General features: G+C 40.2%; 1 protein-coding gene across 2 annotated transcripts; it reads right to left on the reverse strand.

Annotated features, from left to right (window-relative positions):
• Positions 1-2497: 2497 nt before the first annotated feature.
• On the reverse strand, positions 2498-60155 carry rai14 (retinoic acid induced 14). Of its 2 annotated transcripts, XM_036530094.1 has the most exons (18): positions 59947-60155; positions 58837-58912; positions 29667-29797; positions 25225-25313; positions 24813-24877; positions 22661-22718; positions 21723-21793; positions 15551-15657; positions 14055-14242; positions 12130-12155; positions 11532-11618; positions 10932-11030; positions 9918-10037; positions 8457-8558; positions 5107-6708; positions 4042-4191; positions 3419-3484; positions 2498-2908 (listed from the first exon to the last, which is right to left on the reverse strand). In XM_036530094.1, exons 2-18 carry the CDS (start codon positions 58870-58872, stop codon positions 2831-2833), a joined length of 3075 nt encoding a protein of 1024 aa, XP_036385987.1. In that variant the 5' UTR covers positions 58873-58912; positions 59947-60155; the 3' UTR covers positions 2498-2830. The 2 variants fall into 2 exon arrangements, with proteins under 2 accessions (XP_036385987.1, XP_036385988.1); XM_036530095.1 differs by lacking the exon at positions 11532-11618.
• Positions 60156-72089: the final 11934 nt, after the last annotated feature.

Below are 72089 nucleotides of genomic sequence, written 5' to 3' on the forward strand. Positions count from 1 at the left end.
GAAATGAATTTGGAAGGCCTCAAGTTCAAGGCAAAATTTTACACATGCCAATCTGTCCACACAAGATTATCTCAGATCTCTCAATGTTTCTAAATGGGGGATCTTATTTCATATTTTCAAATTATTTTTTTTTTATGCATTAAATGCTATTACTGCATGTTCAGTTTTTTTTTCCAGTTTGGTTCACAAAAGAAACAAACACAACAAACAGATGAACAAAAAACACAAGTTTGTATCAATTTATTAAGACAGAAATACTTGTATAACTGGAAAAAATGGCAAACAAACAAATTCATAATCTATGTCATTTCAAAAGGAAAGCACTCAAAAAAATCCCTTCTTTCAAAATACCTGTACAGCCTAAGTTTGTAATTACAGAGACATGACGCCATCCCCTCGCCCATCACTGCACCTTGGAAAACACTGGGAGCAATGCCTCATGGGAGCAGACCCAAACATTTTACCTCTATCTTCTTTTACAGGATTACTGCAGTGTCTATTGGATAAGCACCTGGATTAGGGTATAACTCATTCATTCACTCATCACCATGTGGTGAGGGTCAGAACTGAAAACATGCAATTAAGGCAAATGCAAGGGGTTGGTGATATAAGGAATGTCTTCCTCCGCATAGTTCACAAGAGGGTAACAGGCAGTTAATATCCAAGTCCATGTTTCTCAGATTCTTCTAAACCACACACTATGCATGAATAATGAAGACCAAGCTTTGGTGTTGGCTGAGTGAAAAAAGAACAATTGCATGCAGACCTCCTCTGGAACATACCAGAGCTATTTACTGTTAACTGAAGCAAGTGCTTTAGATGCTGGACATAGATTGTCAAGTTTTCATTTTAAGGAAGATTGTTTATATACTGTAACAAGTGGTCAAGTGGATTTGATGGTACAATTCATGGGATACACATTAAGATCTCAGAAAAACCTGCCATGTGATCAACTATGTAAATGTTTTCTGACCAGTTCATAATTCTTTTAACTGTCTCATCACATGTTGTAGTTCTTGTGCTGTGTGGTTTGTTTAGTTCGAATAAAATCACTCAACTATCAATTGTTTCAAAGCAACACATTTCACTTCAGTTGGCCATATAGTTGAACACACCTCTGGACCCAACCACCCCGCCCCCCCAACCCCCACCCCCGACAGGCTTATCTTCTAAAATGTAGAAAGTGTTCAGTCAATTAGGTCATGCCACACAAAACACTATACGTTGACAAACACATGTAATATGCATCATTCAGAAATACTGACCCAAGTAAACGGAACTCAATCTGAACTGTACAGCAGTGCTTATTTAACATTTCTTTTGTTCAACAGTCTTTGTTCAGCATTGTTTTGCAAAATCTGCCAACAGTTTCCTATGTATTGTCAAGGCTAACATCAATGCATTGTGGATCTTCAATCCACAAAATTACAATATTGCATACTTTAATTAATTAATGCAACTGGATTTTTACTGGAGCAACTAGAGTTAAGTACCTTGCTCGACTTCAAAACAGAAATGACTAGTGCTTGATGCACCAAACAGCACGCTATCCTGTGTGTACAGTAACATTGATATTATCCAGAACACATAAAACAGTTGCTATTCTTCCACTGTAACAATACTTGTTAACATAAAATCAATCTTTAAAAAAATACTGCTATATTATTCCCTTAAAGTAAATGGGACGTATGGGGCTCTGACGGCAATGTAGGCACACGGACATGAATGTATACTGTCCTGTACATGATTAGACATCTGTGCTGATGTTTCTCGTGGTACAACATTAGTGTTCTACCAGGAATCCACAAGGAAAGTGCTACAGTTACACGGTTGTGTTGTGAACATTTGCACATCATTTTCTGCCTTCAGAGGACCTGCTGAACTTTGAAATAAGGAAATCATTCAAGTACTCAATTGCTCAATAAATATCAGCATTAAAACAAAGATTGGGGCAGTTCATTAAGAAAATAATGTGTCAATGTCTTCACACAATTCGCTTCTGAAGGCATTACAAAGTAATACAACAAGGAAAAGTAATGGAAAACAAATGTTTCACCAAATTTCTTTCACAGCATGCAGAGTTTGAAAGATCAAATTTTACATCCAACACACAACTGCTTTATTCATACAAAAATGCACAAACTAAAGATTTGTTATAAAAATACAGCTACACTGTTTGTTTGTATTTCATAAAAGTTTGAGTAGCTATAAAACATGCATACTCCTTGAAAGTATTTTTATAAATGTACATGCTAATAGGAAAATGTTAATATAAAAAGCGTAAAAACCATGCATTTTCATGAGAAGTTTCTCAACTTTTCTAAAATCTAATGTGCTTTTCATTTTTGAAAGGCATTTATGCACTTTTTCAACTGTCAAAAAATAAATTAGATCTTTTTGTGAAAATAACTATTCAAATATTTTAAAATACGTAATTTAAACAAATTACCCAATTAACACTGCTTTCTTGACATACTATGCAGTTTATATCCATGGCTGTTTCAGTCTGCTAGTTGAAGGGTCTGCAGCTCCTCGTCTGATTAATTGTCTGATATGTGCTCTCAGCAGCTGGACATGGAATGTTATCATTTTAATGCAATCATTTCAATTATGTGAGTAAGGTTTTCTCTTAAGGACAAACCACATAACTGCACTGGCTCTGACATACAGATTTTTTTTTCCTATCTTCAACGTGTACTGAGTCATAAGTCACCTGCGGTTTTGGTGGACGGATACAGTGCACATATACTTTTAGGTAAAAAGAGACAGTACGATCAGGTTGCATGTTCCTTCAGTCTGACTGATGCAGGAAGTAAACAGTTGTTTTAAATTACTTGGCTTCTGTTGGCATCTTGCACATCATCAGTATCTGCTTCAAGGCCTTTTGCACATCTTCATCCATTTGACCCTGGACAGAATAATAAATTGTCAAATCAGTAACATTTTCTGCGAGGACTCCTACACAAGCACTACATAATGCCTTCACATGTTATTCATAAACACTCATAAACACTTCAAAACTGTTTAAACGTAATAGTTCACTGCAGCGTTTCAACACCAGTTGAGGAGCTACTTATGAAATGAAATAAAATAACTCACAAACGGACACTTTGATACAGCCTGTGGGGGCATAAAAATGGGAGGGAACCATCTTGATTTTATTTGACAAATATCAATGTTTTACTTGGTACGAACAGATTTAGACCATCAAAGGTGTGCTATGGCACCATCTGGCATAAATGCAACTGCCATGATATACTGACTTTACTCATTACTCATTACTCATGGCATTACTCTTCATACAGTGACACTGTTGAATTTCTACAGAATTAATGCAGTTACTAAAATGAAATGAAATAAAGCCCAAATATTTGGACTAAAGGTACAAAGAATAGAGTACAGAAGAGTGGCATCACACCTGGACTGCATAAAGGAGATGCATCCGGTAGACGGACACAATTTCATGGTGCTGCTTTTTAGATTCCTGTAGACAAAAAGGGACAGGTCATCATCAGTGGATCTCACATACAATTCCTACAGTTTATATGTTTCACATTTTCATAAAATATTAATACTGTTAAACATTGGTGGGAGCACTTTTGCATCAGGGGCTAAAGAACGGAAAGAAAGAGAAAGGAAAGAAAAGAAAAAAAATGTATAATGTCAGTGATAAAATGTTTTATTATGGGTATGTCTGCGTTTTTTTTTATTATTAATATTCCTCCTCTGACCCCACTCCTCTGACCTCAAAGAAATGGCTCCAAGCGCACATTTCATTTCAAACTATGGCCAGGCAATCCAACTGGCAGCAGCCACAGCACTTTGAACACCACTCACACATAGGAAGGGCACAGACACTTGGCTGGGGTTGCTGGATCAGAACTTGGAAACCTGTCCCTTAGGGAACCCAGTGACTACAAGGAAAATGATGCGAGATGTCCATTGCCCGTGACTGTGTCGACATTGTTATTCACCCCCGGCTCTCCCCGAAAGATCTTCAGAGACAAGAGATTCGGGAGGGGGTGGACATTGCAGACTTACAGCAAGCTGGTACTGGAGCTGCTTCACTTGCTGCTGCAGGGAGTCAACTTGCAAGTTCTGCCTCTTGGGGGTGCCTGTGGTATAGGACAGCTGGGACAAACTGTTCAGGGCCTCCTTCAGCTTGCTCACTTCCTTTGTCAGATCCTCAATCTATGGTGTAAAAAAATACCAGCCTGAATGTCATTTGAACATTGCTCTCTAAAGATGGGAATGGCTCAATCAAGATAAGTGCAATCTGATGCATACGTGCTAAGCTGACAGGGACGTGCTCAATTAGGAAGACAGATCATTCATAGTCTGAGGTCTCATTATAAATTTGGTGTGTCCAAGAGAGTAACAAAAGACTGCCAGGTGAAAAACATTGAATATGCTTCTCAAAGAACCCAACTTCATAAACACAACTGCAGTGCTCAAAGCAACAAACAGAACCTTCAGAATTATTGCCTACATATTTTGACAGTTGTCTTCCGCCAGAAAAGACTGGAAAGACTAGAAAACTGTTGTATACATTTTTGCGAACCGGCACTTCTCTAATTGAAACTAGCTATATCTGGATTCAAACAGATACAACTCAGACCAGGTGTTTGCCCAAACCATGTTAAGGAGTTGTCATGCTTTGTCTACTTGAAGTTATGTTGTCATAGATGAGCTGGCAACAAATTTATACCACAGTAAATTTGGGCACGTGTAGCTATAGCTTGCTGCTATAGCCTTGGAGCCTGTTCCAAAAAGGGAAGAATGGCTTGCTTGAAAGCTGCACAGGCAATGACAATGTTAAATCACAACAAATCTGTCACAGGTGTTGGCAATAACTGAGTAAATACATACCTCAGTAAAACATATACTCCAGTACATTAATTTACATGCTAGTTTTAGCATGACACAAGCAGCATTATTTAAAGGAGTATCATGGAGGGCAAGATAAATTCAGATTATATTCTGCCAATTGATTTATTCCATTCATCATGTATTTTGAAAATATTTCCTTGGTTGGGAATGAAATAGAATGCCAGCTCAAAAGCACAGGCAGAAGATGAACAGAGAGAGATAACACAGGCCGCCAACCTTTTTAGTCTTATCTTGCTCTGAGCTCACAAGACTTTCTGTTCGTTTCTTCAGGTCAACGATCACCTCCTGGGCCTCTTTGTACTTGGTGTTCAAATCGCTCTTCTCCTGATCCCTGGCCTTGGCCTGCTCCTGCATGGCCTCCCTCTCACTTCTGCTCTCCTTCACTTCCTGCCAGGCGGCAGCCGCCTCCAGGGCAATCTCGTCCTGCTTCCTCAGGGCGTCCTGCAGCAGCTGGGTCAGCTGATTGACCTCACCCTCCAGGGACTCCCTCAGCTGCTCGTGCTCCAGCCTGGACACGGAGTCGTCCGGCGTCACGTCCTTCTCAACCGTCAACCTGTTCTGCAAGGCGTCCACCTGCAGGGCCTTCTGGGACAGCTGCTCCTTCAGAGCCCCGACCTGGGCCTCCAGCTCCTTGATGGCGCTCCCCAGAGAGGCCACCACCTGGGTGTGGTCTGTGAGCGCCACTGAGTTCTGAGCTTGCATCTCCACCTCCTGCTTGAGCAGAGCGATTTCCTTGAGAGCCGCCAGATACTTAGCTTCAGTCTCGGATGCTGCATCCTGCATCTCCTCCATCTTGCGCAGCAGGTCCTGCACCTGCCGTTCATGCTGCTCCTTGGTGACACAGGCCGCATCCACCCCACCTCTAGGCTCTTCTGCAGGCCTTGCTTCCAGCTGGCTCCGGGCAGCACTAAGCTCGCTCTTGGCCTCACTGTAGGAGTGTGACAGCTCCAGCAGTCTCCTTTGGAGACCCTCTATGATCTGGCTCAGCTCTGCCTTCATCTCCTCAAAGTCCTTGGCAGCAGCCTCGACAGGGACAGTGCCTCTCAGTGCTTCCTGCAGCATCTTGATCTCTTCCTGCGCTTCCTTGTACTTGTCAATCAGCAGGGCCTTTTCCTGGTTGATGTTGTCCACCAGCATGCTGTAGGAGCTCTTGAGCTCCTCACGTTCCTCCACTGACAGCCGGCTAGCCATGTTCTCCAACTGGGTCTCCAGGTCCCGGATAAGGCTTGCGTCCCTCTCCTGCTCCTCCTGGGACCGGGCCAGTTTGGACTTCAGCTCCTGGATCTCTTGCTCCATAGAGGCCTTCAGCTCTTGGAAGTCCTGTGCCGCATTGCCATTCCCTTGCCCCACCGGGGACAGCTTAACCTCTGCCCTGAGCGCCAGCACCTCCTGCATTGCCTCCTGGTACTTCTCCTTTATCTCTGCTATCTTGGCCCGCATCTCCACATCACTATCTGACCCCCCCTCGTCCCTTTTCTCCTCGTCACCGGGACACGGTGTGAGCCTGGCCTGTAGGGTCTGATTCTCCAGCCGCGACTCCTGCAGCTTGGTCTGGAGGCTCTGCAGCGCCTCCCTCAGCAGCCGGATCTCCTCCTCACTCCCCCCCTTCGCCTCCTCATCCTCATCCTCCTTTTTGAGGGACATGCTGCTGACATCCTGTGCAGACAGGTCCGAGAACTCCTCCTCCTCCAGCGTCGGGGTCTGGACATCACTGCGGCGGTCGAACTCTGCGCGGGTCGAGTGAAAGGAGGCGTTGGAATCGATGCTGTTGGGACGGGAGTCATCTTGTCCCTCCTCTCCCTGAGGGGTGGGACGTTTCTGAGTAGGAGAGAAGGGAAAAGGGGATTATCGTAAGAGCAACCTCATACATTTAAAGAAATTTGTAACTGAAGGAAAATGAACTGATTTCATCATATAATGTAGTACAAACTATAAACACACTATCTATATACAGCATACACACACACAAACACACACACACACACACACACACACACACACACAGTATGTGCCACTTTTACACAGAAAGCCTGCTTCAACCCTGGATTTGAGTCCCTGCTTTCTTCCTCACTACGACCCATTTATACAAAACCGAACTTAAATAGTTTACACAGGACCAACTTGTTTACACAGGACCACCTCAATCCCAGGTTTGCTGGTGAGAAATGTTCTCTGTCAGTAAATATATCATGCTAAACTGAATGCAACTCCACGTAATCTTGCAAACCCCAGTCTGAGAAGCACTGGTTTACTTGACTGAATTGATTCGAGAGAAGGAATGCAGATTTTACTTGGTGACAATATCTACACAGGTAGACAGCTTTTCTTATGGCATAGGGGCAACCAGCAATAGATGCATGTGGGTTGTAAAGTGAGGTTACTGTAGGCAAATAATGACTTCCATCATCCCCTATTATAATTAAGCAGACTTGGCCATTTACCAGGTCATACCCAGTTCCAGAGTCAGATACCATTTTTCGGTTCAATAACGTGTGAAAAACCATTTTTTACCAAAGGCAAACACATGAAATCCCAGGAAAATAAATAAATAAATAAATAAAATAATAAATAAATAAAATAATAATAAAATAAAAACAGGTTCCCGGGTCAAGGTAAAAGACACACACACACACACACATATATGAGGTATAAATACAGACAGAGCATTGCCATGTTTTATTATTTAAGTTCGGTATTCCATGATATTATTGTTAGAATCATACCTCCACAAATAATTTCTGAGCATATAACTGAGGCCTACGTTTACCACACATACAATCTGTTATCACAAAAGGCAAACTCCTATTCAAAAATAATCAATATATTTCTCTGCAAACATTACTGTGGGAAAGACTGAGATTCTAATGGTCTTGTCATCCTTCCCATATGTTAGCTAACAAATAAGCTAGCCCACTGTTAAATAATACACAAAATCACTACTAACTAAATAATTACTGACAGACAACATATTTAGTAAATAGCTGTACAAACAGCATCATGCCATGAGGGAAAACTGTAGTGGCAAGATACTTTTATTGAAATGTGCAGAGTAGATATAAGAGCTTGTTGGCAATCTGCCTTCAGACTAAACAGAGATCAGTAATTTTCTGAGGAAATCAATAAAATAATGTAATCTGCGCTATGTGCATCCAAAGGCTTACCCCAGAAATTCCAGTTTTTCCAACTCCCACAAAACATGTCATCTGAAGATTTTCTCTTAGTCTGCTCATTAAACAATATTTGCTAGCATTTGTTACTGTTAAGAGAAGTAGGGGCAAGAACTCTGAGTATGTGATATAAAACACACAAAAAAACACTGGTACCTGCATTTGTTTGCCTGTTTACCACAGTTAATCAGTTTGTTGGATATTGTATAATTACACTGAAAACTTCAATCTGTTTGAGCACAATACGCTGTTCTGTGAGTTCATCAGGAATACCACCCAAATGTGCCATTTTATTCCTACACATAGGGCTTTAGTTATATTTAGTGGGTTTTAGCGCAATGATTCATCCAGTTCTCCGTGTCTGCAGCTAATGCTAATTCCCTTCATCAGGTGCATTACCTTCAGTATTTGAGCAAGCTGCTGATTTTCTAGAGAGAGCGCGGCAATCTTTGCTTGCAGCGTCGCTACCAACGACGACTCCTCATTCCCACAGTGCTCTGCCTGTGCCAAACAGAAAAACAAACAGGGCTTCCTTTGAAATGGTCTCTTTATTAGGTCTAAAGCAGAACATCTCCGTAAACTCTTACACAAGCACACAAACACCCCGCGGCTGTGAGGCTCCCTGATAAGCCCACACCAGCAACGGTTTCCAGAACAGACCAGGGGCTCAGCGAGGTAGAACAGGGGTATTACGCCAAAGTCCCACTAAGAAAACAGACATCAGAAGGAATGCCCATATTCAACAGGACATGCTGCAGTGCGTCGCTCTGCTTTTAAGCAGTGTTACTGCCCACAGCATTCATAAAACTCTAACACTTTTATGTATTTACATAATCCTTTTCATGACAATCTAGAGTGGTTGTCTCTACAACCAGGACATAAATGCAAGGCAATAATCAAATAATTAAACCTTATTTGTTACAGGATCCCTTGCCAATGAATTGTCGCAGCACTCTACATTAGAATTGTTGCAGTACTTTACACAAGATAGGGATCTATTTTTTGTGCAAATTATAAAAAATACAGAGTCATATCACACTATTCCATTTTGTTTACTTTGTAAGCAAAAGCAATTGAATGGATTTCAGAAAAATTTCATGAAGTGCTAATTTACTGGATGGCAAATACAGCTATAAATTTAACTCAGATCTCGGTTACAGCTAAGCAGTCATTACATTACATTATTGGCATTTAGCAGGCAGTCGAGATTGACTTACATTAGTTACAGTTTTTTACAATGTTATCCATTTATACAGCTGGATATTTACTGAGGCAATTGTGGGTCAAGTACCTTGCCCAAGGGTACAGCAGCAGTGCCCCAGTGGGGAATCAAACCAGCAACCTTTCGGTTACGAGTCATGCTCCTTAACTGCTATGCTACACTGCTGCCCCTGGGGTAGTCGATGGGGGTAGTTCTGAGTTGGCATTTTAGGCAATTCCACACAATTTACAATCACATAAATTAGATCTTAACAGCATATTTGACCCTTAATCTGTTACAATCAAGTTGTTACAATTCCCTTTTCCAGCGCAGGCTATCAGCATGCAAAGACCTTGGAGGTAAAGCCCCTTTATTTGAGATGAGAGAGGGAGATGAGAGGAAGAAACCTGATTGAATCAAGGTGCCACAATCCCATAACAGGCCCTCATCGATAACCACAACAACAACAACTGCAGCTGGGAGTGCAGGTCCTCAGATCACAATGCTGATGGTCGACTGCCGTACCCTTGAGCGAGATCCTTTACCTGGACCACTCCAGCACGAGTCCAGCTGTACAAATGGGTTCCAGAGCGCGCAAGTGGCGGAGGATCAAAGCGGGAGCCGGATGAAGGAATATTAAGGAGTTATGCTCTACTCGCCTTGGGCTGAGTCTGCTCCACAATCTGCTTCAGATCTTCGATGGTCTCCAGGAGCATGCTCTTCTCTTCCTGGAGCTTCTCAATGTCTTCCTTCAGTGCAGCACTCTTCAGCTCTTCCTCCTTCCATGCAGATGACAAACATTTTAGTAATACTTGTTAAGAATAGGGCTTACAGAAATTAGACTAGTTGGTTAGACTGACAAACTTTGCCTCTGATTTGTGATTACAACAGTGGTGAACATTGACACAGGATCATTCATTATATTATTTTCATATAGGTGTAATGAAAATTCACCCACAACACATTCAAAGGAAAAAATAAAGCTATACACATGACTAAATTCTAACTTGGTGGAGTACTGAAGAGTCAACAACCCTGATTCAGTCAAACTGTTTCTTAATTATGTTCCTTACTACATAATGTAATTAATTAATACACCAATCAAAAAATCCCACAGGAGCTGCGTTAACAAACTGTTGGTTCTAATGACAAAGTAATATAAAATAAACTGAAAATGGAATTTCAATTTCTGACGTTCCCTGCAACTCCAGCACAAAACATGATAAGTATAAATGGATTGTGGATGAACTGTGCTTTTTCACGTTTTGGTAATTCCGTTAACACGCGCAAACTTTCACACATCATGAACAGTTTCAGTGTACACATGTGAATTATGAGCTATTTACTGTAGGGTTGTTTGCTTTCCCCATGAATACTAGCAGCAAGAGTACAGATCAGGAAATGCAGTGCATCAGTATTTCCTTAGTTTATTTTACTGCATGCCACACTCTTTTGTACTAACTTGTGGGAGGGGAAAAAATGAAATACTTTCATTTTCTCAGGGATTAGCATTTTAAGTGTGAGAAACATTAGCTGTCTTGGTAATATGACATTATACAAGCAGCTTTTTAACATGAAATACACAAACTAATTGATGTCGAACTCACTATGAAGTATCAAACTTAAAGTGTATGTGCGGTTTTCTGGTACTGTGAGGATTCTGGTATTACTACCTTATAATTGAACTTCTTGGATGTATCGCTTTTACTAGACAGTGGAGTTGTGGTTGGGGTAAGGTAAGGCGGTGAGGCCACATCAGCCAATGAAAGGCTCTAGGGAACAACACAAAACAAAAAAACAAGTGTCACGCTTTATTCTCCCGTCTGTACTTTTGAGGAATTTAGAAATTTCAAACACAAAGCAGGCACAGTCACGCAGACACACGCACACACACACACACACACACACACACACACACACACACACACACACACAAACAGAGAAGCGCTCCACCTTGAGCTCGGCTGCTCACAGCATGCACAAAAGGAAAGGCAAAACCACAGTCAGACCCACAGAATTCTCACAAACAAACAGGCAGATTTAAGATGCGTAATGAACACGTTCCTGGGAAGGCACACCATGCTTACAGTCGGTTATATTTTTTTATGTTAGAGACCTCTTGGACCAAGTTTGAAAATTATTTATTTGGATCAGCACAAATATCTACACGGTAGGGTGCTGAGACACTAAAAGCAAACAGGTCTCAGTCATTCAGACGGTACGTGTTCTTGATCCTTCGAAACAGACAGAGACAGACAGACACACGCCTTTACCTGTACAGGGCTAATAGGGGGCGGTGGTGCTTTTCGTTTTTTGGGAGTGGTGCTTCTGTCCGCACTTAACCTAGCCACTTGATCATGCTGAAGGAGTGTGAGTGAGAGAAGATGGACAGACAGAACAAAAACAAAAGAGCGGATCTGCGCGTTTAGTCTGGTTAGTGAAAGAGATGAGTAATAAGAATCATTTCTGTTCGCTTCGACCTCTACGAGGGTTACATTCATCTGAAGGTGAGAGGTTTAAGGTCCATCCCTGATTCTGGGGAGTTAGACACATGCTTATGCATGCTGGGGCAGGGGTATTTTAGTTCAGTTCAGGAAGTAAAGAGAGTTTTGGACAGGAACAAACAAAACTACGCTTAGTCTCCATCTTATTCAAACACAGCTATGGAGGAGGGGTTGTTAAATGTGGAGACTACTGCCACAGCAGAGAGCTGAGGGGATGCGATTATCTGCAATACCTCAGCTTTCAACAAGGGTTTACATTAAGCAAGCTACATTGGAGCATGATCTGTTACTTATTTACTCCATGTTTATTTGCTGAAAAAGGGAGAACTGGATAATTTCTTAAAATTAAGCAAAGCTGTTTTCTTACCTGGACAGGTTTTGGTGACATCTTATCTGTTATAACAAGAGAGAGAAAAAAAGAAAAAAAAAAAAAAATCACACTAGTGAAATAAATTCACAAGTTACATTACATTATCAGCACTTTCAACTGATTAGAAAATATAAAAAAATCTGTCTTATAACTGTTAATAATCAAATCCAGTGCAAAATGAGTCATAGTAGTCTCACTTAAATTCCTCAAGAGGTTGAAATCCAACTTGAATGTCTGTTGTCAAACCCTAGTTTGATAGTGTAATGGAGAATTGAATCATAGTCCCTACATACAAATCAATTTCTGCAGTTTGTTGATGGTTTTCTAACAACCAGTAGGTGGCAATGTTTAATTAATAAACCCACAAGCAGGAATCTCACACAACAGGGCAGTGGGTGGCAGTATAGCATAGTGAAAAGGAGCAGGGCTCGTAACCCAAAGGTTGCTGGTTCGATTCCCCACTGGGCCACTGCTGCTGTACCCCGGGGCTAGGTACCTAACCCACAATTACCTCAGTAAATATATAGCCATATAAATGGAAAAAACTGTAATCTATGCAAGTCACTCTGGGTAAGAGCATATGCTAAATATCAATAATGTAAGGTAATATAACAGTACAGTAGACCTGACCAGAAGTGGGACAAAACTAACACAGGATGAATTACGGAACCAGTGATTAGGCAGTGAGAAGTCGAAAGAACACCCATTTTCAACCAGGTTAGAAGTCATATGTCAATACTGTTTTGATGTCATATAATGGCTCCCACCATGAGAGATCTCACAAAATTGAATAGACAGGATTATTTGGGAACAGCCATAATGCATGCATGCTGCCCCTTTCAGCTATTCAGACTGGTTGTACAGGGGATGTGAACACTGAAAAAATTAAGTGACACTGCTTTCAACTGCAGGTGCTCGACCCTCAGCTGGCAGTGGCTAACGCGCTGCAGTTGCAAGCAGGTTACCTTGCTGTTTTCACTGATTTTTGCACCGAGAAATAGTTAAGTATTGACCATACCACAAGCTAGTCAATTTTTCCCATTTTTGATTCAGGCCCAATTACCAGGCTTACATTATACCTGGAGTCCTAGCTAACTCATTTTAAGCTTGATTAAATCCCACAGGCACATTTAAAACAAAATAAAAAAACAGCCAGAATGACATAATTTCAGGTATATTACATCTCAGTGTTGTGGTAGAGCATGAATACGTATTGACAGGCATCACTATGGGTGTAAAATTTTAATAGTAATAATATTAATAGAAAAATTGACAATGGATTAGGGTAAACATAAAACACATGCAACAGTAGTCTGTTGCTTCTGTCTCTGCAGTGAAAATGCTCTTCCATGTTTAAGACAGTGCTGTGCATGCAGTTCATCACTGCAAGCTAGCCTTGTGAAGTATAGAATTCTTTCTTCCGAACAGCTCCTCTTGGAAAGCCCTGACACCCTTCTTTGCTACTTTTTTGTTTCCCTCTGATCTCTTCCCTACCTCTTTTCTCATCAATGACACATTGAAGTGGCTCTGAAGGTAATCGAATAAATACTGCAGGTTGTAGAGAAGTTTTTCACCATTGGCACTTGGGATTCGGCTTCAGAATGCTTTTACATAGAGCTTTCTTCCTCTGCAGAAATGTTTTTTGAGACATTTTTGATTTACTCATTTAATTTTTTCAATAATCTACTGAATCTCATGTTCACACATGTCTTCTAAAAAAATGGCAATATAGGCTAAATAGCCAGGAAGTTGATATCATGATAATTAGTTTGAGATCTCAAAGGTGGAAGTCTTATGACTTCAAATCTGTATTGACAGTATTTTGTTATATCTTATTTCATTATATTAAACTTTGTCGGTCCTGTTCTGCTCTTTCTGCAAGACATATGCAATAAGTTTACCTGAATTAAGGGGGACCTCACCTGAATCAGCACTGAGCCTCTGCAGTGCGCTGGTGAGAACGGCTCTGACTTCAGAGCTGCCTGACAGCTTGGCGTAGTGAAGGACATCGTGCCCCAGTGAGTCCACAATCTTCAGGTCTGCACCCCGCTGCACCAGGATCTCCACTGCAGCCACACAGCTGCTCTCACTGGCCAGCATCACTGCAGTTCTGAGAGACGGTTTCATATTCTTCATCACTGCCATCATCCACCATACACAGCTGCTGAACAGCTGGTCAGCTTCATAGCTGTTCTGTGATAATTGCCTTCATTATCTTAATAATAATCATACAGCGCTACGGCCTGGGTTCAAACCCGACCGTGTCACTAGACGACAGTGACCGGGAGCTCACAGGCGGAACACATTGCCTTCATTCCACTGGGGATAGGGGTGGGTATGTGGGCAGGGGCTTCAGTCCCATAAGCAACGGCAACCCCTGCTGGTCGACTGGGCGCCTGCGGTCCACGTGCCAAAGCTGTGTAAGAAATGACTTCCTCCGACTCATCTCTGTGCTAGCTTAGTTTGTGGACTGCAGTGCGAAAAGGAGGGCACGTGCTTGTCCACGCTCTCCCAGATTGGACGGTTGTGCAATGGGACCGAACTTCGATGATGACAAATCGGACATTCCAGAATTCGGGGAATTGGCCATTCCAAATTGGGGAGAAAATAATAATAATCATACACACACACACGCGCGCACGTGCACACACACACACAGCTGCTACTGGCCTTCTAGTCACCTCCATCATTATATTAATATTCTGTTAGCAAAATTCATATTGCAGTGGCTATGTGTCATAGAATGATCTATTACTGTAACTGGGACAGTTAAAATCTTAGCAACTTTAGGGGTGATAGTAGTATTAAGGCTAGTAATACAGAGTGACAATGGCAGTAAAGTATTCTGTGACCTTTGAAAAAGTTTAAGTTGCTTAATAACTATTCAGCATTACAGAGAATCAACAATCTGCTCACATCACTGTGCAATTATACTTTGGAAATGAGCCACATGAAATCCAGTCAAATTTGACTTATCCCTGACCAAAGTGTAAGCCCGCAGATGAATTTGCTTTGTAAATGATGGTTAAAAAAAATGTGAAACGCAATGCAAAATAGCAGCAGAATGATAAACGATATGAACGGAAGAGAGATTGCCTCAGACGGCAAGGCTAATGAGGTGGAATGTTTACACACACTGTGTGACTTACAACCTAATCACTAATAATTGACGGGTGCTCTCCTCTGTCTGACACTGCAGTCGGAAAAGCTGAGCTCAGGTGGCATCCTCAGTTCACCGGTCGATGGGGGCGGGTTGGGGGATGGGGATGTGTGTGTGTGTGTGTGTGTGTGTGTGTGTGTGTGTGTGTGTGTGTGTGTGTATGTGTGCGCGTGCAATTGTGCATCGCGTACAACCTGAACAGACAGGCTAAGCCAGCAGGAGACGGCGGCACACCTCAGGACACAGGCAAGACCCTACCTGCCATTCTTGTCGCAGGCGTTGACGTCAGCCCCCCAGTCCATGAGGCTCCGGCACACCTCTGCATGGGCATGTCTTGCAGACAGCAGCAAAGGAGTGAACCCCTCCTACAGGAAACAAAGGCAATGCCGACATGCAGGTCACCTCTTCCCTACTGCTTACCTCATTGCTACATCACTGTCATTCCCTGCTTTTACAGTTCTTCTCTATTTCTGATTTGTTTCTATTTACATTTTATTTATTTGTTTGTTTGTTTGTTTACAGTTTTTAACTGTCACTTTAGATGGCCAGACTGAACTCAAGAAAAAAATGACAGACGAGACCCACCCAGAAAATGGCCAATTATAACCCTTGAGATTTTGCTCGTCTCCAAGTTCACATAAAAATGTATTTACCATAATCAGATTTGATGAAGGTACAGTAAAGCATAGTATTTATGTCCTTATTTCATTACTTACACAGTTCTTAATCACCATCACTCGACAGAGCTTAAACAGCACTTTCGATTTTTATATAACTAACGAAAATTATGATGTTGTAAACTGTGCTCAACAATACAAATAAATGTATGTATCAAACACATTAATAATACCAAAACTGTATCCTTTGCTCTTGGACCCTCGTCTAAACACAAGCACAATGCAATGCCAAAGACAACAAGTGAACGCTCTGTGAACTTTGATGAGAGAAACAGGCAATGCCTCAAATTGGTTAGCATCCAGCTAAAACAGAAAAGCATTATGTTACAGTCTGAACTTGAGATGAAACTAATGAAAAAATGTGGGGGAGCCAAGCTATTTTCTTATGGCTTTTGGCATGCTCAAACAACTATTCTCACCCCAAAGTTCAAACAGTGCTCTCTGTATTGCAGACACTCCAGGTCTCGCGAGGACTGGTGTAAACTGGAGTGATCCCTCAGACTGAAACCGTATCGATGGCACATTTGGCCATAATTACTCATCAGTAGTCACCGTCAGCTCTGCGTCACACCTCAGGGTTTGATTTGTTACACAAATTAGTCAGAGTCCCTTGAGTCATTGTTTATGTTTCATATTTCAGGCATCTTAACTGGCATGCGCGTAAACGGCATCTTGGGAAGCACTAGGAGCTCAGCAGCTGACCAAGACTGGCCTCGGCCATAGCCGAAAGAAAACTCATTCTGGACTCTAAAAGCCTGCTATTTGTAAAATAATATGCAGATGCAGATAATATCTATGATTATCTGGCTGTATTCCTGATGACGGGCTTGTTTTGGAAATCTGAAAAACAAATATGATTTTCCCACAATTTTAAAACTGAACAAAACATGAGGCAACACATGTAAACCGTAATCTCCCTACAGAAACACTTAGTCAAAAGTCAAAGGCACACTACTCATTGCATAATTATAATGTGATGAAGAAGACCTAAACACTTTGCAGCGTTGGGATTGTTAAAAACCCTGCTTCAAGAGTTTTCTGAAGTATACCATTTGTGCTGCCACTAGAAGACTCATAAAGAAGACAAACAGCAGAAGCAATAATTCTGCTGACCTTGCCACAGAAATGCCACAGAGCTCTCAGACTCAGAAATGGGAAAAAAAAAACAGTCTTGACTTCCGCAGTATTAAAATAACAGTGGATGTCAATGCAACTCTAACGCAAAAAAAGATTCATCCATCTACTGTTCAGATAATGGTGACAGACAAAGCTTACTTACTTGCAGGGGGTATCAAACTAGGGCATTATCCTTGGTACAAAATCCTCCTTTTTTCTCAGATTAATCTCTCACATACATGAGGAAGAAATGGCTGGCAGAATACCTACATTACCATTTTTATGTGATATATGGAAACTGACTGCAGTCTTACATAACCTTACTGCACAGGCTTACATTTTGCAAAAGCATCAAATAAATATATATTATACACCAGGCGAACCTATGACAGACTTGCATTCATTTCCATCGTTTGGCTTACAAACACTTTCAGTGTCATCTAGTGTAAGTTTTCCTTCATAAGGTACTTTTCACCAAGCGCATCTTTTCAAAAAAAAATATATATATATTGTAAAGCATAAGATGTCTACTAAAATTAGAAATACTTTAATGCATAAGATGCTGAAGAATGAAAAGACCACACAAACAAGGACAAATAGGTATGGCTCCAGCAATTTATTCAAAGCATTTCTGTGCTACTCTAAGTTGACTGCTAACAAAGATGACACTCAGTTCTTCTGAGATGACACTGCAGGATGTTTTTGTATACTTCTGATCTTATGTCTCTGGAAAGCTCTTCTGCTGTATTCTGTACATAACGTACAAAAATGTAAGTAGTGCTTCGCTATTTAGCTGTTATGAAACTGTGCTTCGGGGATGTCTGAACTGTCTGTACAGTTTAATAAGAACTCAGCTGAAATGCTGTGTGTGGAGGTGGCGTTGGATGTTTTTTTTTGGCAAAGCACGCAAATACTCTACACCTACACTCTCTTCATTTTTCCAAGCATTAGAGACCTGGTTTCCACCCATGAGCACAGGTTCTGACAAAATGGTGTGGCTTCTGACTGTTAGGTGTGAGGGAGTGAATAGGACGAGATTGAAGCAGAGAGGACTAAGCAAGCTCAGATTCATGGCACACCTGTGCAGGAGTCTGGAATTAAATACAAACACAGTCACAGTAACTTTGCATATGCCCTGTGTGTATGTGTGTGTGTGTGCACATGCATGAGTGTGTGCGCGCAATTAAGTGTGAAGAGTGTCTGACAGCACCATGAGTCAAGTTTCTCCAAGAATTCTTTTCATTTATAGACACAAATCAATCCAAACTGGGACATGACAAATGACATTGTTGATATACAGTCAATGTATTAAAAACGCAAAGGCTACAATGAGTCCTTTTTTGGTTGGTATACAGTTTTTTCTTTAAGATTATTTTGCTTGTCAGCCCAAGCTACAGGGTTCTTCTACATAACATTACGTCAGGCAGTGCGAATGTTTTCGTAATGGTGTAATTCTGTGGAAAAACAATAAGAATAAATGAAAACTGAATAAAACATCGCCGAACAAAACAAGAATGGCCTGGCCTGGCCTCTTTACAGCCAGAATGGGCCTGGCCAAAGTGACTCATTTAACAATCAGACATTTAAACCATTTGTAACGTTAGCACTCTGCACTCTGTGTGCCAGAGAATGTTATTATTACTGTTTAAACCAACACTGCAAGGAGGAGGAGGGGTAATGCAGTGGTCTGAGTGACTATTTTCAAACCATTACACATGGCAGCGATGCATGTTTCTGTGGGAATGTAAGGCATATGTGACAGTAACACTCTAGACACCTTGCTCATTGCCCTGGAATCACTTTGAGATTTAATACTGTACACAACATACTGACTGATTTACTACATGGGTGATGAAAGAGGGGTGAGGGTCTGGGAAATGGAAAGAGCTGTTTGGAAAACACACAAATTAAACTTGACTTAGGACCACAGGACCACTTCTTTAGCGCCTCCTTGTTTGTTAGCTTACTCTTCAACATCCTTGGAACCACATCGAGATATGCTTCCACTACGCATTTATAATGCAATTGTAATTTTGTCCAATGGTACCTGTGCTTAAAGCACAGCCAATGTAAATGGAAAAACTGCCACAGCAAGTTCAGTACATGACCCTATCAATAAGATATATTTAAACCTTCAGTCCTGGCAGTCACTCTAACATATTTTACTTTTATCATTTTAACAAATAACTGGAATGAAAACAAAATCATTACACATGCAGGGAATAAATTTGCAATACTGGGTTATTGGCATTATCGAATCACACATTTATATTCTGGAGGTGCAGCCAATCAGAAACAAATTTCCATATATAGCACACATGTGAAGATATAAAAATAGCAATGCAACAAGTACTGGCAAACTAGAATCCTCAAGTAATTTGCAACTTAAAAAAACACCCAGGTTTCTGTGCCCTATAGAGAACACTAGGGATTGCCAGCTTCATTGTCTACATCCTATCCACTCCTGGCCAAATCACTTTCAGAGCTGGCAATCAACAGAATTTCTTGTCTTATTAAAATCATGTTTGTGGTATTTGTTAAAAGGAGCCACGTAGGCAAATGGCATGCAAAGCATTGGCAAGTTGGCACACTTTTCCCCGTTCTCCCAAAAGCAGATGGGAATTGGTTCCAGATGTACCGAATGCTCTACCCTCTAGATGCATAACTGATGCTGCCGCAGGAGTGTCTGGCTGACACGGAACAAAACCATTGCTGAAAACTGTCCTCCCATCTCCCGTTTGTGAAACCAAATCTGAAGTGATGTTAATAAAAGCCATCTCCTGGGATAATAACTGGGCCTGTCATTCAAGACTCTGGCTCAGTGGCTCCCAGCACTTCCGAGACTTTCAGGAGAGAGAGAGCTGGAGTCACAGGCTGCCATTATTGGTAGAGATGTGTTGATAACATCTTTACCACTGCCATCCCCGCGAGAAACAGCCCGGTCCCGGAAAGAGACACGGACCCATCTCAAAACTCGTAAACTCCCCCGAGTCAGACGCTCGTGAAGTGGTCCCGCAGTCAGCTGGGGTGGAATAGGCGCCCTGCAAAGCAGGTGTTTAATTTCAGCTGAAACCATGGTTATTCCTTGCTCACATTTGACAGCCCTTATCAAAATGCTTTGCAATAATTCTCACAGGTTGAGGCCACTCCTGTGGTCCCTGTATAAAAGGGTGTTATTTCTGGTGGCTTGAGTCTCCAATAGACTTTTGAAGGGATGACAGCTTACAGAAATGAAGATGTACAAGGCTGCCTGAGCATTAAAAATGAAATGGACTTAAACTCTGCCTTAGACATCCTGCCCACATCATTTTTTCTTAAAGTGCAGCAAGAGAGTTCAGTGTTTTCTCAGGACAGAAGAAAGACTACAGCCACAAAAATCTGGACTATTTTTCACTATACCCAAGGCCTTCATTTAATATCTGTTATGATGCAGCTGTGAATTGTCACCTCTTTGTTTTTGACATCAGGGAAAAAAGTACTTAATAGGCATAATTCTTTTTATTTACAATATCCTGAAGCAAGGGTTTTGAGTTAGCAAATAAATCCCACAGGGGTTGGTCTGTTTGTTGTTTTTCCTACTATTTACTAAGCCTGTCGAATCTTTCATTTCCTGGTTGTTAACCATCACTTTTTTTTTTCCCCTGGTCCGTGCTCCTTAAACTACTTTCAGTGCTCCCTAAACACACAGGGATGGGGCACACTGTGTGCCATCTCAGACAGCGGGGGAGCATGGTTTCTTCTAATCCCTTCTGGAGCCTAGTGCGCTGCAGTCTACCAAGCCCCTAAGCAATGCTTACAATCCCTTCCAAGCCTTCAGCAAATGGGACTGAGGAAAAGAATGGAAAAATGAGCGGGATTCCCAGGTTCAGGATCAAATCCAAAACCCCCAATCCTCCAGATACTGGCCAAGAGCCAACTCACTGTAACACTACAATAGAATGAAATTGGGAAAAGACAGCAGCACGAGAGTTGCTGACATATGGTATAATTGTCCATGCAATCTCTATCCCCATTTTAAACCTTTAGGAAAAATGATTATTAAACGGACACATACCCAAAGCAACAGAGCCTTATAGTGGGGCCTCAGTGCCAGTCCTCGGCTTTGGCACAGGGAGTGGCTCTAGGTCTCAAATATCAGCAGACTGGCAGCAGATGACTAGTTTGCAGCACTCAATTCCCACTTAATAAAGTCTACACTACAGCATATACAAGCCCAGTGCTGCCGCAGATGTAATTAGAAGTAACACACACATTTTTACATTCCGGAGAAAGCGCCAGGAATCAGCGTGGTTGGCTAGGAAACAGTCAAGAGCCGGTTTAATGAGTCTCCTGGTGCAGAGCTGCCGTAACGTAACCGCTCACAAAGACGAGCAAAAACAACATGAAAACAAGACGGCCAACCTTCTGGGGGAAACCTCAAGTCTGCGGCTGAAAGGGCAGAGCAGTCAAGATAGCTCCAGCACTGTGATCTTTAAACACCATCTGATCCGCATTTTAGTGCAAAGTTTTGGAGTGATATTGCAATCCATGTTTGAAAGTCAACAGATTAACTTTTATTCATTAAAACATGTGTTATAGGAGTCATGACATACTCCCTAACAGCAGCTACATTATCTGCAATAAAGTCTTGTACATACCGTGTCTTTGAGGTTCACAGGACACTTGTGCTCACATAAGAGTTGAACAATCACTACACTTCCACTGGCAGCTGAAAAAAAAGAAAATATTTCGCTCAGTGGAGAGATCACATTTTTACACACCAAGACACCCACCATGCAATCAAACTGAAATGATTGGCCACACATTCTTTACAGATGTTCCTTTTCAAGGACACAAAAGCACCCACCTACAGAAAACTATGGGAAACATCTATCGCAATTAGTTACTGTGCAGCTATATCCTGAAAACTTGTAAGCTACAATTCTCTTCAGCAAAAAATAAAATATGCCTATCATTCAGCAAAAAACACTTCTGTGCATTCAAAATTTGTGAAACAGATTTTATGTAAATTGACTGCATTTTGTCCTCTGACAAAATGACAGGCTGTTAAGAGTCTAGCTCTGGGGTCTACTCTGGCCGGTGAGAAGCTCAAGATTTGCTTTGGGTGTAATAACACAGCCAGCTCATCCTGTGTGTCAGTAAGCATGCAATTTGACACCTCAAACCTGCAGAATTTCTTCAATCTTCTATGTTCCACTCTGCTGGTCTCCAACACACAGGAATATGTACTCTTTGCCATGCAATTCAAGGGCAACAAATTTACGAAAATAAGGAGAAATGGATTGTGTGACGGCTTTCAGGTCTTTTGGCTTAGGCAGATCAAATCTTAAATAACCATTATCAGCAGCAGGCAGAGCGGCATCGTCAGAGAGTGGTAAAGCTATGATGTGGAGTAATGGGTACAAGTCGTATGGCCAGAGAGCTGCTTCAGGGTCCAAATAAAAAATTGAAGATTTACACTTTGCCCCTGAGACATGATTGCTCCAGTGACAAGCTAACTTTGTCAATCAAGCAAAGGAAGCGAACCAGCAACCACTAGCATCGTGCTGAGTCCATCTGGGGCTGTGCTTCTTACCTGCATGGTGAAGGGCTGTTTTCCCTGAGCTGTCCAGAGCATCTATCACACACTTACTCTGTGGAAGGAAACGCAAACACTCATTCAGGCTTTTTCTGCCAGTGACCACATCATTATGTGCACTCTTTTTCCTGTTTAACGCTCGGATAAACATATCCTCTCTACCCAAATAAACATCCAATCCCAGGATTCAGGATTTTTTTTTTTGTTTTGCATGAAATAAATACGGCCTTTTGTCCTACACTGCACATGAGTACAAAAAGTATGTACATGTGTACGCACACCGAATGACACACATCCACAAAGAGCACACGCACACATATATTATATATAAATATATATATATATAAAATTATATCTGTATACACACACACATACACATACACACATCGTAGTATAGTGTCTTTTTGCTAAAGGCTTAAATGGGATGCCTAGCTCTCCTTCATGGGTAGCTGGATCTCTGCCATTAATTTGACAGGCATCATCAGAGAAAGTGGAGCGTGCTCTATCAAATCTAACCCAAGCCACCACTCGATGGAAAATGCTCCCCGTTTACATGCTGTAGATGGAAACAAGTGACAGCCTGCAATTACAGCCACCGCTGCATTCTCTCCTTTGTACTGGCTCTCTGTCAGACATTTTAATCAGAGATTACTTTCGGTTCTGTGCCCAAGATGCCTTTTTCACAACTCATACGAATATTGTGTCCTATAAATGAAATACCTTCTCTTCCATTCAAAAAACAAACAAAAAAAAGAAGGTTGTGCTGTAATGCATTTTGCAAAGGAGCCTTATTGCTTGCACTAAATCTTTATCTTAGCTGATTTTGGAATTTGTTTATCTGCTCAGTGGAACTCCATTAGACATCCCTTTTACAAATTCAGATCAATGCAAAATGAACCCATAATATTCTTGTTTTAAACAGCACCCTATTCTGTCATATGGGAGAAGGAAAGAATGAGCAGTGCTCTTCTGGGCAGTTCCTTTGGTCAGGTTGTTGGAGGTCAGGGAAAAGGCAGGGCCCTTGTCTGATTTCCTCCAGACTGTACCCAGCCCAGCAGATCAGCTAAGGCCAAGATGGTGTGGGACAGACAGTCATGCGCTCCGTCTGTGTTCCCCTGGGAGGATCACCTGACCAACCACAGGGATGCAGCGCCAGATTTCCAAGTCACATAATCACAGAGCCCACCACGCATACCTCAGAACAGCTGACTGCTCACAGCAGGGGAAGATGAGATTGTCTCCTCTTATGGTCACATGACACACCCAGCCACCCTCCCTCCAGTAAGTAAATTAAGCCTTAATGCCTCATCCTTTCAATACAGTAAGCACCCTTTGAATTTTTTGATTGAAATTACATTTTCACAGCTCATTCACTAAAACCATGCTTGTAGGCTGGTGGTTCCTTTGATAAATGAGTAAAGAGAAAAAATGAGATCGCACAAAATATAATTAATGAACAGATCTCATTGTTTCTCAGTAATGCATTTATTTTTATTGTAACACTGCAATTCCCCAGATATTTTAATCAATTACAGAAATTACCTTGCAAACCTCAGGATATTTTTTGTTCCATTATCTCACACACTAGAAAAGTATTCCCCTACTTTCTTTTTGAAATAAAACCCCACAGTCACTTCAGGACATCTGCAGCTACTTCTCTCATGTTGTTTATTTCGGCATTTAATTTTTCATCTTTTGATCTTTTCATTCTGCTTTTTTTTTATTTATACACACAAAGTGGATCAACCAACTAAGCCATTTTTTACATCTACACAAAATCACAAAATCAAATGACCACGACTGATGAGAAAAATCACTACAAACTCATTCTATGCAGGTAATTAAACCCATCTGGTAATTAATCAGCATATACACAAATTCTTGTAACATGCCGATTTGGGTACATTCTATGACAGCACTTAACAGAATAAAGAAATGCTAATTGTGGTGATGTCACTGTTTACAACTTCAATACATACATCTTGGTCACCTTGGTCACAAGCCAAGTCAGACAGACATGTGGCATCCTGCCACGCTGGAATGGCACCAGTTTCCAAATTGTTTATTTGTGATGATTCAGAATAAATGTGTACCATTAATATAAACCACTCAAATGCTGGAGTGCTCAGGACTACTTCATAGCTCTCACCTGTATCAGCTTTTTGGCACACTCCTGGTGGTTGTTTTTGGCAGCGAGGTGTAAAGCACTAAAACCTAGGAGCAATAAAAATGACAACAGCGTAAGTGTCTCGTGTTTCCCTTTTTTATATACCAGACACAGAGCTCCATTGTGCAGTGTGCTGTGTGTGGTTTTCTGTACTGCGGGCCCGATGAGCATGTAATGGTGTACGACTGGCTTTTGCTGAAGCTTAAAGAAGTGACGCCCATAGAGACCCTGCTACCCCAGTGAGTTGGAGGATACTTGTGTCAATGTACAGGAAAAGACTGACATGTTGGCTTGAGTTGTTATGTTGGGGAAACGAGAGACTGCACATTTTCCCCCCAAACCCTCTCCATTGCAGGGGAAGAATCACAGAGACAGGAGTGTGAGAGGGACTTACCTGAAGCATCCATCACCGAGGCGTCGGCCCCATGGGCCAGAATCACTGCCAGACATTCTGCCTGCCCCCGTGTGGCTGCAACATGTAGACTGGCCAGAGAGAAAACCATCAATCAGTCATCAGTCATCAACCAGTTATATGATGCACTTTCATTCCTCTTTTTCATCAAGTTAATATTTGGTGAATACATCTTTTGTGCTTAAATACCTTAAAACAAAGGTGTTACTGGAAAATAATGTACTCATGACCTTCAAGATGTCAATCAAATCAAATTATACATCTCCTCAGCACTCACTAAATACCATTCTCATGTGTAATGGTTCCTCACTTGTAATTCAAGTAGGGCTGAATAAAAAAAAAAAAAAAAGTGCCTCCATGCATCCCTTCATCTGCTGTATGCAGCCCTGTTCTGTAGCTTTAGATGATTCCATGTAATTTGACACCCTAAAAATACACGGCCAATCACTGGCCCTGGTGATTTCATTTCAGATGCTTCCATTGATGGCTTACAGATTTGCACACCCACATATGCGTGGGTGTCACTGCCCAAGAATTAAGGAGCAGATGACAGCTTGAGCGAAGTAGGGGGATGGATTTTTTTCAAGCAGGCATGCTATACCCATTAAAACTACGTTACACACCCCAGGTGTTCACTCCCACGTTTACACCCCCAGGGTCTGAAGTGATGTCATACCACACTCTGTTCTCTTCCAACAGCTTTCAGACTGGAAGTAAGAGAATTATAAATACCCCATGGGTGTTCTGCTCTGGTCAGGTCTTCTATCTAGCTTTTAGTACATTAAAGTTAAACCTGGCCACTGACATTTTTACCCTTATATATTCTTTCAGTTCCCATTCAAACTCGCTAACATAAGAAACAGAGAGTTGGGTGGGAGGTGTACTTTAGGATTGCAGTGTGTTCATTATCTCATAATGCATTGCATGATCATGTGGGGGTTTTTATGAATTACATGGTACTAGTTATGCACATTTTGTACATGTACCGTTATATAAACCTGTCTGAAGCTGCAAGTAAATGTAAGTAAGGGAATCTGATGAATATCTTAAAATTCATCTTATCTCTGACAACCAATACCAAGCACAGCTGGTTATTTTGCTGGGTGAAACAAGAGGGATGAATACAGCATTTCTGCAGCTGGCATGCCTAAAAGAGGTCATCCTCTTGCAGTGGATCTATTGTCATTTGCCTTGGGCCTAATGCAGTGTATCCCATCCACTAGAGTGTTAAAAACAGGTCAACATACAACAGCAGATCAATCAGTCTGTGCTTCCAGCTATCTTGAATTATCTACAACATACAGCAAGCCTCCAGCATGGCTCAATGCACACGACGAAGCCACCAGCAGTAATGCTTGCCTTTAAATTTGTATCATAAAACTGACATGGTAAGCCACAGTGGATAAAACATTAGCTGCACAACAAACAGCTTTCTTTCTACTGTAAATCACTGAGTATGCTACTCAGCACTCTAAGATTTGTAATTCCATGTCATCATTTGCCAAAGTTGCCAAAGCAACACTGAGAAAGCACATGGAATGAATTCCATATTGACCATTTTGAGATTCTTACTCAGAATATCAATAATCAAATACTGAATATTCTAAATGTAATTCCTCAAACAAGTTGACATCTGAAATTCATTTCACATTATAAACAAGCACCACTGTTTGTTAAACCTGAATTCCAGGGCAAAAAATACAGATTCTTTTGCAGAAAAATTCTGCATTCCACCAAACAACATCCTAGCTTTCTGAAAGTCTTTGTGTTTTCATTTCTTGCTCATTCCAATGTCCCAACGCAATTTGCCACACAAACCATCTTGCTATTTTACCGCTTTGGCCACACGAGTCCTCATGGGAACTTACAACATAACACAGGCATCACTGCATCTTTGTTACACAGGAGCCCTTTTTCCCATGGGCCAATCCATCTTGTGAGCTAACTCCCTGTGCAATACACAGAGGTCTTCATCCAAACAGATAAGGAGCAAAACCCTGGCACAGAAAACGCGGACCAGTCTGATACTCCGTAAACAACCGTCTGCACTCCAGGGCCCCCGGAATGATGGGTATCACAGTAACACAATCAGTTATTTTTTCAGGAAGGCAATTATCGCTCATTAAGGCTGGGAGAACCACGAGAAGGACAGGAGGGTCAGATCTGTGGAGTCAGCTTGATAAATGTCAGCTTGGGGTTCAAGCCGAAACGTACATACACACAGATTAGAGCTGAAAGGCTAACTAGATATTCAGACTGTACAGCTCTTTTGATGGGACGCAGATGCCTGTGCAGTTCCTCTTTGATGCGATGCAGACATATATTTCTGGCTCTGCATGCTAGTCTGCAGGGCAGGCAAGGGAACTTTGTGGCCTCAAACAGCACCACAAGTATTTTTTTCTAAATCTGACATTTCATGAGTGTACGAGGTGTTAAAGGTAGAAATGTAGGCCCTGCTTTGTTGTTCACATCACCCTGCTATGAACACTTTACCTTTGCTCTGTGAAGTACTCTGGGTGGGTGAAAGTTAATGTGCAATTGTTCGTGTACCCAGACAGGTTTATCGCATATGTGCATCGACCCCAGGAAGGACCTTTTCAAAAATCCTCGCAATGGAAATCGGCCACAGGAATGGAAAACTAAGTCACGGTGCTGGCCTTCCCTCTTTGTCATCCTTTACAAGGAGAACAAACATTCAATGGGTAGGGTCACACCTTCCTGTCTTTCAGTGTTGGCTCCTCGCGACACTAAAACAGGGAAAACATCTTTTCAACTTGATGAAAAATGTCGCTTAAGAGTAAACAGCATTGCCACTGTTCTGACACGGTTCTCAAGGCAACAGCTTGCTCCTCTCCGAAGGAGTAAGGTATGACTCAGTGTTGTGGCAGTGGCAGTAAAGGGATCCGGCTGCACTTACTTCAATTGAGGCAGTTTGGACTTTTGTGCAAAAAACAAAACAAAACAAAAAAACATAAAGCAAACAAAAAGCAAACTGAAAATGGCAGCAGAAAGAGCATGATCACCTTTAAGGCTAAAGGTTTAGTCACTTCAGATCAATGCAGTATGTCTGTTTTTTACATCCACAGCTACATGCCTCCATCCTCTCTCATATTATAACTGAGCTCTACATTTTAGGAGGTATTTCTAAGAGACAGGGTGTTATTATAATGCAGTCGATATTATATGGCTAGCTGTAAAGGATTGCACAGAATAATTGTATGTTTGGAAGTTCCATCACATCAAATACCTTCCCTATATACAAATTAGATGTTTCAATGGTCATAATTGAAGTTTTTGAATGTCATACAAGTGTGTTATGAATGTCTTTTTGTGTTATGAGGCCTTCAAAAGGTCAGACGTCTGAACAATGGCCTCTTCAAAGTGAGAGATAGAGAGACATTGTGTGCACTAAGAGCATTTTCCTAAGTCAATATCACACAGTACACAGAACACATTGGGGTCAGTGGTATACTCTTTCACTGCAACTACATAGCTTTGTCCATGGAAGTCTGTAAAGAGGTCAAACAAGGAACCTAGCTCTCTTGGCTCAACTGTTCTCTGTATAAAATGAGGCCAAAGCCTGTTTGCCTCTGAAAAACACAGAAGAGATGACAATTTCTTCAAACAACTTTATTGTCAGACACAGGGGGAAACAGAGGACTTGGATTTGTTTTAGTGTAGAACTAGGTGTATTATTTTTAATAAATATGCTGGCTTAAATAAAAAAAAAAACACACACACACATCTAAAATGGGCTCCCATCAGGACACACAGCATATGTTGAATGGTACACAAGACTTGACCCGGAATCTGTTACCAAGACCTTACCAGTGAACTGCTCAACAAATGGCATCCACCCTGATGTAAAGCCTCCCAGAAAAGAAAGCTGATTGACTCTGTGCATTACTGTTATTAATCATATACTACATCATTTACGTATTATAGACATGATTTACAAATATTCTTATGGCAACATACGGATTAAAGTCTAAACGGTTCTGCTGAAGAAAATATGGAATTTAAATTTCTCTCACAACCAGATTGTGTCACATAAAGGACAAGTATCAAATACCACAGAAAAGTTTAAGAGAAAGGAGCTGATGAGTTAGCTGTGTAGTTTGCCTGCAAAGGCATTTCCTTTTCCGCTCGAAGAGTCAGACCAGCCAGCAGGTGCTTCTGTGCGATGCAGATGTGTATGTGGCAGGTTGTGCTTTGGCTTTTAAATCACCTACTGCCTTCAGAAGGTGGCTAAGCTCTGGACGCACTCTCACACATATACAGTAATGAGACAAAAAATTAAATGTTTTGTTGACTGAAAAAAAATAAACTTGACCCCGACCAAGCCAAACACTCTGAATCGTGCAAATATTTCCACAACCTCAAAACCCCACCCCGCCCTAAAACATTTATGCTCCTGTACTCACGCAGATCTGCCTTCGCTGTCCAGCTTGACAGCACTGGCCCCCTTCTTGGTCAGCAGTGAGGTGACCTTGTCAGCCTCGCCATGTTCCACCGCACTTAGGAGACGCTCATCGTTCTTGTTCCACTCGTGGGCCTGGGGGGGAGGGGGCAGAAAGAAATGATGAATTACAGTAAGTGTTAATACGGGTAGTAGACAATGGTGTCCAACATATATCATTTTATATTAACACCTTACATGCAGATAACACTGTTGCCCACTCTTACAGTTCAATATTCTCCATGCTGCTTCCGCACGTACTGTGTACATCGCAGTTGATGGTGGGTTACAGTCAATGATATAAATTTACGGAGGAGGACACCAGAGTGTTATTACAGGAGATACAGTCCTGTGCAAGGCGTGTATTATCACATCTGTGCACCAAATTTGTGGCGATGCACAGCTTGTTCATATTTCTACACATTTCATCATGAATGTTCGTCCTTTCTAGATACGGCTCACAGAATTTTTAACGTAAAAACATTCGTCTTAGCAATGAAAAATGGCACTGTCAGCAGGAGCGCCTTGCTTTGATCTCTGCGTGAGTGTACTATCAGGTACTGTTGGACACCGCTACGGCACCCGCCAACAGACTTAAACGCACACAGAATATACAACACACATGGACAAAAGCATAAAGACACCAGCTCACAGAAGCAGCTATTAGAAAAACCAATGCACCTGACAAATGTCACACAGTTCTGCCAACTCTCTCAGGTGCAGCAGCACAGTCTCCATGGAGCCGTTTCTGTCAGAAACAGTCACCGTGAAGAACCCTATGACTGTCTCCAGGAAGTGAGCAGCTATCCACTGGGGCTCTGCCATTTGCGTGAAGCCCACCATTGCTGGGTCCTAGCCCCCTCCAAAGCTCTGTGTGCTTATGGGGGAATGCTGTACATTTCAACCCAATAATCTGAATCTTCCTCACAAAATGACATATGCAGCAAAATGCTAAATGATCCACAAAGCAAACAATTTTTAAAATAAAAAACAGCTCATATTAAAAAGGTAATGGTTCCCTTCTAGGTGTAGCTGTCCTAACAATGTTTTGTTTTTTAGGTTTGCTAACCAAATCTGTCACTGCAAACCACATTATAAATGGCTGGAAACACGATTTTATACAGCTAAGAAGCCAATGCTAGTTAATTACTAACTGAATTCTATGTATACTCTAAACCTTTAAGTGGACTAAAAGCCTTTTGTGTTTACCCCAGACACCAGGAGAGGCAGGATGGTGGTGTTTTCACATGATGAAATAACCAGGAAAAAAGCAGAACCTTCCTAAAAACAAGAGCATGCTTGGGCATGCTGAAAGCATAGTGCTGACTTCATGCTGTAATCTGAAGTGCTTTCCCATTAATGGTGAAGTTACACCGCCCGCAAGCATCATGCCAGAGAGAGTGATTTGTTTATAGACGCCTCTATTGTGTTTGGGGTGTGTTTAAAGACAGGGTTAGACACGCCTTGCTCCCTCTCTCCCTTCCTGAATCCTTTACTCTCTTATGTGGTCAGCCAGCAAGGTCTGTCAAGGGATCTAATTATGATGAATTCTCACAAAATACACACAAGCACCACAGATACACAATGGGGCCTACATTAGTATAACATGTACTACAGGCTACAGCAGCAGAGATCAGGATGTGGCGGAATGCTGGCCACTTCTCAGCTCCTGAGCTCTGCAGAAAGTCAAGACTTCGAGGCATTTTAAAGATTAAAAAGAGAAAGGAATGCATACTATAATTCTGTGTGCCGTTCCAGGGCAATGAAACTCAAGGAACGTCATTCTGTTTGCTGGCTTTACTTAAATCAATTCTGCCAACCATCCCCATACATTCCACAGCCATCAGGAAGGAGATGCCTTTCTGTGACGTATGGAAGGTGCCTATCCTGTTTAATCTCAGGTAAGAGTTGTTGTCCTCTTTGGAAAATCTGTGCTACTGCCAGCTTTATTATATACATACACACACACACACACACACACACACACATATACACACAAACGTGCACCATCTGAAGACACTTGCTCACATCTGGCTGTTGAATACTTGCTGAATTATGGTAACAACTTCATCATCAGCTGTGCAGCCTGATAGATTTACATGGGAGGTCATTTGAAAACAGATGCATCCACCACTACGTCATTGTCCCAAATTTTTGAGTGCCCAATGTTACTTCAAGAAACCTTCAACCTCAACCTCACATGGGCCTGTTCTAAGTACATTTTATTACATGCTATCCTTGTGAAAACAAATGTACACAAACCCAATGTTTTCTCTCTCCCAAGAAAGGCATTATGGCCTTCAGGATCATATTTTTCATTAAAAGGCATGCAATATTATTGTAGTCAGATGTTTGAGTGTCTTGATCCTACATCATACTTTTCAGCAAAAGAATGGCACATGCATCAAAAATTAACAAGAAAAGGATTGTTTATATACTGCAGTAGTTTTTTTCCACAACTAAATGGTCCTCATTAATAACCCTGTAGGGCTGTCAAGACAAAGTTCTACCGTGGCCTCAACAGAGACCTTGTCTGCCTGGTGATGTCACTTCATTTCACATTACATCCACCTTCAGCTCTCTGTTTTCCGCCATCCATTACAACCCTCCGAGGCTCCCACAACATCATAAAGACCGACATTACCTGAATGACAGTGTTACAGGGTCTTTCCCCCCTCCTCCCATGGGTGAGGTAATGCACACCACTACAAGCGAGGATTGAGTATAGTTACTGATGTATCCATTGACTGGGAGTGAAAAACTCAGCATATGTGCTCTCAATCCCACATATGAGAGAATCATTAAATCTCATCACAGGCCTGTCTGCCCAGCACCCCCTCCACAAGCCTGTGACTTGTGGTCTTCTGGATAGCCTATGGAGTTCAGCCAAGCCTCTCTGCAGTGGGCTGTACAGGAAACAGCAGCTGTCTTCTGATCAGACGCTCCAGACCACATGCAGTTTAAACAAACAATTGCGCAGAGGGGGGGGAGGGGTGGCAGTCCACTGTTATCAGACTACTTCTTAACATTCTGTGGGGTAGAAGCAAGCAGGGCCCCAAGACAGCAGCAGGGGGACAAATTAAAAACAATCACCAAACCCAGAGGGTGTATTCTGGATCTTGCCACTGATGACATCTAGATTTACAACTTGTGCGGCACAGATTACAAATCTGTCACTACAGCTGGTTGCATCCATTATTCTTGAGCCGATAAGAAAATTCCACTAATACATTTCACTTATCAAGCTAAATCCATATTTTGTGTGTTTCTTGAGATATGGATGAATAAAGACATTACCCATGTGCAGCCATTTTTTAACATCGAGACCTAGAGGTTTGCTTGTAGAGGGTAGCAAGGCCACACACATCTATGACTCTGACCCATATATGAAATTCTGTCACCATTATTTAAGCCTTTAGTGACTGAAACTGCCTTGCTGATTGTGTAGGAAGAGCACGTGAGGGGCATCAACGTTTCGCAAAATTTGATCAAGACACCATGACCTCCCAACTCCACAACTTCTGCCCTTCTTGGGAGATTAACCTGGCCATTATTTAAAAGTTAAGGCACAGATATTCTATGACAGCCAGATATCCAACTCACAAATTACTTCTGTCCTCCAGCTAGGGTGTTCCGGTCGGTAACAGGAGGTTCTGAGGCTGCTGATGTTCCTATGCTGACTATGGATGTTCTGTTTTTAGACTATGGCCCTTCAAGACTATCCACAAACCAGAAAATCAATAGTTTCAGCTTCACCCATGGCAGAGGCAGAACTTCAAATGTGAAGCGCACCATGCTGACTATCTGGTCATTGCTCGAAAAATCTGTGGTTAAGGACTTCTCTGTGGACTAAAGGGCAAAATCCAAAAATGCGTTGGAGCTCTGCAAGTACAGGCAATATCCAGCATGGCATGAGGGTTTTGGTAAAGGAGTGTTAGATGGGAGTGTCACATGAACAGCAGTGTCTAACCTTGCAACCTCCTCACTCAGGTTAAATACACCAAAACCCAAAAGACCTCTTCTGCCACACACGTGTGAATCTACTCTGAAAACAAGGGCCTAATATCCCATTACTACTTTCAGTGAAGCAGACCCAACAAAAAGCAAAACAAAAGACAGTGGAAATCAACTGGACTTACATTCTGAATACAGTAGCAGCAAATTCCCCATGCTCAGGTATAAAGAATCATAAATAAAATGGTCCCTGGACACTAAAATGGAACACACAATGCAAGAGGCATGCATAACAATTAAATGAATAATCTTAATGCATCTGAATGTGAATTTGCATCCACAAAATTTACATTCAACAAAAACTGATCATATAAAGGAACACTTTGCATCTCATCAGTTTTCTTCCTCAGTGACTGGTGCCCTGGGGCCTGTGCATTTATAGTAGCTGGCTTCGTTATCTACTGAAACCCTTAGTTTATTTACATGATTAAAATTTTAATTGGGTGCTCACTCCAAATCCACAGAGATACATCTAGGCTCAACTTATAAGAATAGGAATCGCTTATGGATTTTTGAATAGGGCATAGCTTAGATCTCTGCAGTTCCACAAATGGTCTGTACCACAAAGGAGGAGGAATTTTACAGAGATGTTGAGGTGTGTGTGTGTGTGGGGGGGGGGGGGTCATTTTTAGCGAGGCAGCACATGTACTTAAAGGACAATACAAACACCTTGCTTGACTGCCCCTCACAAGTTCACTAAATGAATACTATGAATTAAAACAAGAAATACAAAGAATTGAAGAAAGACCCCACTAGAGGGTCAAAAAATAATATAATAACAAAAAAACTTTACTCATACAGCACCCATCATGGAAAAATGAAGCTTGTTGCCTTTTCTGGCTTATTGTACTTTACTATCATTCTTACTCTCAAGCCTCCCTCTCTCTAAAATTTTAATCCTAAAGATTAATGGTAGCGTTTTTATAAATTTTTAGTAAACATTGAAAATCACAAAACAGGGACTGTAGTCAATCATCAACTCACTGCCAATACTTACTGGCATGCAGTTAGAAAGCAGGGAGGCAATACTATAGTTATGAGACTACAAAGAGCACAGCAATTTACTGCAGAGTTTTCCAGTCTGGGTCAACCTATCATACAGAAGACATGTGGAGACACAGACCGAGCAATGGGATGATCTCTGCTGTACTGTGAGTGATGCACTGCCAGAGTACTGACTTAAGGCCATTGGTGCAGCAGAATAAGAATGCTCAGATTTCACTGGCTGGGTTTTTCCCCCATTTATTTTATGTACATTAGCCTGATGATGGTGAATTAGTTATTACCTGCATAAATGTGTGTGGAAACTTTTCTTAATGTTGTTTAACTGTAAGGAAGGTGATTGCTTTCCTTTGCTGAATAACCATGAATAAGACTTTTGTGAGAATTCACCTATCACCTACTGTTTCGGTGAGACACAGCACCATGAGGTGTGTATTATATTAATTTACAAAATACTGCTTAATATACATTAAACACTTATGTTGTTTCTAAAATATTTCCATCTTTTACTTCTAAATCTTTGGTCTACAGTATCATTTCACCCCATGGGCTTCACCCCCTGCAGAGTACATTTCTGTCAGCCACATGCACTTTGAAACCTAATAATCAAGGTCAAAAATAGTTCAGTTGTACAGCTACGATGGATGCCCTCAGTCGTCTTTGGTTCCACACAGCTGCACTACCTGACCCCTGTGCCAAGGGAGGTGTCTGGCTACCTGAGATTTGGTGAAATGGAACTGCGCAGCTCTGAGACAGCCACATCGGTCACCCTGAGAAAGCAGAGGTCGCTGCTGGAGTCCAGGCCTATTTCGGGAATTAACTGTAACAGGACACGGCTGTCGGACGGCCTACGGAAAAACCGGTGCTATTTCAGTCACCTGCAGAGCTCTGGGCTACTACTCTTTATCAGCTGATGCTGGCAAAACGCAGGCCATAAAATACACACAGAGACACATGCATTTACGGGGAAAGCACACACAGCTCATTCTCTTTTCCTTTTATACACTTATATATTATATATATATATATATATATATATATATACACACTCACATATACATATATACACATTTCACAAATACACACACTCGCAAGGACAAATGTGCGTATACACACACATGCAGGAACACACACATGAACACACACGCACGCAGAGGTGGACACCCCGGCTTCAGAAAGTAAAAGTCCTGCCACGTATTTGTTCTAGCCAGTCACTGAACAAGATGATTTCACTAATTAGCTCCTCTACCTGGCTGAAGAGTTGTGCTAATTAAATTCAGCTGGTGTAGTGCATGCGTGGAACAAATACGTGGCAGGACTTTTACTTTCTGAAGCCGAGGTGTCCGCCTCTGCACGCGTGAATATGAATACATACACTTGCACATACACACCCACATCCACATACAAAAGTTTGAAGCGTAAGAGAAAGGGAATGAGAGCGTGAGAGCAAGCAAAAGAGAGAAAGAAAGAGATTGTGAGAGACAGAGAAGCGAGTGAAAGAGTAAGATCGGAAAAGAGCAGAGCAAGAGTCTGTGCCAGCAATCAGCTACTCCTATAGGAATGTGCACAGTAAACGAGAGATTAGAGATTAACACCTGAGATGTACAGAGGCTATGCGAGGAAATCCTGAGAGCGTGCTGCTAGTGTAACCCCATGTATTTCAACACCCAATACTCTGCATCGGAAGGTTGTGGGTTCACAACCTAGAGCAAGGAACCCTCCCTTGTTTTCACTAATAAAGATGCCTGCAGTAAAGGGAGTCCTTTGCAAAAGCGTGGTGAAACATATGGGCACAGTCAGTCTAAGAACATTAAGATCAAAAACTGATAAAAATGCACTGACTTTGAATAAAAGCTCTTGAATGCCCCAACACTAATATACATCTGCTTTTACAGCACAATACTCAAGCCCACTTTTCAAATGTTCTACGATATGAACTCCTGGCCTTCTGAAGGGTGCCAAAGTGCCGACCACGAGTACAGTTACGGGGGGCTTAAATATGGAATGATGCGGTCATATTTTAAGAATGAACCCATGCAGGGATTCGGCCCCATTCAAAGAAATGCATAAACAAACAGACTTACAATGTGTTTGGCTTACTTAACCCTGGATGTTTAGATAAACTTTACATCATTTTTGATCTGAGGATATGCCCTGTTAAAAACAGTCCAGAATGTAATTGTTTCAAGAAAACATTCAAATTTCAGTAAATATAAATTGAGTACATCCACTTAAATAACTTCCCAAGGGCCTGCTTTTCCTGGTCTGAACCCAAGAGGCAACTGATGTGCTTTACGGCTTTGGCCTTTATTTCAGCTTGCTATTTCAGGAACTGACAGCCATGGGCCAATTACAGTCCCTTGCACAAATTATTGTGGCCCCTCTAAGCTACATTCTATAAATTTCCTAAACATCAAATTACTTGGTCTTGTGATAAATGTAACCTGAAAAAGCACCCATTTCAAGTCAATAAATTTGTGTATGAACTATGTCATTAATTTATCGTAAGGAAAAGAGCTATGATTTGAGGTGTAGCACAATTTATGAATACCCACATGAGTAAAATGAAGTGGATAGCTACCATTATCAACAAAAGAAATATGCAAGTACAATATATCAACAAGTCAATCTGTCATTGTAACTATGCAAATATACACATGCTTGTGCTACAAAACAGTGAGTCAATGAGCAACCATCCGATCCCCTAAGATCAGCTGGAACAGTGCTCAGCAGTAAAAATATGACAATGAGCTGGGAACATAACTACCATGAAATCACCTCATCACCTACATCACAAGGTTGACCTGAATTGCTCAGCTACATTGCACCATTTCTTTGAGTCATTTGGAATCCTGACTTTGCAAATCCTACATTAATAAATATGCATTATATCAGTTACTGAATTTTTTGGATTATCAGATGTTGCACACAGAAAATGCATTTACACCAATATCAACACACAAATTCCACTCAGCACACAATCTCCTTCTAGTAAAACCTGGAATTGCTGAAACAAGTATGCATTCAGAGTGCCATTTTCTATATTCTGACATACACAGTTCAGCAATCGTGTGTTAAGAATACTGAAGCTTTGAATCAACAGGAATTTTTTTTTTCTTATGTTTAAATGACTGAGAGTCTATAAATAATTATATACAAAAGAATACAAATCCACAGCAGGTCAAGACAGTGGAATAATCCTAAATATGCATTCAGAGCTGATCATAAAATATAGGACAGCACTTCAATAAATCATTGTTTCATAATGGAAATAATGAAAAATAACAATTTCAATACAATAGTGTTCGGAATCACTCAGTTTTTTTTTAAAAAGAGTATTGCTTAATATTACAAATCATATCAGATTATCACTGCAGTTCCAACATTGCATTAATCCGTATGTATAGTATACAGACATGCAGTTTCAGTTTTAGCAGTCCTCAAGCCTTGAACAATTAATAGACTGTTCCCAGTTTTACAGACACTCCCTAAAAAATAAACAGTCTGTGGTCAACTGTAGCAGACAACATACAGCTAACAACACACTGCTCCCTGCTCAAAGATTATCACCTACTTATGTTGGAATGGAGCAAGGATTTACACTCAATAAAAAAAAAAAATCTAGAGCAAGAGCTAATCCACAGCTTAAAAGATGAACCCTCGACATAGCATACCAACCATCCATCAACAGACACTACATAAAAAAACCAATACATTCAGAATCATAGAGATGAACTGAGCACTGTGTAGGGAACAATAGGCATCTCTGATTCAGTAAGATTAAAGAAAGAAAGAAGAAACTGTGCTCTGTAAGGACCGAACTATAGTCAGTCCACATTAAAACAGTGGGGTGGTAGGTGATCTGTGCACCTACTTCTTCTCCTAGTGATAGGAGACATGGAGGCCAGAACATGGATTTTTGTTTGTGTTCTCCAAAGGGAGACTTTGAGAAATACAACCCCAGTAATGGAAACATCGTAACGGCATGCACAAACCCAGAGCTCATGGGAGACTGTGAAACACTGGCTGTCTTTCAAGGGTTAAACACACATGTAATTAGGTTACAGGGAGTATGTTATACAGGTGCTCCTAAGATTATGCGTTTACCTTTTTTATACCATATAACATTGATCCAAGAGAAGAACCTTAGATGCTGATGTTTCGCTCAGCCTGGCAACTTGTAAAGTCAATCTTGGCTACAAAATTTTCAAGTTCAGGCTCCTTATATAAAAAAAGGCTACCTGTAGTAACACTATGAAAATATATTTTGAGGTGCAGCTAGTGGGATGCAAGGCACCCATCATTGGAGTATTTGATGGTCAAGACAAGGCCCTCATTTAAAACAGCAAGCACAGACAGATTCACAAAACAGAGGAACTGACCGTGTCATGGCAAACCTTGCAATAACAGGAAACACTTAACATTATCTAGAGGGGCTTGTGTGAATTAATGACCGCCAGTGTACAGACAGAGTTCTAATAAACAGAACCACCACCCTCATCTGAGAGTAAACATTCAGCACTTATCTGATCTCAGTTTGCCACAACAGAACCAGATCTGAACAACACAGTGAGTATCGTAATTGGACAAACTCCTTTCAAGTGCGGATTACACCCATTACGGGAACGCACTTCACTCAGCGCAGTAATGGATTTCTGTGGAAATATAGAAAGACACTTGCCTGACTTCTGGACTTTTCTTTCTACTGCAAGTGATGTCTAAAACATTTACTTTTGGTTATTCGCTCAACTTGATTCAAGGCTTTGCAATAATGAGCACATCCTAGATGCATTTCCAAGGTAAACTATTTTTTATTCTACGGTGCTGAGTGCAAGTGCTGATGGCAGACCTTACTGAAATCTAATCTTGACAATGCTCTGCGTACTCTGGAGAAAAATTACTTTGAAGATTATATAGTCTTGTTTTATTTGGATCAAGAATATATGTACCTTTGTGGCTTCTCAGAAGACAGTATGTAAGATGAAATATTCAGGTAAAAAGTCTGAATTTAATGAAAGAAGTTTCATCTGACTTTACCCCCACACACTGCTCTCTATTCACAATGAAGGACCAGGGGCTGTTCTACATTTGGAGGGTCAGACAAAGGCTGGATTACCCCTGAATTCATTATTGTACTCCACATTTGCAGTTAAGGTAGTAACTGTCTTAGACAGCTTTGCACACAAAGTCCTTGGTCTTAACTAGACCACATAATTGCAATGAACAAAGTTATCAGTCCAGAAAAATTTGGCAAGAAAGAAACAGCTATTCGAAGCATGTTTTCCTGTTGTCTTTTAGACGCTAATGTTCTCCTTACACAATTGACCTGATGACTGAAGAATGCAGTGCAGTAAACTCTCACTCCTTTTAAAAATAGGCTGGAACCTTATCAGCTTCCTGCAATAGTAAGCCAGGCACAGGAGGTGTGTGCTGGGAGAATGCAATCAATCGGCCCTGCCTCGGCAGCGGCTGCCACAGTTAGTTAAACATTAAGCGCCGAACTGAGAACACAGCACTCCACAATCAGAAAAGTACATACAGCAAAAAATTAAGTACATTAAGTACAACAGGGAACGTTCCAGATATGTATGCATAGGGTGCACTAAAACTTTGCAAGTGCTGCGGGTTATACATCTTTGATATCATAAAAATAACCCAGCATGAGATTTTCAATGCATTCTGTAAATCTACTGTATCTGCCTCTTAATTGACAAACATTATTTATGAATCTTGCACATTTCAGCACAACACAGCATTTTACATTCATGTGCACTGGGCACTAATGTGCACTGGACCAGAAGGGGATACATTGATCATTGATACCGGCTTGTAATAATATTTTAGACAAGTCACACACAGCAATGCCACATTAACAGAGCTTGTCAAATCAGATAGATTACATTGTTTTGTGCCATTGTTTGTCTTAATAAACCTGCTGTGGCAGATGTCAATGCCTTTAATTATGCTATTTTTAGAGTCTCTGGTTTACTGTGCTAAACAACCAATCAGGATGGAGAGACACATTTTAAAAATAGAAAAATGGAAGCCAAAAAAAAAAAAAAAATGCAGAGGTAAAAAAGAAAAAGTGGAAAGCCAGAAAGGAAGGAAACCTTGCTTTTAAGACTGTAGATGTAAGACATTCTGATGTAAAGGCTGGCTGGATGCCATCTGAAAGAGGGCTGAACAGAACCTCACTGGGCATGGCTGTTGGCAGTCACAGCAGGCAGGCATTTATTGCAATGATACCCAGTTCTGTCCCAGCCAGCCAGTCCCAAGCATTCATCTTCCAACTGTCAGTACACATTCAACCCTCATACATATCACATTACAGCCCTCCTGAGTGCTTAAACAAAATCCACAAATGTCTGCACCACCAAAACCTAAGCGAATCAAGCAGAAATACTTCTTGTAAGATACAAGCTTTTGTTTCAGTCATAGTTCTGTTGTTGACATAGAAAATGCGCTGTATAATGACAAGAAATATTGCTGAATAAATCTTTGACTGGATTGTTTCCTTTTAAAGTTCTATTTTCGTCATCACGTGCTTTGGAATCAGACAGCAACCTCCCTCAGAGAAACCGGTTCACTCTGGCCTTGTGACCAATGACTTCAGTTGAGTTGTTTAATGTCTCACTGTGGAATTCTCAAAATATAGCAGACTCAAGCCTGCATGCAGACAGGGTCTAAACTGTACATGGATCTGTACATATGTTACATGCAAGTACATCTAGTGTGACATTAGAAATTGATAGACAAAAAATGATTACTGATAAGAACAGAAAAGTATCAACTGTAATCTCATGTGCAACATCACAGATGTTTGGCTTCCAACCTTTAGGATTTGTTCACTAGACAACACACACAAAACGTTATAGAAGAGGAACTGTTCTGATTGATTTTACCAATTCTGATGTCAAGGTATTGAAGAACTGAAGATTAAAATTAAAAATACTGACATAATCCCAGAGACCATGTTTAAATGATTAAAATCAGACAACTCTCTGTCTGACACTGAGGGTAGACAGAAGCTGAAAGCATCTGAACAAAAGCAGGTGAGAGTCTTTTAAGTAGTTTCTTTGTCAACATACACTTCATAATGAAGCTGTAAAAAGGAGTGTTTTCAAACATTAGAACATAATATCAGCAGATCTGGCATACCAATCATGTAGGCTAAGACTACAATGAACTGGATATATTGGTGAAATTAGACAAATGCAGCCATTAAATACCATTTACTCACAAATTTACAAAACATACAGTTAGACCGGCTCATGGCAGCCACATTATTTACTGTTATTATTTCCTCATTATTAACTGTTGTTGTGTTTGTTCCATGCCTATTACAGTTCTTGGATCTCCCATGACATGCATTTACTGTATTATACCATATTAGCTTTATAAATCACTCTGGATGAGAGATCTTGCCAAGCAAGTAAATTAGCACATAAATAAATAATAAAGCATATAATTCTTAAGAGATATCAAATACAGGCCAGATTTCAATTAGCAGTGCAATCAAACTCAAATAATTAAGAGCTCCATTGGAACAAAAGCCAGAACACATGGGTTTAGTTCAGGGCCAGCACTTGGAAATGCTGTAGTTCCATCAAGTAGACAAATCTGTATAATGATCATCTGCAATTTATTATTACTCTAGTTAGTGATTTAAATGTTAAAGTAAAAATGATGGGGCTTACCAAGAACACCTCAGTTACATTTCATTTACAACGAGAGGGTCATGTTAGGACGTCACCATGTTTACTGCTAAGGTATACGGAGGATAATTCTTTAAGTCTTGATGAAACTAACCTTTTAATTGTTAGATTGCTTAATCTAAAGCCTAAATCCACTCTATCAACCTTTAGTCCTGCTAATCCCTGAAGAAAGGTTTAACACCACTTGAGTGGAAAGTAACAGGATGATATGCATGTTTCTAAGCATTTTAATAGGAGTTAATTTTAGGGGGAAAAAAAATGTCAAGGAAGTGGAAACAGTTCCTACAAAATGTTCATATGCAACATTTCCCTGCCCAAAATGAATTATGAATGCAAATTATAATTAAAATATAATATTAAAGTAATTAAAGCATAACAAGAATAGTGTCAAGTATATTAGTGTAGAGCAATTGTGCTTTTATCATTATGAATCATTTCAATTGAGATGGAAAAAGACTCCTGCAGATCAATGACTGGACATAGCAAAAACGGGAAACTGAGCCGAAGCCTTACCCATACTTTTGAAAATGAATGCATTTGTAAGACAATACACCAAGGCAGCAATGAGATTTCAAAGGACAACCAGTTGTGTATTAGGGATGTGCATTTTGATCATACTGACAGCTCGAGTACTCAACAGAGAAAACAAGCAAGTACTCGAGCACTTGTATTCCGGGGGGGATTGATCTCGCAACAAATATAATCACCAGTAAACACAATATAAAAATAAAGAAATACTTTGGATAATTGGATATTTTATTTAAACCTCACAGTTTAACAACAGTATTTTCTTGAACATGAATATTAGTGCCCACCCCTATTATGTATGTGTTAAAAGAAAGCAGAGTAGCCACAAAAATTCTCAAAACATTTCAATTAGCCATATCTAAAAATGTCATTAAGATGGAAAAGGTATATTGTTAGACACTGCATGGACACACAGAATGACCCACACTGGCATCAAGGCCAGCTGTGGACGAGAACAGATCATACACCGCAACAAAAATCTGTCATGTGACATCTCCTGACATCACCTTATCCTGGAGACAGTGAGTGACAGCAAACTACAGACACACTGAGAGATAGAGAGACACACTGGAGATGGAGTAAGGGACACTAATGACTCTCCCAACCTTCGCACTGGAACCCTGGAGGCATGAAAATTCATCCTGAGCCCCACACAGAGATAATCCATTACACATAATGTACCCCTTTAGCGCTCTAACATATATACATAACTTATATATATATATATATATATATATATGTGTATATATATATAAAGCTATGTTTTAACCGAACGCAAAGCAAAATTTACGACCAACACGAATGCATAAAAAGTCAATGGCAGGAGGTGAACGGGCAGTTAATCGTGGCGAAACTGCGAGCGAAATGGGCAAAATGAGCATTCACAACGGCTCGCTTGAGTTAAAAAATGTTCAGCTCAAGCAAAAATTTCGCCTGGCGAAAGCCAATCACCTTCAAGTAGGGCTATAAGCCACGCCCCCCTCTCTTCAGCAACTTGCTAGCAGCGTTGGCAATCAAAAATGCTTGCTGTGACGTGGCGCGAAATTCACTTGTTCATTTTTCAGGCAAGCGATCAAACCCACGCAAGGAAAGCGAAGCAAAATTTCACTTCACGTTCAGTTAAAATGCAGCTTAAGGACAACATGAAGGATGTACCTATCTCACCATATTGCTCCGAGCATGCAGCTTCCTAAGGGCGAAAGTACACTAAATCCCAAATCTCCCTTAATCTCATTAACAGATTTTCACCAGAACAATGTTCTGAAGTACAGTACTCCATGGCACCAAGTGGACCGACATGGGCAGAGAACAACCGGAAGGCAATGATAGGGGGTTCTGTGTTATCACTCAACGCTTTTCCATATGTATGGTGCGAAAGGACCTCTGGGATTCTGGTGTGCTGTACGAAGCCTCTCTCCTCCAACATTGCTCCAGAGGCCAGACTTCAACCCAGATTTACGCATGAGCTGTGCAGACAGACAACAGCTGTTGAAACCACTCTGGTTCCCCCTGGAGCCCTGGCCCTTCGATGCATTTACACTCAAACTACATTACAGTACAGACCTTCACAAGCAGAGCCTCAGAGTCACACAGTACTTCCCTCTATGTCCTATCTGCCATCTGGCTCCTATAAAATAAAGGCCTATGTATCATTTTGGTTTGAGAATGCTTTGGATTTTTCTTTCTTTACAGTTATTTAAAAGACAAGGAAAATATTTTAAAATATTTCTAAACAAGGTGTTACTTTCTGTGCAAAGTTCAGAGAGTTTTCCCTTGTAAATCCACGGGTTATTTACTAAGATGTTGACCACTCACGTCACCTAGTAACATGTCATACATTTGCTATGGTGAAGCCCTACTCTGCTGATTCGCCAACCTCTTGTGTCACCAGGAATCTTGTCTACTAGCAGAAAACACTCCCAGGCTTCAATATGTAAATAAGATGTAATATGCACATCCAAGCCTACAGCCATACAGGAGATGCACAACATTACATTACATTATTGGAATTTAGCAGATGCTCTGATCGATAGCGACTCACATCGGTTACTTTCTTTTTTTTTTTATTACACGTTACCCACACATACAGCTGGATATTTCTTGAGGCAGTTCTAGGTTAAGTACCTTGCCCAAGGATACAACAGCAGTGCACCAGTGGAGAACTGAACCTGGAAACCTTTTCGGTTATGAATCCTGCTCTTTACCACTATGCTACACTACCACCCAACATACTTAACTGCTTATGTTTACTTTAAGGGCCTGAATGCTGGCGTTTGTAAACTTCACATTTTGACCCAATCTTTTGTTTTGCTGATTTAGTTTTTGAGGGACAGTGTAAGTGCTAAGCTGTCAGAGATCCCAGGAAAGTTAGCTGGAGAGCACAATTTTAGTAGGAGCCAGGACCTACAGTGAAATTCTCCACACAGGATCCTTGCCAGGGTCTGAAAGTCAGACAAGACATTGTTATCGCATACACACAAGCACTGAGCAAGGAATGAAAAGAAAAGAACTGGAAGGGCGAACTTAAGGAAAAGAGACAAAAGACAAAAGATTGAAGAAAGAACATCTGGGTACAGAAATCAACATAAGCCTAGGCCCAAACAAAGTCGAAAACAGATTAATTAGTGTACCAGCAGCTGTTACACACAACAGGACCTTTCTGACTTTTCAACTGTATGTCACACTCAATTATTTTATAACAGTAAGGCCAGGCAATGAAATCAGTCTTACATAACACAGGAAATATGGAACAAAAGGTGGCAAACCAGGTAACACAATAACACAATACAACACAATAACAAGAATACTTAACACTGCTATACACTAAACAATCCATCAGTGTGGTTCATTTAGGATTTTTATTCTACACTTTAGCCATGTTTTGCCAGTATCAGGCTTTCGCCTGCAAAAAAGACTTATCAAAGAATTAAAGGGCACTGGCTAATTATTCAAAAGTGACTCCTTAACTTCCTGTCACTTACCATGACAGAAATGTCTGAGCTTAAGTTTCAATCAAGTTGAGCACTACTGTTTTAAGATGAGAATGAAACAATTCATTCCAAGTCCTCAAGGACTGACTCAACTGTGTAGCTAATTCTTTGCATATCTTCTCTTCCTCTGAACTAGCACAAGGGTAAACTTTGCTTTGAATGTACACCGTAAAAATAGCCCCTGTACTACACTTCCTGTACTACAAATAGCCTTTCCTGTTCTATAAATAAGTGCAATTTGACTTAAGCTCAATGTTTCAGAACACTGCGGCTGTGTTCTACAGGGACACAATGACCAAAAACACCTCTAGCATACAATGCAACACACATAAGGAATGACTGTACCAAAATGTTGAGCAGGCATGCTACCAACATACACATGGCTAATGCAAGCCTTTTTTTTAATTCCACACAGACACAGACTTTTTTGCACACAGGGGAAAAGAGTTAACACAAAGAGGCTTTATAAGGAACAGATTTTTCCACGGTTTGCTTCTGAATGATATATGCAGGTACAGAGCTTCACTTCTCCATATGGCCTTTTACTGATCAGGGTGCCCCTCATACCTGCAGTGTTTCCACTTTAAACAAGGGTCAAACTGGAATATAAAATATATACTTCCTGGACATGAATAATCCCCCACGATCGCTGCAGCTGAAATTGCTTAGGCAATCACACATAGAATCATAGAATCAAGCTGTTTACATTACTCTGAGATGCAGACCAACATTAGAAATCCTAAACCATGCAAAAATCAGATTTAACAAACAAAGACCATATGGTTGATTTCAGACAACCTCTCACATCGGAACATAAGCTACAGCACAGCAGCTGAAAGAGTGCCTTTTCTTTTTGAGGCACTATGGTGTCACAAATAAAGCAAAGCCTCCTGAACCTAATTAAACCACCATCATCTAAATTTACATGTTAAGTGGCCTAATAGAAGAGTCTGTGACACATGAGCAAAAACATTGCTTTGACCATTATATTGACCCAGGACACTTTTTAATGGGCATTTAAGGTCTTCTTTTACAGTCCCCAGATGTTTTTTTTTTTTTTAAACCAAGGTCTTTCCTTGTTCACTCTCTCCCCTTAAATTTCATCCTTGCTGGCTAAATGTCATTTTCCTTATCACTGACCAGCGGTCTGTACCATTACCTCATCCACTCTGATATCATAACTAAAGCTAGCACAGGGAGGGGAGAAAGCCTGACCTATGGGAATTTTTTTTCATGTTTTATCATGTTCTGATACCTGCATTGGATCACCACATTACCACACTGCTACAGTGATGTCATGCACTCTTCTGGCAATATTAAGGAAGGCTTGTGATTTCCTTGAGGGTAATTCATAGACATAAAGTAAATGAGGTAAAACACACTTCTTATGGCAAGTTGACTGAATTTGATACATTAAACTACATTTTACACTTTAATTACTTAGACTGAACAACCATCACCAAAAGAGATGCCTGAATTTCTCAGGATGCAATTTCGTCCCCTCATATTTTCCAGACGGATTCTCCGGATGGTTTTGACTAGTTTGTGGTTTGAGCTGTCTGGGAAGGAGTTCAATGATGCGAAAATTTAGAGGGTGGGAGGACCAACTTGAAAGACAAAGAGCTGTTCTAGATGGTGTTCTAGAAGGCCATCATCAAAACTAGAAATAATGTAATAAAGAAGTGGTCAAACTCTTCAGGGTCTTCAAGGTTAGGGTAAAAATACAACACATCACACCCTGCCCTGTGTTATAATCAGAGAAATGCTGTCAGCAGAGCAGGCGAGCAGATGTATAATCCAGAACACACAAATTAGGCACATGAAGGGGGTTTGGGAGTGCCACTGGGTAATCCCTCTGGGTTGGGCAGCTGGGACTGGTGTAACACAGAGGCTCACTCTTCTCACTGAAGACATGCTGTGCCAGTGCTCATCCGCTTTGTTGCCTGGCTGCCAGGTTCACTCTGACTGGTCCCCTGGAGTCTGTTCCCTAGCTGCAGCTCCTTCATGATTGGTCTTCCGGAGTTGGTTTCCAGTCTGTCAGCCTCTGATTGGTTGCCAGGAGCAGACATGTAGATGTCTGGTCCCTGGAGCTGTGTCTGGCCACTGGCCACTCGCAGATTTACAGGCCAGGAAAGACATGTTTTCACCCATCATTTTTTTTTGTTTAACCTAAAAGAATTTCTGGTAATTTTGCATAATGCTTCACTTTTTGTTGTTGTTTTTAAGATAAAAGGGTATGGCCTCTTAGTTGAATGCATGGCTGAAGGGGTACCCATCTGTGAGAAAGCCATCCCCAAAATTTTGGGATACAAGCTCCATTGTTTTTCCCTGACAGTTACTTTCATTATCTTTTAAGCAAAACTGAAATCACAGTGAAAGATGGTGTCTTTACCCATTGTTGTAAGTCACAATAGAAATCCAGTTGAGACATGGAGGCAAGCCAAGTATCAATACCCTGCTATTATCACATAATTTGCTGAGAGAAAATTTCAGGACTTGCTCAGGCAATTCATTTCAAAACAAAGGTCTATACGCAACACATAATTATATGCAACATAACTTTGCCACATTGCTGCAGATCCCAAGGATTAATGGAGCTCACAGCCCTGTCTGCATGTGTTACTGTAGTGGATATCTTGTACAAGACTTCTGTTCTGCAGCAGAGTTCAGTTTCTACATAAAGCCATCTAAAACGTGAAAATACAAGTAGTAACCAATCTCCCATGTGCTTTAGTTGCAATTTCACTTGTGATAATAAATTTTTTAACCAGTACTACAACTTTTTGTATACATGTACAACACTTCATCATGTGCATTTGCATGCCTAGCTATTTCTTACAGTTTATAAATAATGTTCAGCCTGTGTTGGCCAACATAACCTGAGTATTTGTCACTTCCAGCATTATTCAAAGTCTTCTTAATGTAAACTTGCAGACATGTGCAGTACTCAATATCAACACTGTACTCACTGGCTTTAGTCCAAAACTGCAATAGTACACTTTGGATTGAGCTTTTATTTCGTCCCCCAGCAGGCACGAAAACATCTGAACACTCAGATTTCTAAAAAGCACATAGGTACCATTTTGAGTGAAAGCACTAAAATGTAGTCTTTGAAGCTCAGTCAGCAGGAGCAAATTTTGTTCTGGCATATTACATAGCAATTCCAACATGATTACTTGGGGGGGGGAGGTTAACACCTCTAAAAATTACAATTTGTTCAGTAATGCTGGAAAGGTGGCTCAAGCAGAATGCACACATACACACAACCAAAAGGCATTAACTGCAACTCAGACCACTTATTTTATACGGTCCTTCATAACAGCACTCTTGGCAATTATGGCAGGCAGTGACCTCCATAGCTGCTGCCTATCTTGTGTCCTTTCAGACTTTCCTCACTAAATAACCTGCCAAGTTGATCCTCCTAAAAATAGCCTCCCATTTTGAACCACCACCAAACAATCTGATACCAGCTACAAATCTGTCACCCCAGGCACTGTAACCACCACTCTTATGTCATTAATATTTCAAGGAATAAGCCCCTTTCCTTTAAAGTGTATTTGTTATCCAACTAAATGCCCAATTTTTCAGAGGTGTCTGCCCAGGACAAGGGATAAAAAGGAATTAGTGTGGAGTCAGGCTACGACACAGTAACATATGCACCTGGTAACTACATGGGGGGGGGGGGGGGGGGTGGTTGGAATAGCAGTTGTGTTCTTTTCTGTAGCCAGCATGACCTGCCATTTTAGGAGGGGTGACATTTTTTTTCCTGCTCCTGCTCACATGAGTTGCAATCAATTAGGCCCCAGTACAATAAGTCTTACCCAGACTGCACTGTTGTGTCTTGTCTTTCTGAAACGTGGAGCACCGCCTTATGAATCACTGCCTTTCTGGCCCTGACAGTGCACCCCTCCAATATGCCTCCTTTTGTAGTCATATCTATTTGGTGAGGTAATCGCTTATCTGCACCACACACAGCATTTATATGCTGCTGAACTTATCAATTTTGAATTTATCACTGTTCAGACTGTTTAGAACAAGGGTAACCCTATCTTCCTTACCACCCATCCATAGCACCACTGAACAAGCCCTCAAGCAGCTCGATTTCTCTGATACACACGTACCAGTTGTGTTGATCTCTGGGCCTAGAAGTTCCATGACCTCTACAAGTTCGGATCGTAGTTCATCTTCACATTTAATTTTATGCAACCAGGAAAATAAAACATAAATGCAAGCAGATTTCGATGAAGAGGGGGATGTGGGCCCTTTTTCTTGTTAATGTTAACATATTAACATTTTGGCCTATGGCTTCCTTTTGGAATAGAATGCAATGAAAACTGTAGTGAAGACTTTTACAGAGCAAATCAACTTCAGCACTGGAAGATGCATTACATTCAGCATGACTGTAACAAACCCCCACTAGACTGGTCACTGCTTTTTATCTTACTCTCACCACTTTAAGCCAATATGTTTTTAATCCCAGTAATTTCCTATTGGTACAAAGCACTTGGCGGTATACCTACTGGCACGCTATGGCTCAATAATGAGACCATTCCCTGGCAAAGCTCAACCCTAATATAAATTCTTCATAGGTTATCTTTTTTGTCTCATTTCCAAGAAGACCTAAGATAGAATCTGAGAGCCTTCTGCAAAATTACTTTGAAGTCCTATAACTCATCACTGTGCTTTAACATGCATCTGATTTCTTCCGGTATACCCTACAATAACGTGCATGAAACTCGTTTAATATGGTTAGAAACAAATCACATGACCCTGGCAAAGACCCCTGAAACAGGCTTTCCGAACAGCTTGTGCAGCACAGTCATAGTCTGCTTTAAAGGGCTGTATCGAATCACTTTTTAACAGCTTTTTTTTTGTTTAAACAGTATTAAGTCTGTTCATCACTGATTCATTCCGCATGTCATTCCATGTCAGCTTACAAAACAGCAGTTCTGATTGGACTGGCAGATTGTGGGTGGGGGCGGGGGGTGGTGATCTGCGGTCTTGCAAGCTACAGTCCCACTTATCATTAATTACTGTGGACATGACTGCATTCCAGATGAGATTAGAGACATATACACAAGAATGGGAACATGACAGGGCTTCAGAAGAATATAGCTGCTTATTATCACATTGTACAGTCTCAACATAGTCTGTGCTGCACTGTTCAAACATTTAGCATTTCTATGATAGTACCATTATACCTGTGCCTATAACAGAATGTGTGCAAAACAAAGCCATTCCCTTTTCCTCTTTCAAAAGGCTTTATAGTCTAATGAGCCTCCTTTATATAGGGTAACAAAACCAATATAAGAATCCAAGTAGAGCGCAGTCATTTTTTCTGTGTCATTCTATTAATGACCCCTCCTACAGTAGTTTTCTAGTTAGTTATCACTTTGACTTTACCATGGGGCTCCAGACATGATTACAGCTGTAAAGCTCATAAAGCTATGTCTAATTAATAGAAGTGAACAGTAAAATGACAAAGAGAAATCTATTTTGGCTAGACTCTAAATGGTCTTTGAGGACACTTGCATCTTAATACTAACCATACAGTAGGGTGGAGGCAGGGGTTCAGGGGTTCCAATGTTCAGACACTCTCAAAAATTCTGAAACATTTATCTGGCAGGGATGTGTTAATTTCATATTTTTCCCAATGTCAGATTTTCCAAAACAAGGAAAGTAACACATGAAAGTAAAAATAATAACATTGATTTTCATACCAGAAACACAGCACCACAAAAAACATGACTCTGGAAAATAAGGGACAGCACACCTAGTAATGTGGCACAGCATTCAGGTGTGACTTGGAAGTAAAAGGTTAAATTGTAACTACAGAATTGTTACTATGTTCTAGTTAATTACTGTATTATTTATGATCTTTTGATGTTGATTAAAATTGTGCCTATATTTGTAGTCATGTACTCTTCAATGCATCCTAAACTACCGTTGTTAACAACATCTATTAAATGATTAAACTTTGATTGTCGGTAATTGCTTCAGCGATGTAACTAAACAAACTTCCCTCACACAATGACCTGAAGAGTTCAGAACTGAAAGCAAATTCCAATTATTAAACACTTCAACAGACTTCACAGCAAAGAGTAGGAAGATGGAGGAGGATGTGTTAAGAGTATATGCGCTGTTTAAAAAAATATAGCATTACAGCAACAGATCACATACAGAATGGCTAAACAAAAAATGTTCTTCAACATTACAAGGATCATTTGGAAATTGGCTGGCTTTATAGAACTATTTTCATTGGCATTCCTGGTCTCCTGTTTTGTTCAAGTATGAAAGTCTGGCATTCTGACAAATTCCAGTGCAATTTAGGCTGACAGCTCCCCAGCACACAAAACCCTAAAATAGAAATAGAGGATATTTTCTTTCTCTTGCTTGTGATTACCTCACTTTAAAAATAAGGCCTCGGTAAGGATAAAGGGCAAAAATATGCCCACTGATTCGCTGTGTTACTCAATCTGCACCAAACACTGCAGGTCCGAGGCTGAGGCTGGCAACATGTGGTCAGATGACAGGGAAATCAATAAATGAAATGAGTGCTTCTGGCACGGCATCAGACAGCTCTCCCTTGAAGACCTCCACACAGCTGGTGTACTTAAATCTAGCTACACAAAACTTAATACCAAAGAAAACTGATCAAGGATGGTATGGGAACAATCAAAAGCTAATGTCAGGCTAAACCATTTTTTGTAGTGGAAAGCTATGCTTACCTGACTTTTCCCCCTTCTTGAAACACTCCTGCCATTTTTTTTTAATTTGATTATTAAAATTCTTCCATGAAAGATCATTTTCCCTTGGGGTGGAGGGGGGTCATAGGCAAGGTCACTTCCTGTCTGCATTAGGCTACTGCTGGCATCTGGAAACGCTGCCCTCCACACAGTCTGCACCCTCTTAAAGAGCTCCACACCAGTCTTCTACACCTCATCCAAAAGTCAACCTCAGGGGCATTTTCAGCCACTCTAAATCAACTCAAGCCCTGGAAGCAGCCTCTCAATGCTCTCAACAAGTCAATACTAATAGTAAAGAGAGGAGATTTTGCTGTAACAACTCACATCTAAATCCAGAGCACAGTGCTTTTTTGTGAAGGCTATTTCAACTCAAGCTCATCACTTTTGCAATACGGTACAGTGGCTGGTCATGTTGTGACATAAAGGACACAACAGCAATCAGTGTATGCAAGCAATTGTCTACCTCATATATACCAAGGAGAATGAAACTGTTAGCGGGCCCTAATAGGATGTGCTGTAATTGATTTTTACCATACAACAAGCAGCCTAGACAACAGAATGTTAGGAGTGATGTGACATGAGTGCTGAATGACTTGTAATGTAAATTAAACTGTAGTCACATTACGTCATTTAGCAGACGCTCTTACCCAGCGTGACTTCCAAATAAGTGCATCACTATGCTAGGAGTAGTCATCGAGAAGTATTACAAGAGGTCAGCAAGACGCTGAGTTAAGTGCTAAACTAGCGCAGAGTAGATTAAGCACTAACGCCTAGGCATAATCAATAACCAAACCACCACAAGTAATTCAGAAAAAAAAATGTGGCAATGAAAAATTCCACTTAGAGCCTTCCACTCTGAACATGTTAGAATGCAACTGCATTGCATAACCGTGTCAGCAAAAGATACAGAGCTGCTTATTTTAACTCCATACGCCAACAGAACAAGATCAATAGTGCTTGATTTAGAACACCACGAACTTCATGAATTACCAAGCACATACAGCAGGTTATACTATAAACTGTAAAACCATGGGAGACTTCAGAGTTAACTTACAAAATATATCAACAGATCATAAGAAATTACTAGTATTAGACTAGATCCATCTAATATCATGAGGTCCTCAATTTACTGGTGCCAGGACTTAAATGGTAGGTGTGTGGGTGGAATTATTTGTAAGTAGACAGCTTAGGGTTGTTTCTAAGTAACCATACTGTGAAATATACCCATCACTGCACTAAAGAAAAGCACTGCTTGTAATGCAGGGATTCATGAGCTATTGTACAAAAGACTTTAAACATTCAGTGCTTCCCTATATGAATGTTATACACTATGCAACCAAAAGTCATGGGACACCCCATCTGACTGCTGGAAAATGAGCATGACTACATCTGTGACAACACATTGTTTGAAGAGAATAACATGAAAACACTGCGGTGGCCAGCACAGAGCCCCTGCCTCAACCTGACAGGATATCTTTGGCATGAACTGGAATGCAGAATTACAGCAAGGCCAACATGGCCTTCTTCAGTAGTGGAGCTTACTAATTTTTACAGGAAGAGTGAAGCACAACACCACTGGTGGTCAGCTTTCTACCAGAAAGCTCCCAGAAACACTGAAGTAATCACTAAGGCCAAAGACAGTCCAACACACTATTAATTTCTTGGAATAAAGACATGTTTTATTCATAACAACTTAAGTCCCTTTACCTTTGGTCTGATAGTGTATATTATGGGCATTTGCTGAAGTCTATTTTTCTCCACTTGTTCTCATGCAGATCCAGCACAAGAGCTGCTTCTGGGTTCAAGGTGTTTAAAATCATACTGAAAGAACTGTTTTGGATGTGAGCATAGAGAGGAGGTATTACAAGATAAATCTTGAATCTAGCTGTAAATATTTCAGAGGAAAGTAGTTTTTGTCTCTATATATTACTTTTTTGTTTCAGCTCATTGTTTCACTTCCCCTCCAGACTAAGCAAGACTTGCTTCAGGAAGAGCGTGTCCTTGTGGAGGTGGTTTTGGTGAAATTCATAACCGGTTTAATTCATTCCAACAGCCAGACTCTCCTAAATCATCCATAGAACATTGCCAGACAATGTGAAGGCCATGACGAGAACAGTTTCCCACAAACACTCACACACCAAAAGCAGCCTTAGGGTCCATGTTACCTCCTTAATTTGCCTATGACTAAGGATGGGGGGGACTTAGTGTGCAATATTTCAATATTTGCAATATTTCATGCCTTACCTAGGTTTTAACACTTGGCATGAAATATAAAAAAAAACAGAAGTACTGCCAGATGCTAAACTGGTGTCCTGTGGCAATGTTAAGGTCCACTTCCTTTCACTTTCATATTGATGACACTGTTCAGGACCCACTACCATCCCTTTCGATCAAAGGCTGAGTCTGATTTATGGGATTAATCTTATGAAACAGCACATAAACATACTGTTTCCAAGCAAAAGGTAGGGAGCTTCAAAGGCAAGCTACAACATACACACCCTTTGTCATGGAACACATACAATGTTAACTCTCAATGATCCCGTTGCTCTACAAATTATGCAATTTTATTCTGGTCATACAATACACAGACTACTGGAGAACAATTCATAATACAGAGTGAAATAATCACAGAATGCAGTTATTTCGCATGAAAATCAAGGGCACATTTTGTTACAACCCCACAGTGACTAATAAATGTCTACACACCAGGTTTTTAAGCCTGCACAGAAGCCATTACACATACACACTAAATATACCTCACTCTATGGTAGTAAACCAGCCATGTGTTCAATGTGGTTCCAATTTCAGCTGCCAACCACTTCTCACAATGTTTCTCTGCTGAAGGATGTATACATCACAGGCATAACGACTAGTTAACTTATAGAGCTATATTCTCCACCCACAATGTTAGCCCTGCCAAGCCACATTCCTCCCTCTCTGGACTGATGGCGACCTATTATGGTTGTTGTGACCACTGCTGAGTCACTCGTGGTGGAAACGAGTCACTTCCTCTGGAGATTTTGTGGCAACTCCCAACGTGGAAAAGTCACTCCCAACAATGATTCAACCCAGACTCCAGTAAAACTGCCTTTTTGGGCTGTTTTCTGTACAGTTTGCGGACAGTTGGTATGGTTCAGTCTTTGTCAGCAGAAGTAGTTAATCCAAACCAAGAAGGAATGCTGTTAAGCAGGACCAAGTTGAATAAATGTAATTACCATCAGTTTAATGTATTACTACTTATAAGACAAAAACAAATCCAATGGATGATTTTCAGCATGCCTATGTAAATTACAGTGCATTGGATGGCAAAATTTTTAAATGTCCTAGTCATGGAATGCTACAGTATAAACATGTTTTCCAGCTCGGAAAATGACTTTGATGCACTATGGAGCATACCTTCAAAGACTATATCTGCACTACTTCTACAGTTCTATGAAACCCTGTAAATATTTCAAAGAAATATTTCATTCACTCATTGGCACCTTTTCTGATTATCCCAAAGAACATTAATTTTTCATGGTCTTTTACCATGTCTGAGGACAAAATGAAATTGGATGTCTTTTAGACTTCAAAGAATTAGCCTAGGGTAACTCAAATCACACATATTTAAAAAATCCAGTCATAAGCAATAGTTAATTTCTGATGACGTAAGACCAATTTAACATCAACACGTAGCTGTATCTTTGGCTCTTAATAGACATATAATTGCTCATTTTGCCCACTGCTAGCTAGCTAACTTATGGATTCTGCTGCAGGGTGTGTATCCATGAATTCACTGGACGTTTTGTATCACTATTCACGTAGCTAACTGGCCAGGAACAATTATCAAAACAGCTAGCCAAGTACAACAACTACCAAGCCAGGTGCCAGGTGTAGCACCTTTGCGATGTTTTTTGCACAGAACACCTTACATACAACTACTTGCAGTTGAAAGTGCATACTGTGAATAAACGTTTATAAGATGACAGTTTCTGCATAATGCAACACAATCTGAACATGAGAGAAAATCAGAACTCCTTGAGTTGAAGGCAGTAGTGAAAAATGACACCTTAATTTACACAGCACATTACTTCCTACTACCAGGTACTTGTTGGATTAACTCAAAACACAAACATCAATTTCCAGCTTCAGACTTTGGGTGGGGGCTAGATAACAAAGGTAAGAGTACAAGTCTTTGCTCACTCTTTGAGACAATGCACTTACACACACACACACACACACACACACACAAAACTGCAACAGCCTGGAAAGATAATGGTAACACTGTAAGTAATGGAGGTCTATTCATCAGACTTTGGAAGTGCTCCCTGGCCTGGATCCTTGGAAGCTGCTAGCAGACAGTTGTTCAGAAATCCTTCTGAAAATGCCCTTTCAAGAGGTAGAATGGCAGGATGTCCTTTCACATATAAGGATATGTCCCAGCTTGACAATATTGAGTGTCTTGCTCCACAAAAATACAGAAAGCAAATGCTAAGGCAACTAGCAAAGGAAGTACTTCTTTGCAGGTCCCAGCATGCCTTTCCAGAGGAAGGCAGGATACAGAGGAGACCACCTATTCCAGTGGACCTGAATAAAGCACCTACAGTACTGTTCCATGTACCATTCTGAGTATGAATGGTGGAACAATGAGGCGGACTCAGAAAGGGATGCACTCAACAGATCAGTGGTGGTAGGAGTGGGGCCAGTTTGTATTAGAGATTTGAAGTACTACTGTATGTTTATTACATCAGCATACCAAAATTCTCTTCATAACAGCAAAGATAGCTCCATTTTCTTCTACAAGGAACATCATGCTCTTATATGAGTGTTTGACATTCCCCCTCTCTAACGCATTAGGAATGATAGGAGCCTTGATTTCCAGCTGAATGCAACAAGTTAATTTTTTCCAACTCCATAGGCACCTTTAAAGCATGCACAGGTGGCTCCTCTGAATGAATTAAAATATTCACTTTCAATCAAAAGAGTGAGAAGAGAGAGCATAAGAGAAGAGAGAAGAGAGAGTATAAGTCTCACTTTATTTTTATTTGCCTTCCATCTCCAGAATACACTGTGAAACTTCTTGTGCTCCTTTATCCTGTTAGCACACAACTTACAATCTGGTCAAATGGATACAATTAAAATTTCACTGAGTGATATACAAAGCAGGTTAGCGTAACGATAAGAGACTATACCTGCAGCTTAGCTAAACAACTGGAGTCCTAGTTTTTTTTTTTTTTTTTAAAAAACAGGGTTGGTTGCAACTAAAGCAGCTGTATTGAGAGGGTTTGTTTAATTTCAATTTCAATACACTCTTCACGTGAGCGTTCAATATTTGTCTTTGAAGTGTAATTCAGCTCCTACACCTAAGGGCCTTTATTACGCAATTAAACAAGCTAATATGAAATGATTTAATATTTCCATAACCAGCTCACCAGCAATCAAAGTATTAAACAAGCCCTAGAGCACCTTATGTCATTGCTCTCTCTTTCAGCACCCTCCAAGAGGACCTACAGAGTATAGTTCAGGGGTGGTGGGCATAATCTGTTTTCACTATTGTTTAACAACTCAGTATATTCAATATGCAATATATTGCAGAGCATACAATCAGTGTGACAATTCTACAATCATACTGCCATAGACCATACACATTGTAGGAATGAATGTAGACATTTCACAACATGGCTGCAATACTGCGCTATGTTGCACAGAATCAACCTTTTCTCTTCACACTCTTTCACTGGCACATCTAATTTGACCAATACTTTTCAAGGAATCATTGCACATTTCAACTGACTTTTTGCAAAACTGTTGGGTGATTAATGTGTTGTAATGAAAAATTAAACGTGTTAATTGGTGCAGGACAACCACCTAAAGATGGATTGAGGGGTTATATTGAGATTAAATACATTGAGTATGTACTGTTCATTCACTGGAGAGTGGCAAGTAAGGTCCTGAAATGTGAGCCAGTCCCTGACACGGTTTGCCACAAATGTTGTTCGGTTTAGCATACTTTTTACACTGGTTAAAAAAGTGCAAAAACAAAAACAAACAAGCCCGCACCGAATGAGTTTGCCCACCCCTACTGTTCACCTGCCCCCCTTGCACAAACGACCTCTCATTTATGCAGTAAACCCAACCCGCGACTGGGAAACGGTACTTACATCGCTCTTCCTAAACTTCGCTTTAAGACTCTTCATGGTAGCCCATACAGTTTCCAAAAGTCCCGATCCCGAAAATCTGTATGGTAGAAAGAAAGAACTGTCATTGGATTGGCAGGGTTATAATGTTACAACGGAACAATGGTAGTTACGATTTATATTAGCAATTAGATTAAACATTCAAAGAAGTATGTGTCATTGGAAATACGCAGTTTTTCAAAGACATTCCTCGCTAGTCAGACTACAACATTACAATGTTCCCCCACTTCATTCAGTCCGGCTTAATCAAATTCCTTATTTCTTTAAAAGGAGTACGAAATAGAACGCTACGTTACACAAAACAATAACTATCTTAACTGGTTAGTGATGTGTGTTTTATTGCATGATCTTTAAAACTTAACATTAGTAGGCAAACTTCACAGTAACAACCGGCATACCGCGCTCGAGTTAGCCAGCCAGCTAGCTCCGTCCCACTTCACTGACAACAAGTCCTTAGCTAGTGAACTAATGCATAATTGTGGCACAGACGCAAGTTCAGCTAGCGTGCTACCTATTTTATTTAGTTGTGCAGCAAAGCTGGTCAGCTTCCATAGCAACCTATACAGCTAGCTAACTACCCCCTACCACACTACTTCTTGGGACAGTCGTGGGTATGAGAGCAAAATTAGCCAACTAGCTACTTGCTGTGCGCTGCACAGTATCAGTAGCGAGCTAACTATTGTTGCCGTATTGACCAAGGAATAATACAATATCCAAAGAGAAACATTCTCAAAGCTGTGAAACTACAAATTAAACCTGCCCTTATGCTTTGCCAGGACTGATGATGTAGACAGTTACCCCGATGGACGGCTACAGATAACTATGCTAGTCTAGCTAGCTATTCATCACACATTAATCCTCATTGTAGAAATAGCCACCAAGCAAGATAGCTAGCAAGCTAACTGCATTCTTCAATAAGAAGTAGCTTTCTATGGTCAATGGTGCCCGCTGTAGCAGTCAAACAAAACCCCTATTCATTCCTGATGGGATCGTTCCCTTTCATTCCGTATCTAGCAAGCGAGCTACATGCAGGAAAAAAATGTGAACTCCGCAGAATACCCTCCACGAACTTACCCACTTAATAAAAGTCGAAAGAACGGAAGATCTGTACTGGCAAACCTGTTGAATAGATTCTAAACTGTACACAAGTACAGAAAACAAACTTAGGAAAAAAATAAATAACAAAAAAGTGTTATCTGTGCGGATTGGAAGTAGGCAGCGCCGCAGCGATTGCTTGACTATGCTGAATACATTAAACCTCTAGGACCATTCAAGTGGCCTGGTATGAAGCGCTCGGGATCGCTCTGATTGTTTCTCTGGGTCGAAAGCTGACGTCACCTCTTCTTTGCCCTCGTGACCGCAGGAGTTCGCAGAATGTAACCAGGAGTTACTTTGCGTGTAAATGTGTTAATCGGGACAGTTGCGTGTGACTTCAAAAACTCTCGCACAAAACAATGACACGCGTTTTAGTTTGCTGGCTAACATGAGTTTTGATTAGACAATGAGTCAGGATGATCTGTCAGCACTTCTGGGAAAGCGGGAAATGTTTTCGGAATGGCAACGCAAATCACTTTACATTGTTTTCTTATTTTATAAAAGTTTCAATCAAATCAGAGCTTCCTTAGAGTTGTACCACTGCAATTGCAAAATTAACAGCGTGCCCAGACCAGTCTTATGTGATTGGTGAATCTATGAGGGATGCTCTGTTTTCTGTGTTTAGGTAATATAACAAGACATTTTACAGAACCACGTTTATTTTATTTTGTTTTAAATCGTGTGACTAGCATGGAATCTATGCATCTTTCTTCCAATTCTAAATCATGCAGTATAAATTAAAAGAACCATGGGGCTGCTTAACAATTTTTCATGATTACTGTAAGGGGCATTGTTGCAAGCCTTTCTTTCCCCATGTTGTCTACACAACACATTAAAATATTTGAAATATTACAACAGCGAAGTTTCATTTCCACTGGAACAAATTTCTTTTGCTAAATATGAAAAATGGAAAGAAATGCAATTAAGAAAGACAGGTGTCATGCTACATCAGGGATCTCATCTTTATAGTGGGGGGGGGGGGGGTTGAGGTGACTCCACGTGCGGCATGTGAGTATTTTATTTGTAAGTTAAATTCAGTTCTTATGTTTTTTTCTACACATTTATATATCTCAGCAACAGGGAATAATGAAATTAAAATCACAAGTTTAATTATCTTGAAAGGCAGAAATGAAATACAGTATTCATTGTCTGTGTGGCACAGCCTATACAATGAAGCCTTCAACTGAATGAAGGAATAAGTGACAATGTAAAAAATCCTAATAATCATAAATAATTGAAAATGTAGTCATTTTCACCTATATAATCCCAAAACACAGAGTACCCATGACCTAAGGATAATATTTATTGTGCATATATAGTTTTTCTGGAAACATCTATCATTTCTTTTATTTATTTTTATTTTTAAAAATACCCTGAGGAAAGTGAAAGTGTTTACTTGGATGTGTCCAGTAATATACTAGGCAAAGCACAACTTCATGGCTGATTTATAAATTATTTGTAGACCTGACCAGACATGCCCTCTGGGCTTTATCTTATCATAGGAAAACTCTAGCTGCCTTTAAAATATACAGGTAAACAACAAAGTGAAAATTAATTTGGTTTATAACACTGTCTTACAACCATTAGACAAATTAAACAATTAATATCGTGTACATATAGATGTTCAGCAGTTGTTTTTAGCTGTAGTTTTAACAGCTATCACAGATATTGCACCGTACTACACTTGTATTGCAATAATCCTTGTAAACTCTTGTGCATTGTTACCACCAAATACAGTGCTTACAGAAATTATACTGTGAGTAAAATTTTGGTGTGATACATACAGTGTAGTCCCCTCAATGTCAGTGGAAAAAAAACACTGGAGGCCATGAGCAATCTGACACATTTTCAAGTCCTATAAAATGAGACATAGACATAGGAAGGTAACATGTTTTACTTTACAGTTGAAAAGATATCACACTAGGAATGTACTTGTGAAACAACTGAGTCACAATTAAGGAGAGACTGCTTTCAGTTCAGTACATTTGCCAAGTTCACATATCAAAGCGGTGACATTGTGAACAATCTTGCATGCTTATCATATTGCATATGTTGCCAAGGCATGTGACCCAGTGAGTGGCCAACATTGCATATGATACAATGCAACTTTTTGCAAGATCTACAGCTTATGCAAGTGAGGAATTGGGATAAATTGCTATGAGCACATTATATTTTCCATACATAATGTGGCTGCTAAACCATACAACTCAACCAGTTGCAAGGGGCTGTCACTTAATCAACTTATATGCTTAAACATCAGAGTTCCACTGTGAAAAATCTTGGAGAAAAGCTTAGGTAGACATGCGTGAACATGTATACACAATGCAATAGGAAGAGAAGTCACAGAATAAAATGAAGCAGCCGCTTTTCCCTCACAACATAGAATGCAATCTTAGGCATATAGATAGCACGTATCAAGGACCTGTGTTTCTGGGCAAAAGAGACTTGTGAATGTCAGTTGTCTCTAAACATTATGCCAAATGCAAAACACTGAATATTGGAGAGCATAGGTGTGACACCATACAACAAAATAATTTGCACTTCAGGTAGACCTATATCATTAAATCAATCACAAGGTCTTACAAAGCATGGCTTCATGGCAACACAACAGTGTTTTCTTGGCAGGGGATGGGGTGTCAGGTTGGGTTTGTACACAAATCCTTACACTAGCAACTGTTATTTTAAATGAATACACTGCATTATTTGTGGCATATGTGTGACGTAATCACATTATTACATTACATCATTGTCATTTAACAGACTTTCTTATCCAGAGCAACTTACGTAGTGTAGGTTTTATTCATTTATTCAGCTGGATATTTACTGAGGCAATTCTGGGTTAAGTACCTTGCCCAAGGGAACAACAGCAGTGTGCCAACAGGAGAATCAAACCAGCAGCCTTTTGGTTAGAAGCCCTGCTCCTTACCACTATGCCACACTGCTTTCCCTTGAGGGGCTGTTCTGCCCACATAGCATGACATAATTAGATAATTACGCATTTGCTCTGTAAAGTTCATTTTAAAAGAAAATCAAAAAGTAGGTTTATATGGTCATATTGGGTTTGGCAATTTTGATTGACCTTTTCTAACCTACACGCATCTAGATAATCATGTTTGGACCACACTATGCAAGCTGGGATGCAGAATTAGAAATGTGAATGATTTCCCCACACCTATGACCATGGGTAAAACAAACAAACAAAACAAGGAAACCTGATTATGAAATAAGTACCATAATTGCCACAAAATAGAAGCGAATGAATGTAATTTGAAATTTTGCATATTTGGACTAAAAGTGAATTCTACTTATAGGGAAATTTGGAAGAGACCCCTGTGGGAGTAATTCAGTTTTAGAATAAAAAGAATGCATTTCACAAAACTTTATAAGATAGAGTAATTGGGTCATTCCAAAACATAATCCTTTATTCCCTTTATCCTATGTATTTAAAATATTTAATGCAGTAATATGAATTTAATGCAGTGTAAAATGACAGCCATCAACAATTGAATCTCAATATCTTTACTGATCACTGTGTTCCAAAATATTGCCGCACAATATCATTGACCATTAATTACTGTAAATATCTCTCATTTATTCTCTGTCATTTGAATGGTGTCTTTATTCATTGTACTAATAGGATGTGACAATACATAGGGCTGTCCTACTTTGAGGAGCCAGATAGAGCATTATGAATATTTCATTGTGAATGTCTTGCCAGTTGTCCCCAAATCTGTAATTGGATGTGTTACTCATTCTGTATTACTTTAGTGCTATAAAACAGAGCAATAAAAGAGCCCTGCATTGCTAACAACGAAAATAACAAAAATATACGGATCGAACCAATCACACGTCAACACTTTTAGGGGCTAGGTCATAGAATGGCAAAGTTCAAAGGAAACAGCTCCATCTGCAGGACACCTATTAAACAGTGACCTGGGAGTGTTTTAATTGTTTTGTTCCTAGCTGCGTTTGGGACTGAGATAAGAGCTCTGCTAAACAGGTAGGGGCCAGTTCATTTAGTGCTTTATATGTCAAGATCAGTTTAAATTTAGCCTCACAACGACGCACAACGATCATTTATTTATTTATTCTGAGACGTTGTCGGGGGGGGGGACTTTCCATAACCAGTTTGTTTGGCTTCAAATAAATAGCTGGCTAGTTAATGACCTAAATGGGTACCTAAAATTAGTTTCTTAGCAATCTAGTGAGCCTATTAGCTGGCAAAATAGTCTATTTGCTTGTTAGGGAGTTGTCAACTTATGTAATGATTTAACTTGTAGAGAATAAATTTAGCATGCTACCTAGCAATCCAAGCAGCACATGAGTTGGCTAGCTAGCTAGTATGCTAGTTAAATATATGTTACCAGCTGTAACCCTTCTTAACTTTTAACTTAACTTCTTCTTGTATTGTCATGTTACAGCTGTCCTGGAATAGAAAAATCTGGATTGGAGAGGTTAAGGTTGACCTTTTGTTCATGCAACCTGTCTTGAGTTGAGTTTTTTGCAAAATGAGAACAACTGGAATTCTGCTTTAGAAATGGGTTTGCTGCCCTTTAACATTAAAAATGTAATTTATCAGCTGGCTTGCTTTTATTCACAGCCAAGAAGATGGCCGTCATATATTCTGTTACAGCCAGAAAATGAATTTCAATAGACTACAGTGCCCAAAGGTGGATATGCAGTGAATATGAGGAGAGAGCAATGCTGAGAGGTGTATTTTAAATTAGTGTATGCCTATTGTACAATAGCCGTACACCAGTGGCACCAGAATTTTAGTGCTGCACTTTGTCATTTAGCCGATGCTCTTATCCAGAGTGACTTCCAAAGAGTTAGTACATTTAGTAGCATTAGTACATTACATAAGTGCATTTGTGAAAACATCACAAAATTCTATACACAGCAAGAACACAACCTGGCATATTCAAACATCTGAAAATAAATGTACATGTTTCAATACGTAAGTGAAATGCAATATTTCCATTATGATGAGATTGAAAAACTACAATAAACTACACACAACAAAGCTGCTACATATAAAAAAAATGACATAAAAGGGGGACAAGAGGTCACAATAGGGTAGGTGAAACGAGATACTATCTGAAGAAGTGGGTGTTCAGTCTGTGACGGAATGTGGTTAGTGATTCAGCTGTTCTTACCGCAACAGGAGGTTTGTTCCACCACATAGGGGCCAAGATGGACAGATGACGCAGCTGGGATGTGCAATTGTGAGAGGGGGAGGACAGCCAAGCATCTTGAAGAGGTCAACCACAGTGGCCCGGCTGGTATGTAGGGTTCAATGATGGATGGGCAGTGGGGGAGAGCCAAACCTCACACTCCCTGGTAGACTAACACAGAATTTTCTGTGCAGATAATAGCCTAACCCTATTGAATACAGCCCTGTAAGTCACCCTGTCTGCTAAATTATGAAATGTAAATTTAAAGTGTAAAGGTGGCAGGAAAATTAAGATGGAGGAGCAGAAGAAGAGGTGGATTAGAAAGAGAGAGCAAGTGGTGCAAATTTAGGTTTTTTCATATGTGTCTGTATAAGTTTGTATCTAAATTCTGTGCAAATTAAATGAGGCTGGTCTCAGTGTTCTAAAAGTATCAGGCATACCCTGCCAACATGAAAGGTGTCAAGTGAGTTGAGTGTATATATGTGTGTGTATGTGTCTAGGGCTGTGTTTATTCCTCTGTGTAGCATGGCATGTTAAAATGTCAAACACAAACACATTAGCCTGTTTTATCCCTGAAGAAGTTGAATGTTAAAGGCTTACAAACACATTTTGCAGGTTTTGCTGTTAAAAGCAATTCACTAGACATGCAATGTGTACATTATTGTGATGTACTTTGTGATAGTACATTGAAGTATAACTTTTCAGAGGCCGACATTCTGATTGCTACATTACAAAAAATGTTCCAACACCTCAAGGAGCATACATGGATTTGGGGTTGTCCTGATAGGTACAATTTTAGGTATGTTAAGTAAAGAACTGGAAGCATATTTCACTTGAAAAGAATAGAATTTTGACGTGAAGCTGTTAAGTTGATTTCTGTCTTTTTTCAAATAAAAAATGTATTAGTCTGTTGTCAGTGATTGACAGATGTAGCTGTGGAATTGGGTTTATTGTTCTTTGACTTGTATTTACAGTGCACTGCCAATCAGGAAAAAACGAGTTACATGGTGTACAGTGTTTGTTTCACTTGACTTAAAAGAAGCTGAACATTAAACACCAGTCCTGCATGAGTCATATTTTACGTGGCATTGTTTGACATTGGATTATGTAACATATATGTGTGTGCCACTGTGTACACACACACACACATATGTATGTAATTTAGCAACAAATGCATTTGTCCTTGAGTGCATCTATTTGCATATATCTGTGGACACTGCCACAATTCAATCAATTAACCAGATGTACAGTATTTATTTATGGCTTGTAATAAAATAACTCTCACAGAGTTGTGTGACGATACATATTATACAACATGAAGAATATGCTGCAGAAAAGAATACAAGGGTATGGATAGAACACTGAATAGAACATACAGGGTATGGGGAAATGTAAAAAGCTACATTTGAGCTAAACTGAATGATAGATGATTATATAGAAAGATCTTGTTAAGCGATTTACCACTTTGGAGATGACTCTGGCATGAGGAAACAGAAACACTTCCCCAAAGACAACCCAGCTTGGAGTGTAAGAGCAAATCCACCTTGTCTTTAGGGGAGAATAGAAATAAGGTAGTCTAAGCAGAAACTAGGATGTGACAGCTACAAGGAATTACAGTTTATCAGCCAGGGGCATCACTGGATTGGAAAATCCACGACATTTCTAAGGCCTCCACCTGCAGTATGCCATAGCTCTCCCTCTGGCTACCACAGCACTTCTGGGTTTAGCAGTGATTTGATGGATATTTTCAGTCATTTACCTTCATGCTGCTATTGCACTGTGTATTTACTTTTCCACACCTTTTCACAAGTCTCGAATCTTTACAGTTTTCTGAGTTTTTTATTCCTTCTGGGAAATTCCCTCTTCCCTCTGTAACAGTTTGCACTTTATGACAAAATGTGCAGTAAAAATGATTTAAAAATGAATGGCAGAAAAGTAACTTCTTTACTTCAGATAAGTAAAAGTACGTCTCCTACAGCTCCACAAGCTCTGTGGTCACTCATCATTTGTACTTGATTGAGATTAGCTCCCTTATTGAAAGGGTTTGTGAAAAATCAAATTGCATCCTTTATAACATATAACCCTATTGTCTACCAGAGATGGCCTTTTTGGTCCCAAGATGTGTTCAGGTTTTATTGTCCATATTCTGGTCTTCTGTTTCTTCTAAACAGTGATAAATTGTGACTATGAAGGGGTGTAATACTGACCTCACATTAATTCTTGTAATGCCTCTTATGTTTTTTTTTTTAATAAGGTTTATTGCAGAAAAATCCTGAATCACTTGACTGATCAAAAATGGCTCCATTTTCCATTTAATAGATGAGCCACCTGTTCTGAACAATATTTAAGTAAGCTTTTAATGGGATTGGATATCTCGATCCTTAGCAAACAAGCTGCCTTCCAAACATGGAGTTACTCTGTTGTCCTTTGTTTGTGTTCTGTTGTGTGCAAATAACATTGGTCCGCCTTTTTTCGTAAGAAAGCCAGGGCAAGTTAATGGCAGTGATCTACAACTAAATAGCTGAACACCTTATCTCACAAAATAAATATGAAATAATAAATTATAGTTTTCTAGTTGCCCAGCTTATATCTAAACCACTTAGCAAACCAGTGGTCCTATATTACTCTGTTGTCTTGTGTGTTTGTATTGTGAAACCCTAACTAGTTATCTACCTATTTCTCTCATGTACCTCATAACTTCCTGTGGCTTTAGCACAAAGTTATAACTAAGTTGTTGCCCAACCAAAAATAAAAGCAGATCCCCACAGACCTCCTGATGTGGGTGCATGTTGAGCGGCTCCCTCACAGGCGAGGTGTCTTGACTGATGGTCTGGATTGCTCTCTGTTTCTTTCTATGGAGATCAAGCACTTAGTCTCCTCTGAGAAGGAGTTGGTATGGGCATTAAGAGATGAGGCCACATCTGTGGGTGAAAAGGATTAAAATGCATCAATATGCATCAAAGGGAAAAAAAATGATGAGGAAACTGGTCATTTAATGAACTGTGAAATATTAAATAGTGCCAACCCAGCCAAAAAAATCCCTCCAAACATCTGCTTCAAGCCAAATACACTTTTAATGAGCACATCACAAGAATAAATCCAGTTTCTATATACCAAATTAGGGAATTTATTTAAAAGTAGCTGAGAAAACAGGACAAATATTGGTTGAACAACAAATGTGGGGGGAAAAAATGCAATATCCATTAATGAAAAAAGGGTAAAACATATGCAACCCACAGGAAATCTTATCCCCAGAACATATTACTCAAATCTTCATGAGCTAGAGCATATTATGTCCCCAATAAAATTAAATAAATTATAAAATAAAGGTTTGTGGCATTTCTCTCTCAAAAGAAGATACATCTGCCATATACTCACTGTGATCCTTTAAAGAACTCTACAGTACAGCTTACCTCTTTTCCACATGGAAATCTCCAGTCCTCCACTCCACATGAGTATTGCTCTTGACCATGATGCTACTATAGAGTAAAAAGTAATTATTTTTGCAACAGCTACAACTCTCTATCCCTTCTGTATTCTGATGTTAATCTGTAAAGCTCTAGCATCACAGTAGATCTAGTTATCTTCAAAAGAATTCACCCAGACTAATCAGACTTTATCAGGGATGGTTATTCTCCTGAAAGCATCAAACAATTATGTACTGTTATTCACTTTTCAGAAAATGTTGGAACGTACTTGGCTTCCTTTGACGCAGAGGAGGCCTTTCACAGAATGATCTGACCTGTCCCCCTGAAACACCAGAAATAACTAGGGGATTTAAAACAATGCAATAAAATAAAAATTTACGATATACTCAATACTCTAATTTCAAATTTCATGACATGCCTAGCTTGAAGGCAGCCAAGGCCCACCCCTACTAGGACAGAATTAAAAAATTCTCTCTGTAAAAATACCCACTGCATCTCAATCATGTTAAGGGTATTAGAATAATTAATATTTATTAAATGGTCATACCTATAAGTGGAGGATTCATTTAAACCCATGACTCCTGTTGAAAATGCAACCTTAACCATACCCCCAATCATCTACTTTGTGGTCTACCGGGACAACAATGCACAGTGGCCAGAGAAACCATACACTGTTGTGAGAATGGGACTGGTTTTTGTACAAAGGGCATACTTGAATGTTTTGTGCACACAGGAGTTCTTACTTTCACTGATTAGCTTGTGGATAGCTGTGTGTTATGGTTTTAATTTTACTTTGATTATATGGACGACAGTGTAGCATAGTGGTAAGGAGCAGGGCTTGTAACCAAAAGGTTGCTGGTTTGATTTCCTGCCAGGGCACTGCTGCTGTACCCTTGGGAAAAGGACTTAACCCAGAATTGCCTCGGTAAATATCCAGCTGTATAAATGATAACATGTAAAAATGTAACCTATGTAAGCTGCTCTGGATAAGAGTGTGTGCTAAATAACAATAATGGAATGAATTTAATTGCACTTTTTCCCCGTGCTTCAGTTTTTTTTTTTTTTGATATAACAAGGTTTCTTGTAATCCATTCTGCAGAAATGTGTGCAGAAACAGTTCTGCTTCTGTGCTGGTTTCGTCAGGAGAAAACTTATTATTCTTTTTCTTGAATTATCACAGAAATGTCAAAATCAAAAGAATGCCTTGATTGATTTGTTAAGAGGAAGAAGAGCTTGCTATTACTATCACTTTTACTAAGATGAAATCCTTACTGTGCTCTCTACTGTCCTTACTGTGCTGAGCCATTTGGAGATAAATGTACAGTTCAGCTGTTCCAGGTATGTCTATTAATGACACTTCTACTGTTCCTCCCTTTTTGATGGAATGAGCTGAATGGGCCAGGCAGATGATGCAAGTCCCATGAAATGGCAGCTGTGTGCTTAAACACATCAACAGCAGCGCTCATTAAAAGATCAAGAGATAGCTGAAGGTAACTAAGAGGACCACAACATCAGCACAAACACAAACCAGAGATGGATAGACAGGAAGCTAATGTCACTTCAGGTCATCTGTTCCATTGTTGAGGACTTCTGGATGAAGATGTACACCTCACTTTATGTGTAACTGTTTCCTTTCATCACTGCTGGATCACACATTGAGGACCTTAGGACTTGAAACAAACTTCAAGGGATAGGATGAGAGTCTCATAAATGATGAGGGTGATGCAATTGGTTTGAAATATGAACGCTTGCCTCTGTAATTGGAGTTCTGTGGCAGCACCATGGGGCATTGTGTATACATATGCACAAGTGATTGGAGGACTGTGGGTGTCAATCTCAGGTGAGATATACCATTGTTGCCATACCCTGCATTGTATTTTTAAAGGAAAACAAAAGTGTATGAATAATGTTATTTCCCACTTGTTGACAAATGGTAAATTCACACCCCCCCCAACATCACCCCAACCTATTTTTTGTATTGTGGTTGCATCCCACACAAGACATCACATGGTAACCTCAGCTACCCAGGCGAGACTCACAGCTAAAGAAATCCAAACTTTCTACATGCATACCCTTGTATAGCCAAAATTACTAGTGTTTCTGGTGTGTGTGACAGTTTTCTTGTTGTCAAATTATTTAAACAGTGTCCTCAGCTGTTAGGATCTTTCTGTAAGGACTGTTCAAACCTTTCTGATCTGCATTTAAAATGAACTCCCTAATCGTCACTTCTCAGAGCATCCACAGTAGGTGGACTTCTCTTGCTGCAGGATTGCAGGTATTACTAATCTTATGAAGGATATTGCTGTCTTTGATCTTGAAAGTAATTATTCATGCTCACCTAAAATACCAGTTATTTTACGGATTAATTATATGTTCTTGTTAAAAAAAAATACAGATATTCACAGAATAATACAATTCCTTTATATGAAACAATTGAAGTAATCATTCCCTAAATGAGTTCAGACTAAACATAAGTGTGACTTGAAACTCTGAAATGAATTCTAAGATCCATGGATTTTGACAAGAATTTCACTATATGATTTTCCTATTGTACTTCAGTCATGTTAAATAAATAAATGTAAATGTAAAATGTTGAACATAAGAGAAATGAAATATTATTTGCTGATTCTCAGTCTCTCTACACTCTCCTTCTGTTTTTCCAGTAGGTGGTAGTACTGCTCTATTATGATCTGGTCTTAGGATCTTATCTAGGCTGATTACCTTTGGAAGAATTCTCATACAGGGCTCTGTGGGAGTGCAGTAAGCTCTAGAAAGAGCCTTCAAGGCTGTCCAGCTCCTTTTTATTTCGAAGCGTGAGTTAGGTGCTGGCTGGCAGGGTTGAACTCGCTATTAACCTTAAGAGCCTTTTGACTGAATAGCCTGTCTGTTCTTTGAGCACTCTGCTGCACTTACCGTGATGAAAATTTCCTCAGAATTCGATTGGTTTGGTCTATATTGAGCCACAGCAGGCCCGGGCTACTGTCTAAAGGGATATTGTCACACTAGGTACAGAATAAATTATGTATTTTAATATAATGTAATTTTTCTTTCCATTTTTCTTTCCATTCCACAGGCATTGTTTTCAGCTCTGTCAGTTAAAATCAGCCACCCCCACTCCCAATTGTGCTATATGGAGTTTAAATCCCATTGCATAGGTCCCTGTTGAAAGGGGTGATTGTGGGGAGTGGGATGTGCATTCAAGTGCAAATGGATTCAAGTGAATTTCCTCAACAATCATAGAAAACAGACCTTGGATAAAGATTAGACTTAGACTATTCCATCTCTTCCATTTTGTGAAATTTGAAGATCATCTATTAAATTGTCTGGACTCTCAGGAAAACACATGGACTAGGGCGGCACTTCATGGTACACACATGGTCCAGCTTTCTTGGCTGAGGTGATTGCCATCCTTGTCTTCAAGGAGAGAAGATTCCAGCTTGCAGTCACTGAAGACTCAGATAGCTGCCTTGAGATAACCCAGAGCTCCACAAAACTTTGACAGTTTTGGGTGGGCACAAGT

This window comes from Megalops cyprinoides, chromosome 5 (genome assembly GCF_013368585.1).
Source record: "Megalops cyprinoides isolate fMegCyp1 chromosome 5, fMegCyp1.pri, whole genome shotgun sequence".
NCBI classification, from domain to species: Eukaryota; Metazoa; Chordata; class Actinopteri; order Elopiformes; family Megalopidae; genus Megalops; species Megalops cyprinoides.

What these genes read in the sequence shown, in the direction of transcription:
- rai14 (XM_036530094.1), bottom strand. Translation starts at nt 58,872, where the DNA reads ATGAAGAGTCTTAAAGCGAAGTTTAGGAAGAGCGAT. An exon ending in CTCGGTGATGGATGCTTCAG is followed by an intron (nt 24,878 to 25,224) that starts GTAAGTCCCTCT and finishes TATTGCTCCTAG; the next exon opens with GTTTTAGTGCTTTACACCTC. An exon ending in AGCTCCAGTACCAGCTTGCT is followed by an intron (nt 3,485 to 4,041) that starts GTAAGTCTGCAA and finishes TTTTGTCTACAG; the next exon opens with GAATCTAAAAAGCAGCACCA.